This window comes from Mytilus edulis, chromosome 6 (genome assembly GCF_963676685.1).
Source record: "Mytilus edulis chromosome 6, xbMytEdul2.2, whole genome shotgun sequence".
Taxonomy (NCBI): Eukaryota; Metazoa; Mollusca; class Bivalvia; order Mytilida; family Mytilidae; genus Mytilus; species Mytilus edulis.
In genome coordinates this window covers 63017616-63078360 of record NC_092349.1, presented here as the reverse complement: position 1 = coordinate 63078360, position 60745 = coordinate 63017616, and the positions used below count along the sequence as shown (strand labels likewise).

The 60745-nt window shown below is 30.9% G+C and overlaps 2 protein-coding genes across 2 annotated transcripts; both read right to left on the bottom strand.

Annotated features, from left to right (window-relative positions):
• Positions 1-14716: 14716 nt before the first annotated feature.
• On the bottom strand, positions 14717-33047 carry LOC139528082 (acid-sensing ion channel 1A-like). Its single transcript, XM_071323894.1, has 12 exons — positions 32812-33047; positions 29954-30158; positions 25298-25331; positions 23823-23958; positions 23098-23189; positions 21973-22136; positions 21353-21430; positions 19214-19319; positions 17925-17988; positions 16930-17040; positions 15549-15624; positions 14717-15149 (listed from the first exon to the last, which is right to left on the bottom strand). Exons 1-12 carry the CDS (start codon positions 33003-33005, stop codon positions 14736-14738), a joined length of 1674 nt encoding a protein of 557 aa, XP_071179995.1. The 5' UTR covers positions 33006-33047; the 3' UTR covers positions 14717-14735.
• Positions 33048-38766: 5719 nt separating this feature from the next.
• LOC139528081 (epithelial sodium channel subunit beta-like) lies at positions 38767-52593 on the bottom strand. Its single transcript, XM_071323893.1, has 9 exons — positions 52471-52593; positions 50920-51011; positions 49906-50069; positions 48220-48297; positions 47216-47321; positions 46443-46506; positions 45133-45243; positions 43728-43803; positions 38767-40238 (listed from the first exon to the last, which is right to left on the bottom strand). Exons 1-9 carry the CDS (start codon positions 52578-52580, stop codon positions 39837-39839), a joined length of 1203 nt encoding a protein of 400 aa, XP_071179994.1. The 5' UTR covers positions 52581-52593; the 3' UTR covers positions 38767-39836.
• Between the last annotated feature and the right edge of the window lie 8152 nt (positions 52594-60745).

Sequence of the window (60745 nt, the reverse complement as noted above, 5' to 3'; positions counted from 1 at the left end):
GAGTACTTGCAGTTATCTGACAGCTAGTTCAAAGCCACTAACAACAAATAAAAAAATCATGCAACTAAGATTTAACTATCAATCCGTACACATCCAACATCCAATGGATTTAGTGTAAAGATAAAGTTCATTTTTAAAATATATAGGGAAATCATATATTAGAAAAAAAAATTTATACCCGCGAGCCCCCTTAACGTGGTATGTTAGCTTTAGGCTTGAAGATAAGTCATCATATAGAAGATCAACTAAAAGTTATCTTTTGTAAAACAAAAGTAACCAATTTTTCAGAGTATCTTTTATTTTTTATCAATTTATGAAATAATATGAATTTATCGTTCGATAAGTTTAAGAATGCATTATGGTAAATGAACATTAATTGGATAATCTTCAATATCATGTATTTTGAAGAATCAGTTTTGGTTTACCAATTATATATGGAACCTAGTAAGTATGAAAGCTTGTATTTATTTGTACTTTGACCATTCCTTTGGAATGCTATACATCAACAATTTTACTCTCCTTGTTAATCGTAAATATCTGATTGAAGAATAACATTTTATTTTCATTGGGAGTTCTTTAAAGTCATCTATTCAAGAGGGATTATTTGATAAAAAGAACCGCTCCTGGACAGGTTCTGTCATATCTTTGTGGAAATTAGATAAATAATATAGGGGGTTGTCAGAGTTCTGGGAGTTAAAAAAAAATGTAAAGAGATACATGTATTAAAAACAACATAAAATAAATATTGGTTGACAAAATTTATTACAAAACTTGGCCTTTTAAACTAAGATCAGAATTAGTTAGCTAATTTAAATTTGTTGAAAAAGAAAAGAAAAAGAGTGGAAACTATGAATTAAATGCTTAAGATTTTAAGAAACTCTGTATGTACAATTTATACATTGGTACTTCATCCTAAATAATGCATGGGAATAAAATGGTGATAAACATGTTATTATAATTAAGGAAAAAAATAAACTCTTTATATATTTGTCTCACAATATTTTCTACTATTTAATGTTTTTCGTGACGTTAATTCGTTTACTGAATTATATAAATTGCGCATCATTACAATGGTGATAAGGAGAAAAAACAGCACATCCAGTGGTAGTTTTTATCATTAACGATGCTTTGAAAGAAACAAGATAATGCTGTTTGATATCTTTACTCGTGTGTAATTTTGGGGCACTTCATAGCGTGCTGTTTGATTTAAGCCTAGGCTCCGTTGAAGACCCTCCCTTAAAATGTAATGGTTTACTTTTATAATTGTGACTTCGATGGAGACTTGTCTCATTGGCACTCATACCACATCTGCCTATGTATCTTTTTCTTCATTATGTGACCATACAACTCAAAACTTTGGGAACATATTCTTCAAATAATTATAAAAAAATTAATTGTTTGATTGGTGATTCGGTATTTTTTTACCTCTAGTTTCCCCATTTGAATATAAAGATAATGTTCATTTAAGCCCACATATTGACAACATTAGATCGGATTTAAAACTTCTTATTCTTTGAGGGACATGGATAATGTTGATGATTGGAGTTCACATTTGATTATCATTAAACTTGTGACCAAAATACCATAAGAATATCAGGATTAGTTGCGATATTTAAATATCAGGAGAAAATCATGATTTTCTTTTTAAACATGATCGATGAAGATTCCATGGTTGTTTCAACAATGACAATATTATTGTTGTCTGTATATACCATTAGCTATGCAATCTTCAATAGTATTTAAATGACAACATCTAGCACTTATATATGTTATACTCTAAGGACTGATACAAATAAAAAATCTGACCATTGAACACTTTTTGTTTCGTCCTAGAGGCAAATCAATAATTGTATCATCAGTTATCGATCTTCTTTTCGATTATGATATAAAGGAATGATTATTTCCTTGAGCAAACTTGTTAAAATTATAACTTTTGTCGGATCCAAACTTTTAGAAATCTCAATGAAGTCCTAAAATATTCGATTTCAAAAGGACACGTTTCAGCGACTTATTCTAATGATTAATTATTGTTTATGCATAACGGTGGTACAAGCTGAGGTTTTTACTTACAAAAATACACATTGTTTCGGTTAAAAAAATAATCAAAGGAATACTCGAATGCGATCTGTTTAAACACATTTCATTTGTATTTTTCGATATGTCTGCAATATACTGAATTTGATAAAAAGCCCAAAGTTTAAAATTAAACCTTTCTTAACTTGTCCGTTTATAAATTTGAAATGATCAGTAAACTAATGTTGCCATTTTCAATTCCAAAGTAATAAGCAAAGTTGACCAATAACGAATTTGGATATCTTTGTTTGTCCTTTTAGTCATAAAACTCTACAACTTTTTAAATTCATCTACAGCCTTGGCGTTCAAATATTTGACTTTGAGCGTTTCTTATGATGGTAAAAGCGCTTCGGACGCATTCAAATTATAACGTGTTGATTTCATTGTTGTATGGTGTCATATAACAGAGTTAGAGTTGACGTTTAAGTACATGGGTACTGGAGTTTAAATTTTTGGGGAAATTAATGATTAAGAAACAGCATTCACAGTCAACCAAAATCAATCAAAATCAATGAATATTTTTGTTTGACTAATAACATCAAATTTTTGTTCGTAGTTTATGCTATCATTTCTAAATAAAATATGATAGGAATTGCTATAAAAAAATAAACAAAAGACAAATGATCGACAACTGACACAAAAGAAATAAGCGTTAAAAGGCTTGTTAGACACATAAGCCTCAACATAACTTATCTTGTCTCTCTTTTGGTTTTACTGAGAATAATTTTTGTTATTCACATAAGTGAAAAAAGACTTGTTATAAACAATTTTTGTCAATTTATCAAAACACAACTTTTTTGTCTGTTAATATAAATTAAAAAAAAGTTACATACCTTGAAAATTGAATGCTGAGTATATAAATTTGTCTGATGCACATACAAAAACTAGACATAACAATACACAACCATACAAGTCTTCCTATCATAAGTTTACTAGATATAATCCGGTTTACACCATGAAAAGTAGTATACTCTGCAAATCTTCTAAAAAGAGTTCTTACATCCGAAGCCGACATCATTCTCTCATATATTGATTACATTACACTATTAATAATTTTCGCCCTATAATAGAAATTATCACTTTTAACATCAGTAATTTAACGTTTACCTTCATGAACTGTTCTCAAACTCTTACTGTATATAGTAATATATTACACAAAAGACAAAGAAATTAATATGTTGAATGGTGCCATCAGATTTGATATAGAATGTCTAAGTAACTGCTGGCTTAACTGTTCAATGCGTTTGGGAATCTCAATGTATGTTATCGCGTAGAAAGAAAAATCCTATAATGAGTTTTGAATAACAATGATTCCGATACTGACTCATAAGATAACCTTTCAGTGATATATGACCTCACAAGAAAAGAAAAGGTAAAGCTCAAAATGTCCCATATAAAAATTTGGAGATTTAAAAAAATTAATTAAACCGTTGTTTCGGTCTATTCACGTTATACTATCTAATACTTCAATCAGTCATTCCATATAAAGGAATTTACTGAGACTATCATACAAGTGACCTATTTAGCTAGCTATAACATGTGTAAAACTAGGTTTAATCTACCATTTTTTACATAAGAAAGTACCTGTACCTGCTAAAAAATATTACAGTTGTTATCCATTTGTTTGTTGTGTCTGAGCTTTTGGTTACCCGAGGGTATCACCAGCCCAGTAGTCAACACTTTGGTGTTGACATGAATATCAATAATGTGGTCATTTTTACTTTACTGTTTACCAAACTTTGAATTTTTCGAAAAACTAAGGATTTTCTTATCCCAGGCATAGGTACAGCCGTATTTGGCACAATTTTTTGGAATTTTGGATTCTCAATGCTCTTCAACTTTTTACTTGTTTGGCTCAAGAAATATTTTGATATGAGCTCTAGCTAGCGTCACTGGTGAGTCTTATGTCTTATATATTGTGTGGCGTACTAAATTATAATCCTGGTACCTTTGATAACTACTTTTTCTTTTGCCAATTGATAACATACTTTCCGTCCTCGGAGTTCGGTACTTTTGTTATTTTGCTTTTTATTTTTCAAACGAGATAGCGGCTCTATTCGATTTAACAAAAAATGGGTGTTCGTTGATCCTTCGGGTCAAACAATATGGTTCAGTTGTCTAAATATAGAACAACGGTGACGAGTTTTTTATGTTTGGTAATTTTTGCGTATTATTTTGCTTATTTCATTAGATATCGAAAACTTTAAATTGCAAAAATTATCAATAAGGAAGATCATATTTTTATTTTTTCTTAAAGTTTTTACACAATGATGATATTTTACGCCTTTTTTTGCGTTTTTGTTTTGATTTATTTTTAAACAGTTATAATAAGTTACCAGAACAAAAATATCAGCACAAATATAGGGTTATTGCATGAATATTGGGAAATATTGTCCCGAGTAGAATTTTATATTGCACGAGCTTGCGAGTGCAATATATGTTCTACGAAGGACAATATTCCCCAATATTCATGTAATAAACCTTTTATTGTATAGCAATATAATATTTGAAAGTAAAAATTGGTTTAAACTAAGTTTATGTCGTTGATGACGTCATGAATTTTGAAGATGTATTGCACTAGTGCAATATTGGAATTTATTGCATGCTTACTTTTGGTTACTTTCTGTTGGAAATATTATATTGCTATGCAATAATATGTAACATGACATGTCAGGTAGACTGCTTATTTGTGTTATTGCCCTTTATTGTAGATATTTGCCATTTGTTTTCTATTTTATCTACTTTTGGTGAAAATTTTACAGTACTGTAGACTCTTAATTTGATTCTTTTTTACGCTTTTGGAAGCATCTGTGACTGATAAACAGAAACTACAAATAAAACATGTTTAGGAAGACAAGATCTACAAATTTGTCGACAAAGTCGAAACTGCCAAGACACTCTTTTATAGAGTTATAGCCCTTAAATGACAATTTTACAAAATGATTGTGTTCTAAGAACATGCTATAATTGAACTCATCATAAATAACACAATTGAAATTTGTATTTGCAAAAGACTCATCAGTGACACCCCAAAACAAAAGTTTAAAAGGCTTAATAAAGTACGAAGCTGGAGAGCATTTAGGACAAACAATGACTAAACATTTTGAAGAAAGAAACTGAATTCTGAAGAGAAAAAAATATATCAGCAATGAAGGCAACAGTGGTATACCGGTGTTCAAAAGTCATTATTCGTTTTAGAGAAAACAAATCTGGGTCACGAAAGTAACCGAGGGAAACACATCAATTATAAGAGGAAAACAAAATTACAACAGGAACACTGACGTGCAACAATTTAATGATTATTTTGACTACAATCGATAAGACAGCAGATTATCAAACAGAAACCATAAAAAAAAAAATCAAACATAATATCCATTTTTAGATGGTGACGTTCCCTTGTTACCATCTTACGGTGTTTATATATATCAACTTGTACGATTCGCTCGTGTATGTAACAATGTTTTAGATTTTAACGAGAGAAATTTATGTATTACTGAAAAATTATTACACCAGGGTTTTCGATATCACAAACTAGTCAAAACATTTACGAAATTTTATCATCGGTATGAGGGCATCATTCGTAAATATAGCTCAACATGCAGACTTCTTATACGTTCAGGTATTTCACATCCAATTTTTTTATGGAAATATTCTTTATAAAGCACAAAGGTGTCAGTATTCACCTCGAAAATTAACAAAACCTTTGAATAGACTTATTTAGAAGGGATATAGTTACGATACTGTTGTCAGGTCATTAAAGATTGCATATTTTGGCGTTAATATTGATTCACTTATAGGGTCTTTGCATCGGAACTAAACAAATTTATTCAAAAACCAGTTGTTAGCATGGCACGGGTTATGTTCTTATCATATATGTTATGATGGTATGATACTAAACCCCTAACGGGAAGGATTGTGCCTGATGTTCATATGATAAAATCATAATCTTTCAGTCAGTTTAATTGAAGTCTGGAGCTGGCATGTCAGTTAACTGCTAGTAGTGTTTTGTTATTTATGTATTATTGTCATTTTGTTTATTTTCTTTGGTTACATCTTCTGACATCAGACTCGGACTTCTCTTGAACTGAATTTTAATGTGCGTATTGTTATGCGTTTACTTTTCTACATTGGCTAGAGGTATAGGGGGAGGGTTGAGATCTCACAAACATGTTTAACCTCGCCGTATTTTTGCGCCTGTCCCAAGTCAGGAGCCTCTGGCCTTTGTTAGTCTTGTATTATTTTAATTTTAGTTTCTTGTGTACAATTTGGAAATTAGTATGGCGTTCATTATCGAATTTTTCGCTACATTGAAGACCTGTTGGTGACCTTCTGCTGTTGTTTTTGTCTATGGTCGGGTTGTTGTCTCTTTGGCACATTCCCCATTTCCATTCTCAATTTTAAATTGTGAACGTACAAAATACCGAGACAAGTCGTAAATAATTGAAATTCACATACAAACTTCATAAACAGGAGTGTGCACCTTACGCAGAAACTGCTCCATTAGAGTTATGAAGAGCAAAGATAAAAAAAAGATACTACGTAAATTATATTTACACCACCACGAGTTGGTTGATCTGTTCGATGTGTCTGTGTCTGAAATAGGTAACGACATTTTTACTATGTCTTTGATTGTGGCTTTTTTCTACGCTATCTGGGGTACTAAGTACCGATATTGACATATTCCCGAACATGACTGTTTTGTATGTTTTGTATAGTGTTATGTCGCATTGCTACTAGACGAATCTCGTTATTTTTACATCCAACATTCAAGTATTTGTTATTATGTTTTTTGTGAGTCTGGTTGGTTACTGGGTTATGTCTCATTCACTTGAAATGCATATAAGTGATGTTTCTAAATATTTCCAATTTTTAATTTGAAATATTGGAGCAAATACAGTTATTAATTGTTCAGGACTAATGGGTATTTCAACCAGATATTGCGTATGGTCTTTAACGAGACCTCAGGTAAACGAACTACATGTTGCTTTCCTTAATTGAAATCAAAACTATTAATTCAGTCTTGTAAATGAGTATAGAAATAATCGTAACCATTGAATTTGATGTTTAAAATGAACCTGACTAAGTAAACAAAGCATATAAAGGCTTAAACCCAAGTGATCTTCTATTAGAAAGATGACTAATGAATAATTGATCTTTCAATCATTCATTAAGAATTATGGGTTACGGCACTTATAACACAATGTATACTATCAAATACCTTCGATTCACAACCCACCTTAGGAAATATCGCATTATTAGAATTGAATGGTTGCTTACTTCGTGATTAGATAAAATCATGGCTAAAATTTTAAACGTCCTTAATAAATTTGAGAAAACTGAAGTCAGGATCGTAATTGTAATTCCATGATTTCAAGTTTGTATGTTTATCTATGTTGGCATAACACGATCATTTTACAGTTTCTTTTATTTAGTGTTCCCCTTGTAATAGTGTTCTTTCAAGTCGTTGTCAGTGGGGTTTTTTCCTCTAAAAAGTTGAGTGTCCCTTATGTATCGTTCGCCTCTATTTTCAGTTGTATGTCACATTCAACCTTTTCCTGGTCCTTTAATGTTTGTTTTGTCTATTGGATTTTCAAATAGTTTGGCGTAAAGTATAGGTCACTTTATTGAGATTGTAATTGTCGAAATGCGGAATGCGCATGTACTGCTGTAAAATTTGTACTGTTTATTGTATTAAATGGATTACATTTTATCGTTAGGAATAGATTATCTTCCCTTTACCTTTAGAAATCTAAGATATTTTAACAAATGACTCAGATAGAAAACATAACAATTGCATTTTATGTACCTAAGTCAAGAAGATTCAGTACACTTTTTCGTATGTCTATCATATTAGCATTCATCCAAGATCAAAACAGTGCCTATTCCAAAAGAATATAAAAATTCACAGTGTCTTGGTACATGTATATATATTATATAATGTCATGAAAAAACTAATAATTTTCGATTAATTTGATAACACATGGTTTGATGCACATACAAATTACGACTATATATAAAGCTAACCTTGGTGGTAAGTATACTGAATTGTTCATGACTACCGATCAGTCATAGTCGTAAGTTTTTTGAGGAAACGACTCAAGAAAATTGCATTGTCTAAAATATGTTCGTTTTATATTACTTGCTACTCTGTGCTAAATAGCCTTCAATCAACAAATTTATACATCGAAGCAAGAAATACCAAACCATGATAAAAAAATATTAATGGTGATGTTTAATATATTCTGAAAAATTGCAACCAAAAATCTTGTTAAAGTTTAGATTATTTTTTTTTAGATATTTTCCTGTTGTGAATTTATTTTTGTCAAAATAAACCAAGTACCAGTTAACGTCAGATATTTTCATTTGTTCCTTGAATTATTTTCAGAAGGAACTCCTTGCAGTCTTAAACTTTAATTCTCGGATGAAAAATTATATAACTAATATCCCATTTTTTAGGGGATTATTTCAGAGGTACGATTACCAAATATAGTCATTTATGAGTTGCTTTATCTAACGATAACTTGCATTTAATCAGGACATTGATGGTGTACTCTGTTGTAGGGTTGCAAGAAAATAGAAAGGTACCAGTAAGCAAATTGAACTCAACATTTCATCTGTCAGGCCATTGATTTGGCAAACGTAAACAGTCGCTTTTTTGTTCATAATGTGAACTGTATGTCTCTTCATTTTGGCCTTTTCAACATTTTTTATTCGAGCGTCACTGATGAGTCGTGCGTCTGGCAAAAATAAAAAATAAAAATCTTGTGTTTATGACGAGTTTATTAACAACCACTGGGTTGATACCACTGCTGGTGGAGTTTTAATTCTCCGAAGGTATCACAAGCACACCAGTCACCACTTCTGTGTTGACATGAATTATTATTAATACGGCCAGAATTATAAATCAACTGTTTACAAAAGAGGGACTAAAAAGATACCAAACTCATAAATCGAAAATTAACTGACAACGCCATGGCTAAGAATGAAAAAGACAAAGAGACAAACAAAAGTACACAAGACACAACATAGAAAACTAAAGAATAAAAAACAAAAACCCCACCCAAAACTATGGGTGATCTCAGCTGTTCCGGAAGGGTAAACAGATCATGCTCCACATTTGGCACCCGTCGTGTACAAACTTCGCGTATTTCCAATACTAAGGCTTTTGTATTACTTAAGAATGGATTACCTTAGCTGTATTTGGCAAAACTGTTTGGAACATTTGGTCCTCAATGCTCTTCAACTACGTACTTTATTTGGCCTTTTCGACATTATTTATTTGAGCGCGCCTGATGAGTCTTTTGTAGACGAAACGCGCATCTGGCGCAAATATGAAATTTCAATCCTGGTATTTCTGATGAGTTACTTACAATGTATTGAAGAGTTAATAGACTTCGGTTTTGAAATCTACCAATCGTTCAATATTCTTTTGTAAGAAATTGTATATTCCGAAGTAATGTTTGTATTGTTACGTATCGGGTTGTCTTTAAAAAAGTATACTTGCCTAAATTGGGGATGTCATAATGCAAATCAGTTAACGACGTGTTGAATTTACACAAAAAGTTTGGAATTTTTCTATATAAGTAGGATCAACAAAAACGAAGCTTTCAAAATTGAAACGGTCGAAGTTTGTAATGACATTTGAAAAGAGATAATTTTATTCATTACAACTGCTTACATTAAAACAGTTGCAGTTTTTATTGCATCGGAATGTTAAATATTACACTTAATTATGATAAATATATAAATATATACTAGTCAAATGATCTGTTGTACTGTGTTGGCTAGTATTCCATTCTGAAACACTAAATATAACCTTTTATAACCAATGATCGTTTTGAATGAAATCAATAAAGATGAAATTTATTTCAAATAAAATTAACTTCAGAATAAGTTTCAGATGATGACGTTTAGTTTAACAAAAAATATTTCTAAGTTAAAACTTGTTGAAGCCTATTTTTGAAAAACATTATAAAATAATTTATATCATTGATAGTGTGATTTCGTCAATCTTGCCATTGTTTTTATTTCTGTAAAAATTGTGAGTTGCTGTATCAAGACAAAATCTTTCTCCAATCGGATTTTTTGTGACCTAACCATCTGACTTTTCATACCAAGACACCATAGTAGTTGCATTGAGCTTTCGAGGCTGTGCATTTGTGTCCAATTGTCCGTCTACCTGTGCATGGCTTCCCCAGCTACATATTTGATTTATCATAATTCAGGTTGTGGTCAATAAACTAAAAACGTAGCACAATTTTTTATATTAGTGCGAACTTCTAAGAATACATGCGAAACTATGGTTGAGTTTGTATTTGTATAATTAATAGACATACATGTTTGCGTAGAGTACCTTAGGTATAGAACCACTAATTCAAGCCCGGTCGGAAAGAACATACAAGAAAGTAGTAAATATTTGAAACAAAAGAGTTCCTGCGCATAGCTATATCTTTGTCAATAGCGGGAATATTTTGGTAGTTTTTGTATCAAATGAAAGCTTGGGGACTTGGTATCACTGTTGAATCCTTGTTGAAAGTTTTACTTGAAACTCCGGGAACCAGTACGCTCTAAAATGCAACTAAAGGTATGTTGATTCTTTCAGCACAAGTCAGGATAAGGTACAGTTTTGACACGAAATAACTGGCACTTTATTTGAACTTAAACCATAAATGCTTGAAATTGCAGAATTAAACATAGAAAACAATGGGGTATGAATGAGTGGTTTTATACCTTAAACATAACTGAGAAATCTCCTGATCTTAAAATTTAATGACAGGTTTAAAATGGTGTGAAAATGAAAAAAGTGAAACAATAAATTTACCAAACAAAAAAAGGATGGTCCCTTGTCAAATATGAAAATCAGAAACTCAAAAACACCAAACAACTGTCATTTTCCTGACTGTGTACAGCTGGTTAAATGAGCTTTTTTGAACTTTTTAGGGTCTTGGTTCAGATTTCAAAGACGCTTATACATTCTTTTCAATGTGAATGTACTGTGCTAGCAGGCATCAGGGTTTTTCTTTAATCTGTGAGAAACATATGGTATAGATAGTTCCAATATATAATTCGACTAAATAAAGGTACATAAATAGGATTTACAATAGAATTAGTACTTAAAATACATAAGTTTGAATTTAAGCTGCAAATTTTGAATATGTATGTACATACCTTACGAATATGTCTCCTCTTACATGCTTAACAGAGTTTTTCACTATGCTTTGCACTAGAAAAAGTGCATGTGTATTACCAGACATTCTGTTATTTGCTAATCAATGACTTCAAATACTCATGACAACTCGTAGATTGTCAAGACATTTAATATAATTCTAATTAACGACGACTGTGAATGCTAATGACAAAGTCTCATTGTTTAGGTCAACTGTTAATGACAACATGTACTCCGCTATAAATGGAATCAATTTCCATCAATTCAACCGTTTATGATATATTTTATGCTTTTTCCTCAAAATAGATATTGAACATTCAACTTTGTATGAACTTTGATGCTATATGTTTTCCATTTTTTATTTTGTTTCCTGTCTTAAATGTATTAAGGTATTGCACACAAAGACATCATAATTGACGAATCATCTGGGTACATTCCTTTTTGGAAATAATGCAATGGTATGCGCTATTATCGATTATCAATTGTATATTCTTATTTATTTGAATCATTTGATATTTTTCTTTTTATATAACTGTTGTTTCAGTTGTGTATTATCACAAAATGCAGTCCTGCATGTTTTATCTTTCTTATTAAAATTTCCATTCACTAAAAACTATAAAAGAGGGACGAAAGATACCAAAAGGACAGTCAAACTCATAAATCTAAAACAAACTGACAACGCCATGGCTAAAAATGAAAAAGACAAACAGAAAAACAATAGTACACATGACACAACATAGAAAAATAAAGAATAAACAACACGAACCCCACCAAAAACTAGGGGTGATCTCAGGTGCTCCGGAAGGGTAAGCAGATCCTGCTCCACATGTGGCACCCGTCGTGTTGCTTATGTGATTACAAATCCGGTAAATAGTCTAATTCGGTAGGTCACATTCATGGAAGGGAAGGGGATTGTAGTTACGACGTAAGGAACATATCCGATATCATTTGTGAAACGGTTATTCCATAACGCAAACTCCCCGGCAGTTCCAGTTCCGATCCGCATACGGGCCGGAATACTACTCTACACTAATCACTGCCTTCGGCTTTTTTCGTTTTTTTTGGAACGAATTTAGAAAGCCGGTGGCAGTGATTGATGGAGTAAAGGAAAAAGGTTCCGGAACGGAAACGATCACTGTACGGAGTTTGTCCATAACGGTCAACCAACTCGTGATGGCGTCCGTAAAATTTACGAAGGGATGATTTCAACTTCACCATTTGGAACTCTTGGTTTAATAGCTTCCTTGTGAGCAGTAACCCTCTATCAAAAAAATCATGATAGGAAATGCAAGCACGGGAATATCGTATCAATTGGGAGATATATACCCCGTATGCAGGTGCTGCTGAAATGTTGCTACTTAGAAATGGAAAGTTCACAATTGGAAAGCTGAAATCATCTCTTTTTTCGTAAAGTTTTGTTTTCAACCGATCCTCATTGTCAATTTCTAGATGTAAGTCAAGATATGAAGCCGACTTAACTGTATCTGTAGTATCCTTTATCTCCAATTCGATGGGATAGTTGCGTTCCACATAGTCACCAAATTTTGAATTGTTTAGTGAAAGAACGTCATCTATATAGTGGAAAGTAGAGTTAAAGGATATTGCTAACTTCTTATCTTTCTTCCTAAGAAGTTCCTGCATGAAGTCAGCCTCATAATAATAAAGAAACAAGTCGGCAAATAGAGGGGCACGTTTTGTTCCCATTTGGATGCCGACAGTCTGTTGAAAAACACGTCCTCCGAACGTTACAAATATGTTGTCAATCAAGAAATCAAGCATCTTGATAATATCGGTTTCAGAGAATTTTTTGTTTGAATCAGAGTGATTCTTTACAAAGTATGATTTATCCCTCCCTAAGACAAGATACTTGTATCCATGTTGGCCATTCTTTTTTATGAAGCAAAGTAATACCAACTCTTTCAATTTGTCTTTTAGTTTGGAATGTGGGATACTTGTGTAAAGAGTAGAAAAGTTAAATGTTTTAATACTGTTACAAGATGAAAGAGGGTTAGATTGTATGTACTCTAAAAGATCTTTGGAATTTTTAAGTATCCACATCTGATTCACGCCACCTCTAGAATAGGCAGTTTCACAATAACTTTGAAGCCCGTCTTTGATTGCTGATAAAATAGATGTTAATAATTTAGCAAGAGGGTTCGTGGAGCACTTGGAAGACCCAGCAATATATCGTTGTTTATAAGGACACTAATGTAGTTTAGGTATCCAATACAGTGATGGAAGATCCAGTTCTTCATCTTTGGTTGAAATACCAAAGGAACAAAGAACAGACCTATGATTATCCAGGATTTCCTCTTTGGTAAGTGTCGTGAGGGTATATGTTGAGTTTCCAAGTGAATTATCTATACCTAATTCGTTTATCAAGCAATTAATGTAGGGACTTTTACAGACAAACACGATGTTATTTGGGGCTTTGTCTGCGGGGACAACAACATATTTATCATGGAGGTCGGATAAGTGTTTAGCAACATTTGGGTCTTTAAAGATTGACGTAGCATGGGCATTGATGGACCCATTCAGTTTCTTCATTCTGATTTGTTTTAACGACCTCACTGCCTTAATCCATTCGGATAGAGTGTCTACGTCTTCCTTTTCACGTTTAGCACATTGCCTGGCATAATCCTCGACTGAGTCCATCAAAATTTTAAAGTTGTATTTTCAATTGATGGATTTATGCTCACGATATTTCGGACCTTTCGATAACACATTTCGTAGAGAAGTGTTATTAACAATGTTAAGGTCCCCGGTAATAACGTGGCCAGCAGGATTATATGTGAATTGGGAACTAGCACAAGTGCAATCAGGAGGTTTAGACTTGAAGTCGTCAATATCGAGATTCTGCAAAACGCGTTAGTAATTGAAAATTTTAGTTGCAATAGGTTTGGTATAGGTATAAGAAATAATTGGTACAGACTGGTCTTTGAAATAAGGAGGTATTTTCGATTGAACTAATTTATGATGAATGATATTGCCTAGATTGATGCCATCGAGACCTTTGTTGTCAAAGGAAAGATTTAGAAAAGATCTTTTCTGTTTTTCATCTTTTCCAATGCGAACTGGCTTGAAAAGTCTGTGACTTGCAATATCCGAAATTATAGCTTGAAGTTTGTATTGGTTTGAATGAGGGTTTGTAACAGTGGATTCCAAACATAAATTGAACAGAGTTATGAAGTTATAAGTGCAGTGTATAAAGTTTAAAAAGTCGTTTTGATTTTGTGTTAAATCTCCACAAATAACACCCAGCTAAAAATGGTCTTAATAATCCGACACCGCACATAGTTTTTAATAAATTGAAAATTATTAGTTTCTTCTTCATAGTTGTAGTTAAAACTATCTCCCAAAAAGTTAAAACAAATTCAAATAACGTTTAAGCATATACTACTTTATAAAACAGTTATACAGTTTTGATATCTTTATTTAAACATTTCTTTTTCTTAACATTAAAAACATATTGGTTTCTGCTATTGATATACTTTCATTATTCCACTATAAATTCTTGACGTGCATATACATTGTTCTGTTCTATTTGCATTCTGTCATTTTCAATGATCGAGATTTCAATAGCATTTTGATCATTTTCGCTCTTTTGTTTCTCTGCAGCAAGAATATTTATACTGTTAATAATTTTAGTCAAACCATCATGGACTTCAATTCTTCCTCCTTGCTCATCTTCATTTATGTCATTAAAGCCTTTGATGATCTGATTCAAACCGTCATTTAGTTTTGCTTCAGCGTTTGCTCGTTTTTGTTCTTTTGTATGCAATCGAAACGTTCGCTTTCTGAATAATCGTAAAATCAGAATTCCAAGCTCGAGAATTTCTGCAAGGCTTATTACTGACATGCCAACCCATAGTCCAAGTGATCCTCCAATATCTGACCAAAAGTTCTCAACCTGCAAACCAACATTACAATGAATAAATGAGTTACTATGACATGTCTACGTATAAATCTTGTATATGTTACATATAAATATTAACGGCAACCAAACGTGTAAATACAATTAACTCGTGTGGATATCCTTCATGTCTTGGCTGACATCTATGAAAGTACAGTAAACATTGCTTTCAAACTATATGTCAGTCATCAATAAAAAAAAAACTCTACATAATGTGAATGTTGGAAATGAACTCCTCATATAAGATTTGATATACCAGACGCCAGTTTCGTCTACAATTGAATCATCAACATATCTATATTCGTTTACATTCATTTGGTATTTAAGTTTCCGTTATATCATTTGTTTTATAACTTACTACAGAAGCTTGTTTCTTATTAATCAAATAAGTTATACCGTGTAAGCAAGTTCCTCTTCTGTTATCTCTTCTTGCAGGGAGGTAAAGTATATGTTGATGAATAATAAGCTTTCCCTGTATAAAAGAAATATAGTTCTGTATTTCATATAGAGGGTTATTTAAACTTGTACCAGCATTGATTGGTATTTAACGTAAGTAATGCTATGCATGAACTATTGATAACTTTAGTTCAGAAAGACTTGCTTTTTTCCAGAATAAGTTGTCAATAAATGTAATGTTATAATGAATAAATAGGAGAACATTCAAACTATTCCGTTATGTTCCCAAAGTACACCTGAAGATGTGTGTTTTACTTAATGTTAGATTCTCTTGCATTTTTGTCGGTTTCGTAACTATTTCCATTATTCGACCAAGGTTTCGATAGCTAAGAAATTGATATCTACTTTTCAAAGTTGTCTCCCTTAATTCAAATCCATTTCATATAAGATGATTTAGGTTATCTGTTGTTCAGTCTATGACAAAAAAAAATCTTTTTGTTTTTGCCATGGCGTTGTCAGATGATTGTCGATCTATGACTTTGTATATCCCTTTTGTTTTTGCCATGGCGTTGTCAGATGATTGTCGATCTATGACTTTGTATATCCTATTGGTATGTTTCACCTTTGGTGTTATAAGCTGGGTAATAGTATAACTAAAATCGAAAAGTTACCTCTTACATATCATATCTGACCTTTCATTTTTCAAAATAATTTTCAACTATCTAATAATTTTTAGCTCTTGTTTCATAGACAGATATCATGTAATGTCTTGGTAGTGCAAATGGACGATAAAACCAATAAATATATGTAATTTTATCTTTGTTGTAATAATAAGACATTAAACTATTAGCACTTATTTCGTTACATGATTTGCTTCAATTATACCACGTTGTTTGTATTTATTACAGTTTAATGACACATGTGTCAGTACCGGCTGGTAATTTTCATCGTTGTAAAAAATACTTTCGCCCTTTTGCCACAATTATACATATGTGTAAGTAATAGTTTGCAGAAAACGGTGTTTAACAATGTGTTTATATTTCGAACCCTATATCATCACGAAAATATAAAGCATGTGTAATCTAGGCTAAACATCATATCATTCCCTTAACTGTAGGTCTTTACATCAAAGAATCATGTTCTCAATATTTTCACAACTTATCTTAATATAAACAATACCAGTTCCACTGAACCAGATACATAAGATACGTATTGCAACACAATTTTATATTTTTTCATTGATGTGCGATGCCACAATATTTGTAATCCAAAACTTATTAAAATATTCAAAGCTTATAAACCAAAAAGAAAAAACACACTGTTGATAGTATTTATTTTCATCCTATTTGTTTTCCTAAAATCTTTAGTAAATAAAGATTACCTTAGATCTTGATATGCAATACCTCTCTCTTTAAGGAGGGCCTCTAGTACTCCCACATAACTTTTTCCTGGCCATTTTGTGAATGAACGGAACGTCTTATATTGTATTTCGCTTTTAGAAAAAGAACAATGGTGTTAAAGAAATGAATGTGTTTATCTCTGTTTGAATAGCATATTCATTGTGTAAAAATAATTAAATATTCCGAAACGTGAAAGCACTAACTAAAGTATCGACAATTATTGGATCAATGACATCCATTCGAAATATATGCGAAACATTATAGTTATCCTATTGAAATATCTCCGACCGTTTCAGTATCATCAAAAATCAAATTAATTTACGCATGGAACAAATATGCTTACCCTAAAAAATAACGCTTAAGAATAAAGTGTTTAACTGTAAGAAAAGAAAGATAATTGAATGTTAATGCTTTATGCGCATCCCAAATATTGAAAAAAGTATCAGACGGTCCCTTCATTTTCCTACAATACTGATGAGAAACGTCATAAAATAGTAGCCTACAATTTTACTGCAAGAATACCCATATTGGAAACAACAATTATCTTTTAAGCAGTAACACCAGTTTATTTGGTGCGTATTAATGTCTTTAATATGTGTTACGTATGCAAGTGAACATATGACATTCAATATAGGGACTATTAAACTTTTAAAGAAATTGCGATTCACGAGGGTAGCCACACGAGGAGCAGTCTTTGCTACACTTAAGATTACTCCGTTTTTTTTTTTGTTGGGTTCGCATTTCTTAGTTTAAATTTTTCATGTTGTGGTTTGTGATTGTTATTTATTTGTAATTTTCTGTTTTTGAATTGGCGTTGTCAGTTTATTTCAACTAATAAAGTTGCTTTCGTCTCTTGTTTTTTTTAAAAGAATTTGAGAGCCATCAATTAAAAAATAGAACAGAAAAATAAAAATGGCATATACTCAGCAGCTAGAACAATAGTCCAATGAAATCTACTTAGAAATAAGTATCATACCTGCAAGGTTCTTTGCAACCACAGCTGTCGATTCTTTTTACAGCTTCTGTCATACACTGTAGTTCTAAGAATATAATAAAAAAAAATCATGTTTTACTCTCTATTGTATATCCAAATTAATAGCTGTTCAATATTGAATGAGGTATTTTGTCTTTAATCAATTTCTTATAATAACTTATCAGGGGAGATTTGTTTTTCAAAGTAGGATATAAATTACCGCACTACAAAAGCAATAACATTATCTGGAAATAACAGTTCAAGACCAAAAGCTAGTTAATAAAAATAACCATTTAAACATTTCGTGCATTCAACATGTCCAAAGCGCTTTGGTATGCTCAAAATTTGATATTTGAAAGCAATAGTGTTGATATAAGAAGCCATGGATGGAGGTATTTGACCAAATAGACACTTAACACAAAATATAGCAAACTCATAAAAATCATATTGCAAAAGAATGTTTTTTGATTTTTTATGTAGCAAATAAGCCTAAATTGGTCAAAACAATGAATTTTAGAAAGGTACTTCCTTTTTGGTATAAAGTTTCGACTTATCAGTTTTGCACCAATAGAAAGAAACGTTTTACTGCCTTATAAGGAATTTCAGTATGTTAGACGTTTACTGTATGGTACTCATAGGTTTTATCTTTAGCCACGGTGTAAATATACCATATCCGTACAATGTGGGAAAATACACTAAAAAAAGTTTTAGAAAAAAAGAGAAAAGCAAGATTCGTTGAGTTTTTTGCCTTATTTCGTAGAAAGTACACATTTGAGATTTCTTTACTGTGCAAATACTGTCTTTATCCTTCAATTTAACACAGAGTTCAAATATTCGTAATGCCTTACGGTGAATTTGTTTTGAATGAAATCGATATGACTTAAAACGCGGATCAATATGAGGACCTAACATTCAATTGATCTTAACGACATTTTCAAAATTACTGTATGCTCGCAACAGAAGCAGGATGACAGGAGACTTTAAATGTATTTGATGAATTTATCGCTTCGTGTTATCTAAACACATGTGGTTGTATAGTAGAAAGGTCGATTACAGAATAAATGTTGATTGTTAAAAAGAAATAGTAACAAAGCTAAATTCATAAGGAGTAGCAAATATCATTATCATATGAAGGTTTATTTATATTGGTTGAGTTATTTTGGGGAAAACCTTTGACATCTTCAAGGACGACTGATGCAAATGTGATCAAAAGTAATTCTGGTCTTTATTCAAATTGCGTAAAACAAAATTATCATAACATTAAGCATATCAAACACTTAAAAGAAATATACCTGTGATGTTCTCACAAAGCCCGAGTCCTAGATGAATATCTGACAAAGTAGGCGAACAATTACAATTCTTTTCAACAACCGTTTCCTTGCATACTTCAAAACATGCCTATAATACAATTGTAATCAAATATTAATTTATCAAATTGAAATCTAAGAAAATAAATAGTATTGACTGCAATTAAATATGACAAAGGAAATATAGATGTGAGTGACAAAAAGGAGATATTTACAGATGCAAAGTGGAGATAACTGGCTGTTTGTAAATCAATCAATAAAAATCACCAGAGGTTATTATGAAATATAATTGCGTGCTTCACTTAGGGATTAAAATTTTTTTAAATTGATAATAACAAATTTCATACATGAGGTGAAATTAATAACGTTGGAAAATAGAGGGTCATGTGTTTATGACAAATATATTCTCTCCATGGGAACCATAAACATGTATAAACAAACTCAATATAGATATCAAGATAAAAAGTGTGTACGACAGACGCATGTTTCGTCTACGAAAGACCCTTCATTGATCTTGAATTAAAAAAAATGAAAAGCCATATAAAGTAAGAATTTGAAGAGCACTGAGGACTTCGAAACTTAAAAAAAACACAAGACAGACAACAGAACAATAGCACAAAATAAAAATAAAGTCTGCCAACGATAAATGAAAATAAAAATGTACAGACAATAATTTTTCTGTCAAAATTTAAATGGGATACGTCGCATGGGCACCATTACAAGTAGGATAAAGTTTGGGAAATGCGATATCTGAACATTCTTTTTCTGAAATTTTTGATTAATTTTGTTATGTTAGAAATATTATTGTTTTCTTTACTTTAATTATATTTTCTCTTGAGTTCTTATTATTCCAAACCGATATAAGCGTTACTCGACTCATTCTCTATACAATTTATACATTTTGTGGACCACATAATTCTTCTTTTAGTAAGTTCTAGAATTATTTATCGTTTTGTCTTACTGCTATCAATACAGTATCTGATTGCTATATCTATATAATCACTGCACTATATTTTTCAAAAGTATGGCCTATACCTACCGATAATTGTTTAACATACCTCATTCATAAACAAGATTTCACTTATAGTAGTTATACATGAATACATATTATCAGATTATTACATGGCATTTATCACATCAGATGTATTATCAGCTCGAGGTTCAATATCCGTCCAAGAGCCAATGACGGACTCGAATGCTGATATTGACCGATGCCTGATTTACATCTGATATTTTATGATCTTTTTATCATCTGATTCAACAATGGAGAATAATTTAATGTATCGATCCTATTAAGTGGTTCTCAAGTAGAAGTTCAAAAAATGAAAAATCTACGAACGTTGGACACCAAATGTAATACATCCCATATGAAATATTTTAAACATATGTATAATACATTCTTATATTGAAGATAAACAAAAACTCATCAACACGTAATAAACACTGATTTGAAAGGTCAACATTTGTACAGTTACTTATTAAAATAAGCAGTTTACAAAACTAAATATTTTTAGAAATACTAAGGCTTTTCATCATCCGTAATGAATTACAATTGTTGTATTTGGCAAAACTGTTAGGAATTATTGGTTTTCAATGCTCTTCAACTTTGAAATTTGTCAGGCCTTATATTTTTTTTATTCAAGCGTCACTGATGAGTCTTTTGAAGACGAAACGCGGGTCTGGTGCAAATGCAAAATGCCAATCCTGGTATCTATGATGAGTTTATTTCTAAATAATCATGAAAACTTGCAATTCATTTATCATATTATGTCTTTGTTTGTGCGTTTGTGCGTTTGACATAACATATTTTCCCGTTTCCTAGTAATAGTTGTGTACCCTACTTTGCTATGTTTTTTACTAAAGACATACCACCATGACCATTGAGTGATCTATTCCAGAAATTGCCGAATAACGAATACCATGCGATATCAACACGGAAAGACATTTGATAATAGTCAGAAACATGTGAAAAGTGTTTCAAATCAGCCCCAAAACTCTTTTTCGAAAAAAAAATGAATTCACGTAAATGTAATGCTATGATTATATTATAAAAAGTATAAGTTATATACTATAAGTATATGATAAATCATAATATTGCACATAAAGCTGATAAATGTTTCATACCTGGAGGTTTCTAAATTTTCCACTGTCATCACATAAATCGTTACTGCCAAACACAGCCCTGTTCCTCTCTTTTCTTCTCTATTATTCAATGAAATAAATGAGAAATAATTGGTGGCTACTGAGGGATTTTATTAGAACAAATATGTTATTTGAATATAGGTAGGCTATCATTATATAACTTTAAAAAATAAGGACTTCGAGCATGCTTTCATTTATTTGGTACGTAATTATGCTTTATTTGAGAGTAGGTGGTTCATATATCTGTATCTCAGTACATTATATAAATCACTAATTTTTTAATTTGTTGGTTCAAAGTCATATGTCGTCCGTTAGTGGTTGCCTCTTTTGTTCTTTTGGTGATTTTTAGTATTTTGTTTTTATGTTCAAATTCGGCCATACATAACCTTCAGTTTTGAAAATGTTAATAAATTACGTTATTCAAATATCAATGAAAACATTTTACAAGACCCATTTTTTAAAACACGGTTTTCATTTGAATTTATTTACAATTCGTTTAGAGATTTAGTTTAGCCCACTTTATCGCTCAAACATATAGTTATATATTGCATTTTAAGCTATTCTTGTAATGCTTTTTGCTAAAAATAAATAATTTATTATACCTGTACTAATGATATATCTGTTTTAAAGCCAGGTGATACTGAGAATCCATTGCTTTGTAAGAATGGTCTGTATCCATTTTCATGTATCGAAAGAACTACACCTGGATCATCAGAAACGTATGGTATGTAATCACTCTGATTCACATTCAGAAATAGCTGAAATGCTTATTGAGAAAGTATTTATTAAACATATGGTAAATCAATTAAAAGTTATTTTATTTAATTTAAATTTAAAAAACAAAAACAGTAATAATACTAGTATTACTAGTTTAAGCTGTGTTTTGTATTCTTTTGTAAGTCTTTTGGACTTGTTTGTGTATTTTTTAATGACGTTATTAATCTATTAGTGTGAATGTTCTTTTTGGTATTGTTTTTTTTTAACTTGTTTCAAGCTATGTAGTATCATGTCTTCTTTTTTAACCCGAATAGGGTAATCTATTTATTTTTTTGGTAATTTATGTTTTATTCTATATTAATCTATATTAAATAATTTATGAGTTGATTGTTAAATTTTGATGGTTTATCATATGTGAGTTTAAAGGGTCAAACACAATATTTAGTAAGCGAAAATACTACTACGTCCTATTCTATAGTTTAATAAATGTTTGAGTACTATCTATAAAGATGGAATTAGCTGTGTGCGTATAATTTACATAAACAACAGTTAACAACAGTATGCATATAACTTTAATGTTTCTACTACGGGAACGTATGTATCGTCTGTCAACGGATCCGTGCTCACTAATTTACCTCTGTCTTTATCTGTTACCTTGATTTCTCTTCAATGAAATTTGAACATTGGTAATCTACAGTTAAAATTGAGGATAGAAATGAGGAACGTGTCAAAGAGTAAACAACCCGACCATAGAGAAAATTACAGCCAAAGGTCACCAATGGGCCTTCAACACAGTTGCCTATTTTTCATTTACTTTGTCTTGATTTTGTCTTTTTTCCCCATGTTCTTGATTTATTTTCTTTCAAATATGTTTTCAAAGAAACAGTATTGTGTAGTGCTTTGTTACGTAACAAACATTACAACTAAACCCCTGTCATTTCCGTTTTTATTCAATTTGTTTAACTAGTTTTATGATAATTCATCTATTTTAATATGATTTCAATACCTACCAAATAAGTGTCCAACATGCTTAGCGACTAACGGTCTTTTCGAAAACCTATAGCATTGCCCATAATATGGATCATAGAATGGCACGAAGGAGCTTCAACAGAATAAAAATCTATATATAGTTTTATGTCGGTAAATATATTATGAATGTAAGGATATGGGTCTTTATTCAGAATTTTGTAACCATTTATTCCTTAATTTTAATTCACAGCATTGGTCTCTATTGATATATAATGACGCATTTCTTCATGATCAAATTCAACAAAATCAAAGCTTAAAATCTTCGAGGCATAATTTGAGTATTTTAGAGCATATTAAAACGACCTTGTCAATGCTGTACCTGACATTTCGTTTTTTCCCCTTTACAATAAAATGTGAGAAGCAGTTACCATATCAAATGAATAATTCATCTATTATGCGAAAGGTCATCAAACAATAAGTTGTTGTCATCATGATATACACGTATATCAAGTATGTAGAATTAACTCATATATACCAGGATTGAATTTTGTTTTAACGCCAGACGCGCGTTTCGTCTACAAAAGACTCATCAGTGACGCTTGCTAATGTAATCTATTCCTGAGGTAGAAAAGCCTTAGTATTTCATAGCTAAGAAATTTGAACATTGGTAATCTACAATTGAGAACTGACATAACGAACGTGTCAAAGGAGTAACAATTCGAGCATAGATTAATGAAAATGTACGTAAAAAGATCATATTATTTACCTTTCATTGCATGTATCACCATCATATTTACAACTTAGAACGAATTCTTTAAAACTCGGCGATAACTGCCGCACTTCTTTTCTGGTAATATTAGTATGGAAATGATTCATTTTTCTTCGAAACTCCTGTTCGAGGGCTAAAAACATAAGTTCAATCAGCAATTAAGAAGACACCGAATTATTTATCGTTTTACGCAAGTTAAAAGACACATTTATGATTCGTCACAACAAAAATAATAACTATCATTAGATGTTGTGGACATTGCCATGTGTACTTTTCTGAGTTTTTTTTATATTTGTATACAAAAGAAAACATGACATACACTGATCTGCATGTGGTCCTTTTGTTAATCATTGATGATATTTTGGAACATTTAAATAGTTGATTCAACTGAAATCTTTAATCAAATGATTGGATTTATTCTAACCTTTTATCATCCTGTGTTTACTCTTATTTAGCTTTAATATACTTATGCGATTCATGACGATGATGCAGTTGTTATTCATGCATTAAATTCTAATCAATATAATAATTATCTTAAACTGGTCTATTATAGGCGTGTTAGTAAAATCAAAAATAAAAAGCACGAGACTTGAAGAAACAAATCTAATTCAAACATAACATAAACGGTTCCCTAACACAAACAGTACTTATATTTCATTCAACAAGATGCACTTCATGAATTTCATATATTTGAAAATTAAAAAAAATAATGCATGAAGATTTGGCAAACAAAAATTGATAAACGAATAGCTAGAGAGGGACAAGGAATCTAATATTTCCAAGAAGTAGATGTACCAAGTCAGGGAAATGGCCATTGTTATATTAAAGTTCGTTTTTGTGTGTGTTGCGTTTTTTGGTGTTGTGTTTCTGCTGTGTCGTGGTTCTCTTATATTTGATGCGTTTCCCTCAGTTTTAGTTTGTGACCCGGATTTGTTTTTACCCTATCAATTTATGAATTTCGAACAGCGGTATACTACTGTTGCCTTTATATATACTACTACAAGTCATATAAAACGAGTTTCCTGAAATTTTAGTCGTATACTAGTATTCTTATTTTTATATATATTTAAGTAAGTCCTCTTTGTATGTTTCTAATATTTATCACACACTTATAACTTATCATCAACTATCGACAAATAATATTGCATTTCGTGATCGTTGATCTCAAACTAATTTACTTTCGAGTTTGATGCCCATGTTTCAAAATCTTGATAATGGTGAACAACCAACATACAGCACGTGTGCTTTGGCCGAAATTCTAACTAGAGTCTCTGAGTTAAAGTCAATGACTACGGAAAATATCGGTGAATACAAGTATGTGCAACATTTTTTTTAATAAAATAATTGTATGTTAAAATTAGATAACTGCATAACTATGATTTAAAAATATTTTTCAAAATGGTTGAAGAAGTGTTAAACTTGTTAGTTGTTTTTATTTGCACTTAAATAAAACGGATTTTTTTTATACTTACCTTCACTTTGCAGATCGTCAGTATTAAATGATGTCTGATAAAGATGCATGCAAGTAAATATACAACAAACATTTATTTATAAACGACAAAAATAGGCAAACAAATAGGATTATACAGAATTGAGATATATTTTCGGTTAATAGTTGGAATGTTTCAGTTTTTACTTTTCTCACGCAGTAATATGAATCGAATGACTATATGGTAATTTTTCTACGCACCAGCCATCACACATTCACAGCAGTAAGTTATGTTATTTACTGTAAATTCTCTCTGATGCTCTTTTTATTAAAAAACTATAAACTCTAAAGGAAGGAAATATATTAATTGAACACTTCCCTACATAGAAACAAATCAATCCTAAATGCAAATTGTAAATGGAATTTTCAGAAAACTGTGATTACTGATCCGAAATCACATGAGCCTTGACGTACAAATTTTATTCTGATTACTACTTTCGTTTCGTTTAAGATAGCTTTACGGATCAAAATGTCTCACACCATGCTAAACAACTATATTTGGGAAAGAACAATATTTTACTCCCGTCCTACTCTGTCAAACAAATAAAACAAAAAACTACTTAACTTTATTTTAAACCCGCTTTGTTCGGTTATATTATTTGTTATGCTTAGAAATTGTCCATTGAGGCGAATCAACGGTATGCATTTCCTTAGATAGAGTTTTCTCAGACTTTGCTTTAAAGTAGATTTCCCATGCCTTTTTTTTATAAATGTTATAAAAAGTATGACCAACGTACTATTTTCTAGCTAAATGAAATCTGTGAGATATAATTTTGAAATAAAATAAGTGAAGATATATTTTATAATATGCTTTATGAACTAAAAGGATAAAAATGTGTCCTCGATATGTTTTCTTGGTACAAGATAAACACACACATTTCTTTAACTTTCCTTTATAAAAGTTTAATTGTTAAAGTCTCGTCCCCATATATACATGAATAATTTGATCATAGACAATTAATCGCCATTTGCTAAAGCATTAAGCATAACAAAATAAATCACTTATTTATTCTTTATTAAGATATATATTTTTACACACTAATTTCAAATATGTCTCACAATTTTAAGATTTAAACATTCAACGATAAATCTTCTTTTTAAAATATTGGACATATTGGTCAAATAGATACCATAATCTTCATCGAACCGCTTTACAAAACTACTCAAGGCATTGCACAAGGTAGTTCTTATCTATAACATGTTCGCCTTTTCCCCTTTGTTCGCTTTTTTTTCCTATACATCGTTTAAACAATTCCCTCTGTATAACTCTTCTTTTACATCATACATTAAACGTACAGAGAAATAAAAAGATCATATGTTAAATGGATACAAGCAACGCTTTGTAGTAAGCGTCAATTACCCAAAAAAAACAACAAAGAAACAAACATAAGGTATTTATTTTCTATTTGATATGATTGCAATTTTGTAAGCACTTTGATGGTCAAACAAAAGATTAAGTCGTATACAACTTGAGTGTAGTATTTCACAATGCCACACTTAAATGATGTGATCTACGCATATTCAAAAAATAAAAAGATTAAACAGCTTTCCAAAACTTTTTCTTTTTTTTTTAATTTTTTTTTTTGAAATTATAATGTTTTATTTGAATTTTAACGGTGAAGATAAAATTGGGTTTTATGTTATATTTGTTATTCTCGTGGGATTTTGTCTTATGCTTGGTCCGTTTCTGTGTGTGTTACATTTTAGTGTTGTGTCGTTGTTCTCCTCTTCTATTTAATGCGTTTTCCCCGGTTTTAGTTTGTTACCCCGATTTTGTTTTTTGTCCATGGATTTATGAGTTTTGAACAGCGGTATACTACTGTTGCCTTTATTTACATTTGTTAGAGATACATGAAGTACCGGTACCTTATCGCGGCAAAGTTAACGTTAGTATATAGCATTTCATTGATAAGTTATTACTTGTTAGTGCACAATATATATATATAGTAATAATGACATGTATGTAACGGAATAGAAATATGATAACATGATGTATTATAAATTCTAATTTATGAAATTAATTTAATTTTTGCTGCAACCAGATTATGGAATTTTTCATATTTGCCTTCTTTATTTATCAATATTTCGTGATATTGAAGAAATTCTTTTTTGAAAATTTCAAACATATTAATTTGTTTTGTTTTTTGTTCGGATATATAGTATCCTTTGTATACAGTAAAAAGAATAACTGTTATTAAATCATTAATACTGTAATAACTTGTATCGTTTATTTTGTATCCGTACAAAAGTGATTTAATTGATATGATATGATGTCCTATTTTAAGTTTATCAAGTAATGGTTCTATTTGATCCCAAAATGATTTCAGAAATTAGCATGTTAAAAAGTAGTGCTCATAATCTTCGATGACATCACAAATATTACATAGCGGAGTTTTGGTTATTTTCCAAGAGAAAAGTAATTGTTTGGTTGGTAAAATGTAGTGCAGAAATTCCCATCTTAACATTTTGAATTTATTATCTTGTATATAATAAAAGATATAATTTAGCATTTGTTGTCTTTTGTTTGTGTTGTTTTCCAAGATAAATATGTTGTCCCATTTTTGAAATCCTATTGGTTTTTCATAATATCTATTTAAGAGGGAGATGTAAATGTCTTTGGAGGAAATGTTTTTCAGTGATACCATTTTTCCTTTTTTATCTTTAAATTTATATTCGGAGTCAATGGCAACTTTCGTTTTTATTGATTCTTCTTTAGTTAGCTCTTGTAACCACTGTTTTGGTATTGCTTTCATTAATTTAGAATATTCTGAAAACCAGTTAGCATGACAGGAAAGTTTATCTAAGATCATGTTTTGATTAAATTTTCCTTTATTATCAATAATGTCTTTTAAAAAAAGAATTTTACTGTTTATCCAGTTTTTGAAAATGAGACATTTACCGTTTAATTTGATCTTTTTATTGTCCCATATAAGCTGCTGTCTAATTTGTTTATATGATAGATGATCTGATTCTTTTTCAGATTTTGAATTTATCCATAATATGATTATTCTTAAGTAAAATTGTGGAATTAGTTCTTTCAGTTTATAGACCAAATTAATATTGTTGAAATTCATTTTAAATATAAGGAATTCTTGTCCAAATTTATCAAAATAAAGTTTTGGTAAGACTTTCCAATTGGGTGATAGATCTTCGTTATCGATGAGTTTTTTACCCAACTAATATTAATCGCTTCTAGATATTTATCTATGTTTATCATTTTAACCCCGCCATCATGGTAATTTTTACTTATTATATCCCTTTTAACTTTTTCTGATTTATTATTCCATATAAAACTGTATATCAATTTTTTAAATTTTGCTAGGTATTCGTTATCAATTTCGGTTACATATGCAACGTAAGTAATATTCGGTAAGATTAATGATTTAACAAGAGTTATCTTACCTAACATAGTTAAATTTCTTTTATTCCAATCTTTAATTATTTTTTCAGATTTTTCGTATTGTCGTTGCAAGTTTAATTTTTTACACTCATTTTTATTAAGTCCAAAGTATATTCCCAAAACTTTTATAGGTTTTTGTGTAAAATTAATGTTTTTAACTTTATCTTTGCAGGACTTTAAATTGTCGAGCCATATTCCTTCTGTTTTATTTCGGTTAAGCTTTAGGCCTGAAAGTGATCCAAAAATTTCTATAATATTCAGAGTTAATGACACTTCTTTTGAATTTAAAAATAAAGTGGTGTCGTGTGCAAGCTGGCTTAATTTTAAGGTATGGGTTTTATTATCTAGTTTAATTTGAAAACCTTTAAAACTTTTATTTTGTCTTAATCTACTAGCTAAAATGTCAACAGCAATTACGAAAATTATAGAACTCGCGGGACACCCTTGACGGATTCCGCGCTCAATGTTGAAGGGTCTTGAAATCCAGCCATTATTTAATATGCAACCCTTTATATCTGTGTATAAAGTGTTTATCCACCTCTAAAGAGATTCCTGGAAACCAAATTTCTTTAAAGAACAATACATAAATTCCCATTCTAGCGAGTCAAATGCCTTTGTGAAGTCTAAAAATAGGATTGCTCTATCTACATTGAATTTTTCCGAATAATCTATAATATCTTGGATTTGTCTAATATTAAATCCAATATATCTGTTTTTTACATAACCGTTTTGATCACTATGAATGATTTTATGCAATATTGGTTTCAGTCTTTGTGCAAGAGAGTATGATTGCAATTTTGTAAGCACTTTGATGGTCAAACGAAAGATTTAGTCGTATTCAACTTGAGTGTAGTATTTCACAATGCCACACTTAAATGACGTGATCTACGCATATTCAAAAAATAAAAAGATTAAACAGCTTTCCAAAACATTCATATTTTACTGACCAAAATATAAACCAAAAACATACAACAGTCATCTAATTATTTGAAAAAAGTCTTATTTTTACTGTACTATTTTGAATATATCTTATTAGTTGGAATCGACACACAGTTTTTAAATAATAGTGTTAAGTATAAATACCATGCTTACACCTTTAATGCAAATACATATAAAACAAACAAAAACAAGGTGAGGTTTTTTTTAAAAGACAAATAAATTCGTATTCTATTTTTTGTTGTTTTTTTGGGGTGTGAAGAGAGAGGTGTATACTTATGCGTAGTCATTGAGGACACATACATTACGTATATCAATCGTTCCATTCTTTAATCCCTCAATTGCGTCGTGGTTTCTTTTTATTACTGCCATTAAATGTTTTGCTAAATTAACTTTGTCCTTGTTTTCTTTAATCTTTCCATGGCTGAGTGGATTTAAATCGCAGAATGATATGGATGGAAAATAAAGATCCGTATTGAGAATAGACACCTTTGTTGTTATCTTGTAGCTGAAACGATAGTTGCAATTTATATTGTTGACGTCTACACTTTTATAGCAACCAATGGCTATATTCTATACATGATTGTTAAATATGTTTCACAATTTATCGTCGCCAAGAGTGCAATGATATGATATATCAAGATCGCTGTTAAAAACATTTAGATTGCAATTTGTATTTAAATTGTTTCTGGAACATTTTAATTGTTTATGAATGTTTATTTTCAGTCCAACGGATAATTTTTATAGACTTTAATTACTCATACGCCACTACGTAAAAATGCTTTCGGCAAATGAAAATGAATAGACTATACTTTAATAGCTGTATGGCAATACGGTTCTTTATTTATGTCATCTTATATTTTTTTTCGGCAATTTTTCTCTTCTTTTTTTTTTTGCCAATCATTTTCTATACTTCAAATTTCAGCCCCCACATATTGTTGTTGTTTTTTTTTTTCCCTTTTTATATGCTTTGTATGTTTCGCCCTTATTCCTCTGCTAGATTTGTACCCAAATCAGACCCATTCGTGCATCCGTGTACGCGTCGGAAACACAAGAACTAGAACTAAATGTCTTATGATGCACGGTACCTTAATACACAACGGTAAACACAAACTTGAAAAAAAGAATCATAAATGTACTTAGCGATACTAACAAAAGCTAAAGACCTGTTTGATATGGCTTCAGTAGGGCTAGTAATTCAAAAGTTAATTTAAGGGAAACAAATATTTACGCAATGAAAATATACAAGCAATTGTCATTGACATGGAAATCCGGTAATTGTCCAAATTTCGTAAAGATTTTCGTTCAATCCCTATTATTAAATAAAATACCAAAAATACAGACGATGTAGGAAAATTCAAAACGTGAAATCCCCAATCACAACATTACCGAAGGCCATTCAACAATGATACAAACACATACATGATAGTCGGCTATAAAATGCTCCGACAATTAATATTAAACAATTATAGGAAAAAATAAGCAGCTAAATTTAGAATACTAACAAAAAAATGATTCACCAATATGTCAGACATCAACAATTGACAACCACTTATTTACCAGCTTCTGACTTAGAACAGATACAGCAGAATGTTGTAGGACTAACCACCTTTGTTAGCCTTCAGAATAAAAAGACTATACAAATCAGTTCGAAAGGTTATGACTGATTGAATCGGCACGAAAGACTATTCTTTGTTTTAAAAAGAACAAAAATACCAAACACACCACAACACATAAATATAACTCTTAGTTACTGCATGTACTGAATGTATTGTTTTGAATGTATGGCCATGTTGATTGAAGGTAATCTCAATTGTAGAAATAACTTTCCGAAAAATTTCGTTTATATTCGACTCAAAAATGCATCGAAATATATGTAAATGATAATGATTTATTAATTTTATACAAATAATTCTAAGCGTGTAAAGTATAGTTTTCTTGGTAGACATCTTTACTGAAACCATACCATGTGATATTTTAAAAGTCAATTTATAGCTTTCCATTGGATATAGAACATTTAGATTATTCAAGATTTTAATTGATCGGTATACTTTGGAAATTAGTCGTAAATTGGAGTTAAAAAAATGAATAAAATTCTCTTTTGACCACATTTCGTTGTTTAGTGTGGTATTCGGTTACTAAAACCTGAAGTTTCTTTATAGTTGATATGTTTTTCTGGGTTTTAGTTTGTTACGCGGATTTCTTTTCTATGAATCGATTTATTACTTTTGAACACTACTATCATGATAATGTTGCCTTTATTCGTTTCATCTATCATAAAAGTATTCCAAATTATATTCAATTGTATTTAGTTTTTAATATTTATAAACTAGTTGCCAATAGATTTTAAGCAACCAAATACCTGTTCCTTCTGGATTTAGGGTATAGGATGGGGGCAAATAAACTCATTATAGATACTAGACGCAAAAAATGTATACGCCAAACACACGTTAATCAGACAAATTTAACTTTAATCACTGAAATCAAACCATGTAAATGGAAGTCTTACTTAATAGATTGCAGGTTAATTTCTATCAACAAAAGGGACAACTGTAAGTCACCCAGAATCTACATGACTTTGAAATAGACTTAACAGAAATTATTAAATTATCCCGTTAATCTAAATTTACCAAACAATCAAAACAATTATTTGGGTGTGACATTAGTAAACCACTGCCAGGCCTATTTATAGTGAAAATCTATAACTAAGTTGAACTTGATCAATTCGCGAGGTCAGCATATTTGTCATTTATATTTTAAATAACGTAGTGGTGAACTAAATTGGCCAAGATGACGCCAAATGTTTGCAAGAGCTTAAATTGACCGTTAAACCTTGATTATCGAAAGCCAGAAATAGAATAAAGGGTTTAATAATAGATAATAGTTATCAAAGGTACCAGGATTATAATTTAGTACGCCAGACGCGCGTTTCGTCTACATAAGACTCATCAGTGACGCTCATATCAAAATATTTATTAAGCCAAACAAGTAAAATGTTGAAGAGCATTGAGTTCTGAGCAATGATATCCTCCCTTTTATATGAAAAAACAATACAATAAAAATTATTGACATAACATTACATATTGAAAAAAGTTTTTAACCTTACTAATTCATGGAGATGCATAACCTGAACTAATTGTGACATATCTAAAATTACATACCTGGAAAATTGGACGCTGAGTATATAAATTTGTCTGATGCACATACAAAAACTAGTCAGTACTATGCATAACCATATAACCCTTCCTGTCAAAAGTTTACTAGAAATTATCCTGTTGACACCATGGAAAGTTGTGTACTCAGCAAATTTTCTAAAAAGAGTTCTCACATCCAAAACCATGTTAGACGACATCATTGAATCATAACTTGCTTAATGACCGGATTCCTGAGCACTGCTTCCACGCTATAAAAAAGATCAATTTTGTCATCTGTTATATAACAACGTTGATATGCTGATCTCTTGTGCAAATACTGTTATACATTACAAAAAGGTACATATAGCTATAAGTAGATTTAAGATACTATCATATAAAATAAAGATGTGGAATGATTGCCAATAAGACAACTCTCCACAAGAGACCTATTGACGTAGGATTTTAATGATTGCCTTGAGACTTAGTTATTGTGTACCGTTCGGAGACTTCAAAAAGAATGATTACCAATGAGACAACCATCAATCGGAGACAAAATGACGTAGTTGTTTGATTATTGCCTAGAGGTCCCAAATTCTCTGCCGTTACGACAGTAGTTTTAAGTTATCGCTATTCTCGAAAGTCTTATCAGTTATTTTAAAAAGATATGTATAATTGTGAGACAACCATCCACCAGAGACCAAATGACGTAGATGCTTGATTATTGCCTGGAGGATTAGCTATTTTTCACCTTTTGGATAGTAAGTTTACGATATCGCTTTACTGAAAATCGTATCTTATACATTTACTCTGGAGATGACCTCTCCATCGGAACTATATGACGTAGAAGTTTAATGACTTCAGAGAGACGTATGCTATGATCTACGTTTTGTATAGTATGTTTACTTTATCCATTTACTTAAAATCTTTTCGGAATTATTAAAAAGATATATCAACTTCTAAGATGACCTCACCGCCGGAGACTAAATGACGTAGAAATTGAATTACAGCCATGTTGATTAGCTATTCTTTACCTTTTAGACAGTAGGTTTACCTTGTCACTTTTCTCAAAAGTCTTATCAGAGATTTGTAAAACATATATTTACTCATATAATGACCTGACAGCAGTTAGCAGCTTCAGAACAATAAAAGTATCTACATTAACGCATATACCAAAACAAAAATAATATTTTTGTTTTTTGTTAATTTAACAACTTCTTCTTGTGATTCTACGGTGACAATCAACAACTGAATGTAAAAGAGTTCAATTTCAGACATCATTTTGACCTTTAAACAATTTTTCGTCGTTTTTATAAAAAATAGTATAACAATCAATAGATAACTTTAGCTGACTGATTTTACGTTGATTCTTAGGAGTATGTAATATTGAAATCAATAACTATATTGCCTGATTCAGCAGCCTTAGGGAATACACATTAAAATAATCATTTCAATTTTAATATACATAGTATCATTAGATTATTTAACTGTACTTACATGATTCATAATATATAGTTCCTTAGTGCTACATTAATAAGTTGGAAAAAAATAAAACTCCTTTACGCAAAGTTGTCATTTGGAAGAATTCAATTATTGTTTTCGTGTCTCTTTTGATTATTCAGCTGCTTAGGTATGCATTCATCACTAAGATGAGCACACTATTTAATTTAAAAAAAAAAAACTCCGTTAGTGTGGGTGTACAATAAATATTTTATTACTGTGTTGTATACCTCTGTTAGTCTGAATGTACTGTACGAGTAATATTAAATTACAGATTTTTATACCTTTGCTAGTGCATCGAAAACAAGTACTAGAAGAATTTAAGTTTTGATGCGTTTATAAGCAAACATGTGCTAGTAATATTTGGTTAAATGTGTTATTATACCTCTGTTTATACTAACAACTTTTTGGATCAACAGACCATACATATGTTATAAGATATCGACTCCAGTCGTCTGTGGTTGGAAACTAAATAGTATTTATCAAGAAAAGTGTTAATTAAAGGTAACAGTAGTATACCGCTGTTCAAAACTCATAAATCCATGGACAAATAACAAAATCGGGGTAACAAACTAAAACCGAGGGAAAAGCATTAAATATAAGAGGAGAACAACGACATAACACTAAAGTGTAACACACATAGACGAAGAATAACAAATATAACATATATATATAACATCAAAACCAAATACATGAATTTGGGATAGACAAGTACCGTGACACGTCTTATCGCAATGTGAATTTACACTAAAAAATAAGAGAAAACAAACGACACAACGTTATAAAATAATACACACAGAAACGAACTATAATATAACATTGGCCATATTCCTGACTTGGTACAGGGCATTTTTAAAGGAAAAAATGGTGGGTTGAACCTGGTTTTGTGGCATGCCAAACTTCGCACTTTAATGGCAATGTTAAATATAACATTGAAATGACAACATAATATTACAGGACTACAATACAAATAAATAGGAGAACGTATTAGACAAAGAAACACATGATTAATGAATAACAAAAAGCATCAGGTTTAAAATTTAATACGCCAAAAACGCGCCTCGTCAACACAAGACTCAACAGTGACGCCCAGATATAAAAGATAGAAAGCGAAAAAAAGTACAAAGTTGTACAGCACTGAAGATCAAAAGTTGAAAAAGGTTGTGTCAAATACGGCTTAGTTTTTATGCTTGGGATAAGAACATCCTTATTATTTCGAACAATTAATGCTATTGCAAACAGTAAATTTTATCAAATGAATATAACAGATATACATAATAGAACTAAAGTATTAACTCATTACATAAAACAAATACGAATACATAATGAAAGACCAACACAGAATAGACACACCCGACTCAGTCCAGGCCCAACGCAGTAAATCATGAAAATGACGTCACATACGATGGTGAAAAGGCATTAAAAATTACGTCACATACGATGGTGAAAAGGCATTAAAAATTACGTCACATACGATGGTGAAAAGGCATTAAAAATTACGTCACATTTGAATATATGAAATTTCAGAAAAAGCAGAAAAATGACGTCACATATGAAAAACTATATCTCAAAAGTAAGATAGAATTAGGATTGATTAAAGATTAAAATAGAACTAAATACTGATACTGCATTTAAACACAATGCCTATTGCAATACTTATTAATAGCAATTAACTATAATAAAATTAAAATAAAAATATATATGTGCAGTTTGTTATGAATCCAAATTCAAACGTAAATTATCGTACAGATTACGTTGACCAAAATTAAATCTAATAAATGACGGCGGTGATTAATTTTTGTTTCCATAAAACATAAATCTAATAGAAAAGACGTCAACACATTTGACAAAATCCGTGAAAATTACAAATATAACATTAAACATTTAAACTAAATACATGAATTTGGGATAGACAAGTACCGTAACACGTCTTATAGTAATGCGAATTCACACTCAGCAAAACAGTACCTCTTGTCTTAAGATGTCTAGTTTTGAAGAAGACATAAATGTTAGACTGTATATGTGTGACTACGATGCAAATCTGTTATAAAGTTAATCTATGATGACCTTGGATTATCTTTAGAAATGTAAACAAGGTACCGTGTTCTTACAACAACTCGTCGTCGGAGTTATAGTTTTGCATTATTTTCTCATTTTATATTCTCTTTTGATTAAAGCATATACAGTTTTCATTATTAAGAAAAAAAATAATCATAATATAAATATCTTTACCTTCAAGGTAAACGATCTCGGGAGTTTTTATAGATAACATGTTTCAGTAACTAAAAGGGATTACCAAAGCTCTCAAATATCAACCTAGTGTTTGGTAATACATCGCAATTTTACTGCAAGCCAAACAGATTGAAATGAAATATTTTCTCAAGGATTTGTCAGTTGCTAATTATATAACAAAAGAATAATTTACTATAATGTCTGAAGCTTTCTGATTTTAATTTGTAGTATGCAGCAGTTTTTTAGTCTGTCGTAAATCTAATGAAAATATGAAGGGAATATGGAGTAAATCTACATGAGACAATAGTAAAATAAATACATGGTAAAACCCAAATATTGACTGTTTTTATTGTTGTCCTTCATCTTTAAGTCACCATGAGGCATACAACAATGATCAATATTTCTTATACCTGCTAATAACAAAGTTCAAGTTGACCATTCGCATTGGTTTGAGCAGAATTTATCGCGATATATCATACAAACCTACATTCCTATTTGTATGACTGTTCATTGATACTTTTAAATTTCTCCAAAAGCGAATAGAAACAAAAACATTATGTTTAGAATTTCACAAACTTAACTAAGAGGAATAATTTGATGTTTGTTTGCTTTAAGATCTTTAAATCTTTTGTCAAAAGAAGTTTGGGAAGGGATATAGTGTTTCGTCTGTTCAATTTGAAGTTAACATCCATCTATCTAGTTTTAACATATTTATTAATAGGGGATTGGGAAACAAGTTATTACAACTTATATAAATCCTTTTTTACTTTGCAGGTGGAGCGAGTGCTGCCTTTTAGCGGAATTAGCCTTCTCGTTTTCGAAAGCTAAAATGCTTCTTTTACGTGCAAGAGAGAGATGGCTTTTTCTTCAAACAGATCAGTCATTTATCGTCTCCTTCTATCGGACTATCATCGTTATTTCTCAAGACCACACTCGCACATGGTGTCAAGATAGAACCTGAGCGGGGATCGAACCAGGAACCTTTGTGTTAGTAGTAGTCCAATGCACTAACCACTGCTCCCCATCTATCTGTGTTATAGTTAATTTTTGTTCGTGACATGTTGTTCATATATGAGTTTTGAATAATTCAGGTGTTTTGATAAAAATAAGGTTATCTTGACCTAATTTTCACATATGAGTAACTGATTCTGTACTGAAATAATATACCAAAATATCACCAACGTCCCATAAATTGCATTATATTTCTATAGCCATAAGAGTTCATTTTTTCTTAGGAATTTGCAGTCTTTTTATAATAAACTTCAGAAAATATATGCACCATGTTTTGGTCAACTCGACGCTAGATATTTCAGTGGGCTTTCGTTTAACAAAAATAATGTTTATTTATCTGATAACAAATAGAAGACAATGGTTTGAAACAGGTTTTGTGAAGTGAAAAAGAATTAACAGTGAAGAAATGTCAATGTTAATATCTAAAACGTTGGAAAGTTTATTACTGTTAACAAATATCAAATGGCAGAAAAAAAAGTTATATTTCGTTATGGGATATATGCAATTTTTTTGTTTGTTGTCAAAATGTATTTTTGTCACTTGCAAATCTTAAAAAATATTTGTAAAAATATGAGATCCATGATTGATAAATTTTACTTAATACATCACATTTAAGTTATGACACCGTAATATGTGAGTTTTTAGACGAGGATGAAACGAAATTGTTAATCTGTTTTTTAATCAATTTTAGAAACAAATGACTCCGGCAATCTTTTCGGATATTTCATTTCAAATTCTTGATCTGATCAGATATCATGAAACTGGAAAAAACGACATATTTACTGCTGTCTATTACATTTTGTTCTACAATATATAACATATTAAATCTCCCTCCCCAACTTTTAATCAGTTCTATATAATTATTTATTTGTTGGGAATTAACAGAAAAGAGTCAGAGGTGATATTCTTTTATTAGTTTTTATATTTGAATTTGTTAATTTCATATAAAAAAAACTGTAACTTTAAACAATGCCATACTTTGAAAAACATTAAAGTTGATTATATTTCACTAAGTAGCCCGTAATATAAACAATAGAATTATTGGTTAAACCGATTTCAACGTTAAAAGTTACACAATGGCGTCCTAAAATGGAACGTTTACATGCGCACTGAACAATATTTTTATAAAGCGTCATATCAATATTGGACTGCTTTGACTATATAGATTAAAGGCACAAGAAAGAAGAAAACATTTTCCAAACATAACAAATTTATTGTTTATCAACAAATCAATCATCAGTTTTATGTACAAAAAAAATATAATCATAGTTGTACTTGTTCCTGAAACAAGATGATATTAAAGTTGATCAAAAGACGAATTCTTTATATCTGTCTTCAAGTTAAGGTGACCAATATCATTGCAATTAAACGATTCTTACAATGGTACGAGTAAACATATCTAGATTGTATGTACTCAAACAAATTGTTTGGATGTTCTTATTATTCACATGTAATCCACATGCTTAAAATATATGGATTTCATCGTGACAACAGCTTTATATTTATTACCTTTTTTATAATTATTGATTTATCCACTTTTGAAACGTTAACAATTTACCAATGTATAACTATATCTTTTTAACGGTTTTTTAAATAGTGTTAAGGATTTATGGTTACCGGTTTTTGTCGTCCGGATTTGGAAATTAAATTGAATTTAGTTTTAAATAGCACTTAATATTTTTGTAATTTTTTTAACATTGTTTTGTTTGTTTTGTGATGCAATTCAGTTCATGCTCTATTGTTAAATTTTCAGTATTTGATCATTTTCGATCAGATGATGATTGTTTTTTGGTTTGTGAGTACTAAATGTGTTTATTTGTTTTGCACCGAAATGGTTGGTGTTGGTCTTGAAAACACTCTCCTGGACTTAAAGTTTGATGTGCCCCTTCGTTTCTATGGTATATTTTCTAGTTTGTAAATTACTGCAAATTGTATATTTCTATTATTGATTATGGGGTCTTACATTTATTTGTTTTAGAAACAAAATTATATTTCTTTGTTATACATTGTAACTGTTATAATCTTGATTTCGTATTGTCTAATTGACTTCTTTTCTTTATTCAAAAATCAGTTCTTTTGCTGAATGGTCTACTTTCATGAAAAGTCATATTGAAGATTGTTTATATGCTGTTGCTTTCTACAGACTCAAGCATTCTCAGTTATACAAAACCAAATCATAAAAAAGAAAAAACCATTCATGTCATTTCTATCTGCAATATCTGACATATTTAACATTGTTTTTGAGATCTCAACAGTTTGTTTGTTATATATATATATACATATATAATTAATATAACTACATATATGATATATCATATCATATGATCTGCAAATACATTGTACTGTCCGGGTTGAACATTTCTACCCATAGAATCACTATAGTTACCATTCTGATCATTGTCACGTGATTGTTGCTCTGCTGTTAGAATATTGACGCTTTTGATAATTTTATTCAAACCATCATTAAATTCAGTTCTCCCTTCTTGTTTTTCGTCATTTATATCATTAAAACCTTTGATTATCTGATTCAGACCATCATTCAGTTTGTCTTCAGCTGCAGCTCTTTTCACTTCTGTTGTAAGCAACCGTATACTCCGCTTCTTAATGAATCGTAGAATAAGAATACCAAGCTCTAGAATTTCACCCAGGCTTATTACAGACATGCCGACCCATAGTCCAAGGGATCCTCCAATATCTGACCAAAAGTTTTCAACCTGTCAAAAATCATCACTATTTATATTAAACAAACGTTCTTTGATTTTTATAAAAACAGTTCTCGGTATATTTATTTCAAATGTAACTGATATATGTATATAATCGCTATATTTATGAGGGGGGGCAAGGGGTTTAACTGTTATGCTGTTATGGGGCAATTTAATTCTTTGTTATCTGTTATTCTGAAAATATATTTGCTGTTAGCTGTTATTGTCCTATTCTTTGTTAGCTGTTATTGGGCTTTTAGTTTTTTTGTTATCTGTTATTGTGATAATGTATTTGCTGTTAACTGTTATTGAAAATTGGAATGTTAGCATTTTTTTACAGCAAATTTTCGGTAGAAATTGAAGATCATTGGACATTGGGGTTTAACACTACTAATAAGTTGCTCCCGTATTAGGAGAAGGATTTCATTAACATATACCCATCACAGAAGTGAGGTCCAGGACAATTCAAGTATATCTTATGATTATCCTTTGTAATAAATTCCATTTTTTTTTTATGAATGTGTATTTAGAATTATCTTATTTTTTTTTGTATGAGGATAATGTTACTTGTTTCCCGTACCAACATATTAAATTAGAATAATTCTTAATATGACAAAAAGGAAAACATATGGCCAGGAATATCTGAGAAGAATCTCAATTAAGGACTAGGTCCTTACAAACAGTTAACCTTTTATTTAATATGGTACATGCACTCAGCTCTGTGATTCTTTTCAAGCAGAACCAAACACATTGTACAATCAAAGTTCCAACCATGTACTGGGTTCCATAGCTGCACATAGCTCATTACAAACAAAGATTTATTTTGTCTTCAATCCATTGTTCCCCTACTAAACTATGTATTCCACTTACTAGTACACTTGGTGCAATCAAAAGCCTGATAAAAAATTGTTCAAATTGAGCCTATGAAAATAGTGTCAAAAATTGGTTCGAGGTACTTGATAAATTGCATGCTTGTAATTGGTGCTTTTGATTTTTCTACCCTATATACCACGTTGCCTCATAGTCTTATTAAGAAAAATTCACACACCTCATTAAATGGGCATTTAAAAAAGTCAGAATGCGAATATATATTTTCAAACTCTTTTAGGTCATTTTTTAGTAGCAACAAACACACAAACTATATGTCAATTTGATACCATAACTGCCCTTGAATTTTTTCTAGATATCATGTTTTTCTCTTTGACATATTCCTCATTTCCATTCTCAATTTTATTACACACAATTTAAATTATAAGCATGTGTGAGTTTCTATAACTGTTTAAAAATAAATACTGAAAAAAGTATTCTATAACAAAAAAAACAGCTATGCCATGAGCGCATGATACGCCCGTCGCCCTTTTTGAAATATTCAATTACTTCCTTATGTCATATCAGATATTTATAAAAATTTAAAGAGAGCTTCAGTCAATATATATAAACAATACACCAAAGTTTCATGAGAACTGCTGAAAACATTTTTGAGTTATTGTCCGAAAACTGGAAAATACCTAAAAAAAAAACCCACCTTTTTTAATGAATAGAACCCCTCAACTCAATAACATAAAATCTAAAATTAATGAAAATAGAAAGGGCGCTTACAACAATAGCTATAACATAAAATCTAAAATTTATAAAAATTGAAAGGGAGCTTATGTCAATAGATATAAACAATTCACCAAAATTCCGTGCAAATTTGTGAAAGGATTTTTAAGATATTATCAGAAAACTGAAGAAGAAAAAAACAATAACATTTTTATTAAATAAAACCCCATTACTCAAAAACTTTAAATCTGAAATTGATCCAAAAAAAAGGGAAGGGGAGCTCACGCCAATAGATATAAGCATTTTTCCAAAGTTTTATGCAAATTGGGTAAAGAGTGTTGGAGTTAATGTTTGACATGTTGACAACACACGGGCAACAGTATTCCACAATACGTCCCGTAAACGAGCGTATAAAAATATACTGAGTAGTAAACACATTCTAGATACATAATTTTAAGAACATGTTCATAGAAAATGGAATTCATTACAAAGGATTATACCTGTAATAAGAAATACTGGATCTGTCAATGACCCGACTTATTTTAATATTTCATTTACTGTTATCTGTTTTTGTCCATTTTAATTCCTTGTTATCTGTTATAAGCCAAATCAATTTGCTGTTTTGCTGTTATTGGGACCCCCTTGCCCCCCCCCCCCCCCCCCCCCCCCATTTATCATTCAGCTGAACTAAGGGTGGTAAATGAATAAGTACGTAATCTCTCCGTCGGTGATACAAATGCCGTCATCATATGGTTGATTACCTACCTGGCATCATTAGGTTCATACCTTGTGGTTTTGTTTTTTTAATTTTTGGTCGGGGTCATGATAGACTCTATTTATGGTGCTTTTTTCAATTATATTTTTACAATCGTTGTTTTTGTAACCATGTGGTTGTCGGTTCTTTGAGAACTTATTCGGTTTTTGGGGTTTTTTTTTTCTTAACAACATTAAATATCATGGTATTACGAGAGTGTGTTCTTATGCATGTTATACGTACTGTTTATAAGCCAATTGATGAAAATTTAAAGGGCGTGGATTGATGTCTCAAAAGATGGTTTCACTCCGTCTCGTCTTCAAGTGTTTGTCTCGTCCAAAGCCAAGAACATGTTCATTTGTTTCCCGATGACATATCTTAATCGTTTTGTGTTTTGATGATTTGACTAATTATAATTAAGCGGTTTGTTTTTGTTCCATACGTGAAGCAGGATACTGCTTACCCTGGTTAGTGAATTTAAGTTTTTATCATGTTTATTTTGCATTTGGTGTTAAACAATTTTTTCGTTGAATTCCTGTGTTTTGTATGCTTTAGTCTGTCTATCTTTATCTTGTAAATTTTGATTCTATGCTTTTGTATGTCACTCTTTAACATGTATATTTTTATTCTATCATTTTGTTGGTCTTTCATCAACATGTAAATTTTGGTTGCATGCTTTTGTCTGTCTTTCTTCAACATGTCACTTTTGATTCTATCCCTTTGTCGATCCCATTTCAACATGTCAAATTTTATTCTATGCTTGTGTCTGTTTCTCTTCAACATGTCAATTTGGTTGTATGCTGTTGCCTGTCTCTGTTCAAATTGTTAATTTTGATTCTATCCTTTTCTCGATCCCTCTTCAACATGTCAATTTTGGTTAATGCCTTTGTCTGTCTCTCTTCAAATTTTTAATTTTGATTCTATCCTTTCGTCGGTCTTTCATCAGCATATAAATTTTGATTCTATGCTTTTGTGTATCTCTCTTCAACTTGTACATTTTGATTCTATCCTTTGTCGATCCCTCTTCAACATGTTAATTTTGTTTGCCATGCTTTTGTCAGGAGTTTTGTTTAGTTGATTTTGTTTTGCTATGATTGGTCTGTCTCTCTTCAACGTGTACAATTGGACATTCCTTTTGGTATTTCTTTTGTATTTTTTAATTTATTTCACTACATAATAATGTAACTCTTAAAGATAATAATTACCGTGTAGGCAAGTTCCTCTTCAGTTATCTCCTCTTGGAGGGAAGAAAAATATATGTTGATAAACAGCAAGCTTTCCCTGTTAAAACAAATGACATTTATCAGTAAATTGAAAGTGCAGGTGTTCAACCATGATACTAAAAACTTGCTAGTATAAAACTTATAAAGTCATATCAGTACAAATTAATGCTACTGTATATACTGACAAAGCATATAATCTTCATATTAAGATATTTATGTATGTAGGCAGAAAAGGTATTAATAAAAAGGAAGACATTTGGAACTGCTCTATATTGCATTGATAATATTCTTCTACAATGTATTTTATTTACTTGGTGTTGCAAATTCATGTCTAAATTTATATAAGATTGTATTTTTACGATACAATGTTGTAATTTCTCCACATGAAATCATATAATGATGGATTAATCGAAAGAAAGATGAACTTTGTTGTTGTTGTTTTTTACTCAGTTAATCAAATGTTAAGGTCTACAACATAAAATAGAGAAGTTCCTAAAACAAATTTAATGGAAATTATTTTTATTGAGTAACTTCCCCTCCCCTTTAATGGGTAAGCTTTAAAAGATATTATTAAAATATAATTCTGTATTAATGAGAACAAACTATAATCTAACACTTTATTGAGATGCAAAATCTTACAATTGAATGTCAAAGTAATGAGTCTCTGAGATTGTTGTAATTCCAATTTGTAAATTTTCCATGTGACTATTTAACATATTTTACATGAACACGTTATTGATTTTTTTTAGCACATGTACCAACTTTCTGAGAGCCTACACGTGTTCATGTATCATATCGATGAAATTTGGCATCACACATTTCCCGAAATTATAATGATCCCAAAAAATACACGTTACCGAATAATCTATATATTCTCTAATTCGATAACAACGTATGGGAGGTTCCTTACAACAAACACTTTTCGGTTTTTTGTATCTGTCTTGATGTGCATGTCTTTCACCGAGAAATAGTTTTGATAGTCTCCTTTGTTCCAAAAAGTTAGTTTCAACCATTTGTTTTGCAGATTAGGACACAAATATAAAGAAACGCTTGCGACGACAAATAGAGAGAAGGGTAATTATTATATATTTTTTTGAAATGTAAAAGCAACGCATTTCCACATATTTACTAAAATATCCCTTTGGTATAGCCCGTCCTTTTTCAGAAATGTTCCTGATTCTATTAATATTCATGATGTTGACCCAAATATTCATTTAAGAGACCTTCTAATTTTTAATAGATGACCAACCGGATGTATCTTCACCAGGCCCTAATTGCGATATACATTCTAGTGGATATGATTGTCTAACTAATGATGGGTCCGAAGCTAGAAAGAGTTATTCATCTTGGTTTAAAAAAAAACCCTATCAGTGTAAATTGTATTTACCTCATATCCTGGTATGCCACACCTCTCTGCTTAAGAATTGCATCCAGTACTCCTACGTAACTTTTCCCCGGCCACGTTGTCATTGAACGAAACGTTGCATATTGTATCTCGCTGTAATGCACACAAAAAATAACAATAGAAAAACATGAATTGTTCGCCTATGAATTAAAAAATCTAAAGCGCTTAATGTAAATTGTATACCTACTGTTTGTCTTTTTGCAACTTCATATATGTCAAAACTCATGATTGTACAAAGCAGCTATAGAGAAATGTATCAATGGTTTGTCGATGGAATTGTTTTTTGCATCTTCTCAAGAATATACTAGCCAGTATATTCTATATACAAAGCAATAATTAATATGATAAAACTGATAAAAACTTTTTTGAATCAACCGATCATCCATTTTGACAACACGTTGATAATATTAGATTAAGAAATATACAATATTTAAGTTCAATGTCAATCAAATATAAGCGGTTTTTTATGAGGCTGGGAAACTGGGGAAGAGCAAGATTATACCGAGCATTACCCAAGCTAGTGCCGAATACAAAACAGTTTATATTTTTTTGACACTGGCCTAATAATGTTTTACACTGCAATCTATAACTTTATTCATTGATAGCTATTTAAATTGTACATCTAATTTCAAACTTATTTACATCCCTTAATGAATCTCTGATTGTTGACAAAATGATTAAACTGAAATTGCACAAAATATACCTGTGCCTCTATATGTTGGCAATAAACACAAATAGTTGCAGTACAGAGATAATTTTATCACATTTGATGTAACAAGAAATTATCATATGCAAGCAATGTAACATGAGTGTTCATATCAATATTCTCTCTTATAGTAAAAATATACTAGTAATCACTTATTATTTCCAATAGAAGCGGCACGTGTTCAATATCACTCAATCTTTAACAGATTTTTTAATTAAAATTTTATTATTGACAAATCAAACTTGAGGAGCACAAGGAATAATGACCCATCCGACGCAGCATAGATATAATGAAATTCCTGCTACATCAAAATCATTTAGAGAGGTGAAGGTGTCAACTGAGCCCTTATGAGCGCCACCAAATATGTATATCTCCTATATAAACATATATTCATAAAACTGTGCAATCGATAAAAAATCTTTAAAACATTTGAAGGATAATACAATTGAAATAAAAAAACGCAGCTCATTATCATTCTCTGCAATGTGTGCATGGTGAATGCTACTTCTGATATGGAAAAAATAATACAACATGGATGTCTGGTAAAGTTTGAAACAAACGTGTAAAGCGATGGACATAATTATACCTGCATGGGTTCTTACAGCTGCAGTTTTCAGTTCCCTTTTCAGCGTTCGCCATACACTGAAGCTCTTGAAATATATAAAAATGTTTACACTCTCATGTACAGTTGTACAAATTTGTGTCATCAGTCTATAGAATGACAATTTTTAATATAAAAAAAGATGTGGTATGATTGCCAATGAGACAACTCTCCACAAGAGACCCAAATGACACAGAAATTAACATCTATAGGTAACTGTACGGCTTTCAACAATTAGCGAAGTCCATACCACATAGTCAGCTATAAAAGGCCCCGAAATGTAAAACATTTCAAACGAAAAAAATAACGGCCTTATTTATTAAGTTCACTTTTAACTATTAGATCACACAAGTACCTGTATATTTCAATCAGTGTAGCTATGATGAGTTCATTATGAATATGAATTAGATTCTCAAAATAACAGACATTAATAAGTGTTATAATTTTTTTTTGAAAGACAAAACTTTATAAAAAATGGAAATATATACAGCCGGAAAAAAGTATTGCAACACTTACATTGAAAACAATGTAAGATGACATAATTGTAGAATGTGTAAAACTTGGGTTTTACCAAATACTTTTAATCCGTTTGTTGTTTAAATATTATATTCGTGTCTTTAACTTACATTTCTGTTGCTAACGCAAAAAACACAGATACTTTACTTTCCGTGACCACTTGAATAATGTACAAGAACTTTTTCACATTTTTGTTTGAAATATTAAATCTAGTTTTATCAAACACATTATATAAAATGTACCTTCAACACCATCGCAAATCCAGAGTCCTAGATTAACATTTGACATTGTTGGCGAACAATTACAGCTCTTTTCCACAATCTTTTCTACACATAGTTCAAAGCAGGTCTACAAACAATTACATTCAAGTATTACTTTTAAATCTGTTAAAATCTATTTTCTTGTCTACAGTATACATTGTATATATAGTATAGATATAATAGGAGATTTATACATTTGACACACACTGACCAGATATTTCAGCATATATATAGTCTAGATATTTGAAAACTACTTTAGTAATTGATAAATTGTAATGGAGAGGCATCACAGCAACATGGAATGTATTTCGGGATTGAAGATATATATTTACATTTTAATTATAAGATCCCAACAATTCGTTTTTGATACGGTCTTAACATCTATCATTCCGTTCAGCTTCGGATATTTACAAAACTTGGGAAGAACCTAAGTGCTTTAAGAACAAGTGTACATGCTACATGAACAGTAGAAGTAAAACATAGAAATTTGAATACTGAGGAACGTAAACCAATCAAAAACCGAAAGATTGATCTCGTGTGCTATGTAATGGTCAGGAGATCCTAACTAGCATATATTGCCTTATATCTTATATCTGTGTACTAATTCCATTCTTTGTTATAATACTGTGATGTGTACTTTCTATATCTATTCAAACAACTATTCAAGGTCGTATATTTTTTCATTGAGATTAAAAGTGATTATAATATGTAGTGCACTTTTATTGGTCATTTTTATTTGTTATCTAGAACTGGAGAGACAATACCAATCTGTCATTTGTACAAACGTTGTTTTTTTAAAGTTGATAGAAAGTTCTACCGTACGACTGATCACGTGGTACCCTTTTATGTGTCCTTGTAGGATAAAACAAATATCACTGTGTCACTATCACATACATGTTTCTCAAAAATCAAAATCAATGGAACAAGCTTTAGTACGTGTGAAAATCCAAGGAAGTTATTTTTAACAATTGAAGCAAGAATCTTACCTGGATATTTGTATATTGGCCACTGTCATCACACAAATCTTTACTACCAAACACCTCTTTTTTTCTCTCTATTCGCTTCTGTTATACACACAAATTAAATATAATTCTGAGTTGCTTTTAAGTGACAGTGTAGGCAGATACGATATAAGTTATGAGTATAGTAGACTACATACATTAATATAATAAACGATCTAAAACTTGTGAACACTTTAATTTATAGTAAAAGATTGTCATCAAATCATGTCAACACAGAAATAAATATCGCTATACGGCCCTTCTACGAATTTGATATGGTGTCTGTATGTAAGCGACAAATATATAAATATACATAAAAAAAAATTATGACATTTTATCAATTGTCCTTTTATATAAGGAAATGCATGCATTAAGTTAGGAATATGACAGTTAATTGTTATCTATTCGTTTGATGTGTTTGAGGTTTTGATTTTGTCATTCGATTAGGGACTTTCCGCTTTTAATTTTCCTCGCAGTTCGGTTTTTTGTGATTTTTTTCTTTTCAACGTGAACCTTATTGATGGTCTCGTTTTCGACCACGAATGCGGGCTGTGGTTGGTTCAAATCTCGACCGGGTCAAATCATGGGATTAAAATTGGCATATATTGCTTTGATCCCATGCTTGCGGCATTAATGAGTGATATAAAATACTTGTCGGTTGCAGTCAGACTAAGGTGTATGAATATGATGTTCTGTATTCCTGAGGACTGCTGATTTTATAAGGAAGCATGTTAAACATCAGCCTTAGCATATTGGTCTCATACAAAGCATAATATTCATATTACAATAACATGAATGACATGTTCTCATTCTGAATGTGCAATTTATTTGCCGCCTATCGTTTAACAGCTATCCTTCATTATCATCCCTTTATAGAGAATGTAAGCTTAGATTTTTTATATACAATGTTCGGTATATGACAGCCTATCGGAATATATATTTTAAAAATATCTCATTGGATGTTTTCGCTAGAATATTTTGTTCACTGAAACAAAAGAGCTATTTTGAAAGTTGAAGTACAGATTGTGTCAACATTACGCATAAATGTTAAGAGCTACATACTCTTATTAAATGACGGTTTGAAATCTGATATTTCAGGACCTCGTCGAAACCCCTAACGTTTTGAATCCGATAAACTTTATTATCGAAAGTACTTGACTGAAGAAATCAACATCTTATACCGGTATATTATAATCGAAAAGAAAATTGAAAAGAATAATATCATTATTGATTTGACTCTAGGACAAAATAACGTTCAAATGAATGATCAGATCTGTGATTCTTATTGTATAAGTCCTTAGAGTATAAGATAAAGACTGAATGGTGTCATTTATATAACACTCAAGAAACGGTTTCTAGTAGTACATGTGTAGCCACAAGTATATAAAGTCAGTAATTAAGTGGTCAACGTTTTCATAATCATGCAATCTTCATCGAGAATATTAAATATAAAACGACAATCTTGATATACCTATGTTTTTTTTTTATTTGGAAATAGTATTATAGTAGTGTTTACATGGAAATAAGCAATTGTAGATCACAGTACGGAAAAAAACTCCCTGTAAAGCTAAAACATTAGAAAGCCAAATTTCATCAAATAGACTGATTAAAATATCAGTTATTACACTTAGACAGAGCTGATGATGTATATAATGTTATAAAACAACTAACCTGAAACAATGATATATCTGTTTTGAAGCCAGGTGATACTGCGAAGCCATTACTCTGTAAGTATGGTCTGTATCCATTTTCATGTATTGACAGTATAATACCCGGATCGTCAGCCACGTATGGTATGTAATCACTTTGATTCACGTTCAGAAATAGCTGAAATGCTGAATTGATCAATCAATAATTTAGTAAATTCTAAAAACCTAATAATTAATATCTGAACAAAACAATCAATTGTATACAGGTAGCCAACAAGATGGCATTTTGTAAGGCAAAGTTAAAGGAGACTGAGCTCTTTAATGGAGCTTATTGTTGAAAGTTATTTTACTTACTAGATATGGTGACCACGCTCGGAAATATTTAAAATCATTTAGATACCTGTTCATTCTAATTGGACAAATCAGTGGTGTTGGATTATGATCCGGATAATGTATCAACAACTTATGTCCATTCATTTTATTTTACAGTTTGATTGCAAGTTCATGCTAATAAAGAAATTTTGTGTATTTACTATTTTCTGATTGGTTAAAAGAATTAGCTTTATTTTCAATGTTATCAATTTTTATGAAGACACGCCCACTCTAACGTTGTGTATCCATACGCAAATATCTGTGTACGTTGTTATTCGTATTAATATATATCTTTGAGCCTAATTTGTGATAGAAATTTATTTATAATGAATGGCAATAATTTATTTTGAATTTATTGAACCATAAAATCAATTTTTGATTCTTCACATTTAACCGGATTATTCAATGTGAAGAGTCAAAAATTATTCGCGGATTATTCAATGTTAAAGTCAAAAATTAATTTTATGGTTCAATAAATTCAAAATAAATAACAGCCATTCATTAAATAAAGCGTTAAGGTTTTACCTTTAGCAGTTATCTAAATTTTCTGAAAAAGAATAGAAATAAAGAGATACGATACATGAAACGATGAGACGAATATCCGTCGTAGGATTGATTGATTGGTTGCTGATATAATATTGCAATGGGAGTTTTCAATACGTACCAAATAAATGTCCAACGTGCTTGGCAACTAATGGTTGGCTCGGAAACCTATAACACTGTCCATAATAAGGATCATAGAATGGGACAAAGAAACTGAAACAAAATATTAGCAAATACATAAGTGGTTCAAATGTGACGGATATAGGGAGAACATGATTATTGTTTCAAATAACTGTTAGAAAAAAATTAAAATCAAATTCCGATCTTTATTCAAAGCACACAGCAATACACATAAATTACACAGTAGTTGACCATGACTATTAAAGTAGCAGGTGTATAATACTTCATCTTGGTAATTAAAAAAAAGACATATAGGAGGAATATGTGCCATTTGCCAATATTCGAGTAATTACTTTATAAGGTTCTTCTTTTTGCTTTCAAGTATTGTCAAGGTTAATTTCAGATGTCTTATTTGTGTCTTTGACCTTTGTTTCCATCATTAACTTCACTCAACATCTCTTTAATTTATATGTAAAATCTACTAATTTAATGTTCTGGAACAAGTCATAAGTGAAGGATATTGTTCTTGATTGTGGAAGGTAAATTACAGATGAATGACATCCGTGGTGATAATTGCCAGTTGGATTATAAATATAAATGAACGTCATGTATTAACATGTAAACTTGTGCAAATTATAAAACGAATGGTATATTTACGTTCCCTCAAGAAATATTTAAATTGACAATGGGTGACCTATCTCGAACTAATTTTGTAGGTACATCTAAGTTAATTTAATCCTTTACTGATATGTAGAAAATGTTGTATTTCAACGCTAAATAATCAAATTTGTGATTCACATGTCACGAAATGTGGGATTATGCTTTTTGTACTACAATCAAAGGATAAGTTTTAACTGATCAGCAGTCGACATTCTGTCTCACTTTCAACGTGTCTAAGAAAGAAACAAATGCCTTTTCAAGTGGTCATACTGTTTCCAATTTGCTTCAGTTGATTATATTATGACATCTGTATTATGTGGTTATGAATTTGAACTAAAATCGCATGGCAAATAATTAGAAAACAGTGGGCTTTCTATATATTGTTAAATCATCTGAGATCTTTTTGACATTCATTTTATTCAATTTATTTCTGTATTTACCATGTTTACTTTACTATTATTATATTTGCAGACATCATCTGTGTTTGGAAAGAATTAAGTGACGCTGAAAACCAACTAGCATACCAACATTGGTCAAAAAATAAAATAGTACAAAATAGAACTTAACGAAACACGAAAACAAAATCAAATACCAGAGAGTATATCACACTAAACAAGGCATGAAAAAATGAACAATATAAAAACTATATATAGCCAAAGCAATTATAACTCGTCTTAGTGGGACTGTCATATAGGGATTTAGAAAGGTTTGCATACAATTACTGATCAATAATTGAATTTACATTTACCTAGTACAAATTGCATAGACGGCATTGCAATTGACATGTCAGCAGAGCTACATTTGACTTTAAATAAATAGTGGATATAGTTTAGCTTGCCAATAAAAGTATATGTGTAATAATGTAGAAATGCGTGTTTTTAAATAGATTTACCTTGCATTACATAATTCACCTTCATATCTGCAACTTAAAATGAACTCCTTGAAATCCGAAGATAACTTTGGTATTTCTTCTTTTGTTATGTTGATATCAAAGTAATTCATTTCTCTTCGAAATTCTTGTTCGATAGCTAAAAGTACAATTAGTAAAATTAGTAATTGAGAAGACAATAAGAATCAACTTGGTCTTGATTTAAAATAACATTTGATTGTTTGTATCTACAATTTCATCTTATTCGAAACACCAACTAACGGTTTCTAAAGCTTCTAGGAAAAGCATACATTTATCATACGTATTTGACAAAACAATGGTCTTCAACTTCGTATTTGAGTGGTCCTCCAACTATTTTTATTCCAGTGCCACTGATGAGTTTTCTGTATACAAAATGTGCGTCCGGCGTACCACACTATATGCCTGGTATATGTTATAATTTTTTATACACGCATATAAAACAAATAAAATGTATCATATGAAAATAACTTCGGAAGTTTAACTATTCGTAATTATTATTTTCTGTTTTTAGTTCTGTTTAAAGCAAATATATTAAATTTTTTGTCCTGTTTTGGTCCATCTGTTGTTTGATGTTTGGTAATTGTCCTGTGACAAATTGTCAGGTTTAGGAGAGCATAAATGAGATTGATAACTTCTTTGAATGTGTAAACAGATTTGCACTCTTTTATCAAATGATTAACATGTCTTATTTGGAGACCTCTGTAATTCGTAACGTTCTTGAATTACAAAACTATTAGCTTTTCAAAATTAATTTAGGAAATTCGAATGACATAAATTAAAGATGAAGCTATTATTCAGGCATAAACAACATATTTAATTCCAAAAACAACATATAATGAGAATATTTATCAACATTGTCTCATATAGGTTATCGAAAACGAATCTATAATGTGTTTTTAATTAATCATATAATATACTATTTTCTATCATACCTTCGCTCTGGAGATCGTCCTTATGAAATGATGTCTGGATGAGAAACATGCAAGTAAAATGCAGAAAACAATTGTATCTTTATGAATATGAAATTTAAAAACAAATTATAAAAAATGTATCGATTAATATGTAGTTTCGTGCACTTGTGTACATTCTTAAAAGCAAGTTTAATACGTTGATTCTTAAATAGCAAATTAACGCGGTTTGCTTAAACTTGCTTAAATAAACAAACACAAAAAATATACGATGTAAACAATGCTTTAATTTGGTACAAATTAATAAATCTCAAACAAGGAAGTCATTAGAATTGATAATTTGACAGTCTTGGGTGTGGACAACAGCTGATGAATGATTATCTTTTATTTAAAGAAGCTTTATTCTTTGATGGTGACAATTTAAATCTTTCCAAAGTATTATAAGCAAACACAGTATACAATATATATTTAAAGGTTTATTCAAAACATTCGTCTCTTTGCTTTAGTTCAATTTTAATGAGCAGGGAATGTTATATATAAAAGATAGAATCAAACCATATGCAATAAAATACCTACGTTTGGTATGCATAAAATGCATATATATGTAGTTCTCAATTACGTTGATACAATGTAGTGGCAATGTTTCTGTATCTTTTTTGTGTGTGTTCTTTAATGTCTAGAATATCTACGAACTATTAAGTTCATTTTTAAATGAAAAAATAAAGTCTGAATAAGTTATATTATTGTTATGTTTTTTTAAATTTATTTCTTTGTGCTATATATGCATACACATACTATTTTTTAATAAACATACATTACGTATATCAACCGTTCCATTTTTCAAACCTCGAACTGCGTTGTGGTTTCTTTCTATTATCTTCATTAAATGATTTGCTAATTGGACATCATCTTTGTATGCTTCTATCTTTCTATAACTCAGTGGATTCAAGTCGCAGAATGATATAGACGGAAAATAAGGATCTGTATTGGAAATTGACACCCTTCTGTTTATCTTGTAACTGAAACAATGTAGCAATTTATAGTGTCTGCTATCTTACATATTTATCACAACTTTTAAAAATATTCTATAGCTAATAGTTTTAGCTGTTTCATCTTAATCATATTCTCTCTCCGTGTACAATTTAGTTCATTTGTCAAATACATTCAAAAATAAAACTGAAGATATATTGTCAGGAATATTTCTATGATTAATTGGTATTTATATCTCACCTTGACATTTAGATTGCTTTTAATTACTTCTGCGTTCTCCAATTATTTTTAATATCGAATTACAAGCAGAGATACACAATTAATACGCATCAGTGTTCCATGTTTGATCAAACAAAAGTAAACCAGGAAACAAAGTAACAAACAATTTAGATACGAGAGTAAGAATACAATATTATTTTATGTTTATCATGCATTTCCCGAACGGCCATGTTAAAGATTTTTTTAAAGAACTCAATGATTATACCTTTTACGAGCGTAAACATACTTAAGTAAATTGTATCCAACATCATTAGTGTTAACAGATGTGTCCGTGTGTGCATGTGACTTTATAAGATAATAATGTCCAAATACAAATACAGTCAGTCGATGAAACACAGAATGCAATGTACAATACCATGTCTCAAAAGAGAGGCGAAAGATACCGGAGGGAAAGTCAAACTCATAAATCGAAAATAAAAAGAAAAAGCCATGGCTAAAAATGAACAAGACATAAAGACAAATAAAATTATACAAGAACAGCATAGATAACTAAAGACTGAGCAACACGAATTTCATATAAAACATAAGGTGATCTCAGGTACTCCGGAAGGGTAAGCAGATCCTGCTCCACATGTGGCACCTGTCGTGTTGCTCATGTTATTACAAATCCGCTAAATAGTCTAATTCGGTAGGTCACATTCATGAAAAGGGCAGGGGATTGTAGTTTCGACGTAAGAATCATATCCGATATCATCTGTGAAACCATTTTGGGATGGCGTCCGTAAAATATTCGAAGGGATGATTTCAATTTGACCATTTGGAACTCTTGGTTTGATAGCTTTCTTGTAAGCAGCAACCCTCTATCAAGGAAATCATGATAGGAAATAAAAGCGCGGGAATATCGTATCAATTGGGAGATATATACTCAAAGGTTTATTAATAAAGCAACAGCTGATTACAAATGTTCACGTTTCAATAATCGATAGAGTAGACAAATCAGGATAATAAACAAAACAAAATAATAAGATTACTGTAAACCAACTTATTTTCGCGGATACTTTATTTCGCGTATTGCCATTTAAAGTCCACTTCGCGGCTACTTAATTTCGCGAATTTCTAATTTATATGATGTAGTTCAGTAAGGAAAGATCCAAGTGTTATATATTCGCGACGATTTATATTCGCGTTATTTTTCTACTCGCGAAAGTCGCGAAAATAAATCGCTCGCGAAAATAAGTTGGTTTACAGTATCACATGAACTCCAAAAGGTGCGAGACTGAGTACGATGAAAAGGTGATTCTCTACTAATATGCCTATATCATCTACCATGTGAAGAATCGGTTAATTTATCACATATATACACAACCAAAAACTCAGTGGGGAATGATGACACTCAAAATAAGATGTGTGCTCTAAACCGTAAATTGATCGGCAAAAAGAAGTCTGAATTAAATTTGAAAGCAGATGCTCCAGTAAAGTAAGTAGTTGCTACTCAAACGTTGTTGTGGCATGAAAGTCGGTTTTTTGTTTCGTTGTCGTTTATCCATGCACACACATACTGTAATATATAAGTTGATCATTGAAGAACTCAATGATTATACTATTGATTTCCAAGTTTCTGTGTTTGTATGTGAATGTGATTAACTGTATTTTCGATGTTATTGAATGGAGTAATGTGTTTAGATAAATTGTATGTGCTTGTCCGAGTTTAAAAAAAGTGTGTGATTGTTAAAGCTATTTTCTGTCGGTCAGAAAAGAAAATGTTAACGTCAGTTGGTATTGGTCATTGATAGAAAACGAGTTTTCAGAGTTAGGTTAAATTTGTCGTATGAGTGTAAAACAAAAGTACAATTTTAGTTATGTATTATACTGATTTAGGTTTTACGTTTGCTTAAGTGTTGAAAATTGGTATAACATTTTAGAAATAGTATATAGAAATTAGTATGGCGTTCATCATCACTGAACTAGTATATATTTGTTTCGGGGCCAGCCGAGGGACGCCTCCGGGTGCGGGAGTTTCTCGCTACGTTGAAGACTTGTTGGTGACCTTCTGCTATTGTTTTTTTCTATGGACGAGTTGTTGTCTCTTTGGCACATTCCCCATTTCAATTCTCAATTTTATATCCGATGCGCTATTCGTGATTTATCGTCATCACGAATGTTAAAAGTCAAAAAGGTGAAGGCCGCTCAGTGTCTGAAATGGACATGACTGACATGAATGATTTTTAAAAAATACAAGAATTTTTTAAAGTATTAGTTTAGACATGTTCACAATAAGCCGATACCGAGACCGAAACCGAAACCGAAACCAAACATAGTAGTGAGGTAAATGGAAAATGTTTATAATGTTAAATAACATCAACTTCATAATATTGTTTAAAATTTGAGTACACTTGATGGAGTTTTCTTCAATGAAATTCTTTATATGAATCTAACAAAAAAGCAAAGTTAGATTAAACAAGTATTAAATACACTAATGCAAGTGATATACAATTGAGATGTGGATACACATTTCTTGATGATGTACATTAGTAATGGAGCAATGGTCGTCGAAGGAAAATAACTGTACATAGTTCTACATTATGAGGAATATCGTTCCGATTATGTGCTTATGTATATAAAGAGTACCTTTTATTTACAAATAAAAGAAAAAAAATCTTTTAAAGGAAAAACATTTTAATTTTAGTACTATTTTTTACTATTGTTATCCTGTATCAGAAGAGGAGGATCCAACATGCTTGTGTGGATTCGGCAAAACTACATTCAACATTCAAGAGTTTGTTATACATATCTATGTTTTCTCTCTCCATTCTGGAAGCACTACTGGTTGTCTCTCTTGAGGTGCTATGCTTGGGAATAGATGACCTCTTTAATTCAGCTGCATCCTAAATTATTAAGCAAAGTATTTTCTTTGGCCTATTTTTGGTCACCTTTTCAGATCAACGACAACATGCCCTTCAGCTGAAGTATAGGAATATATGAAGGGTAACTGGCCAGAATTGGAAGAAGCAGTTAGATTATTGATAGCAATTTCTATATAATAAATCGCCCGCTAGAAAATCAGGCATTGTATTATAGTGGACATCGTCATAAACTCGATTGATACGCAAGTCATAATAGACTTCGGTAAAAAAAAGTAAGAAACAACAATTATGGTATCCTGGGTTATCACCATGACGCGATGACCTACAGATTGAAGTATGCGATCGGTCCATATGAGATATATCCGTTTTCTCGCGGTTTTTACTTACTTGGCGATACAATATATCCATCTGCACATCGTATTCCAACACCATATACTGAAAGGCAGCTACGCAATCGAAATGCAATAAACCGCGATCAACGCAATTTAAAAAAAAAGATTCCTGCAAAAAGAGTTTATGTAGAACTTTCTATAATGCAAATTTATAAAATCTGTGGTTCTCTTTTAGACATAGTCGGAACGATTTAGCACATATTGTAGAACTATGTGCATCTCTTTCTCTACGACGAAACCTGCTTCATGATTACTGTACATCATAAACATTGATAAATAATTGTATTAATATCTTATATTGTATATTAATTGCATAGGTGTATTTAATAATGGTTGAAGTAATCATTGCTTTTTAATTGATTCACGTAAAATGATGAATTGAAGTTATACTCCGTCTTGTGTATTCAAATTTAAAACAATGTAATGAAGTAAAAAGATTAGGTTAATTAATATTGTGAACATTTACCATTTACCTCACCACAATTTTTGGTTTCGGTATCGGTTTCGGATTCGGATTCGGTATCGGCTTATGGTGAACATGTCTAATGGTGGACTTAATGTTCGTATTGCAAACTTTGAGGCAAATAATAAAAAGACCGGATGAGTTAGATATAGTGATGATGCCCTGTCTCTCAATTACTCACATTTGAAGATGAAGATGAAAAAAACTACTGAAACTACAATGTCTGCTGAATATTTTGATCTTTTCCTCGATATTGATAAAAATTTACCACTTTAAACTTTAGAAATGACAAACGTGATGAGTTTAACTTTCCAATTGTCAACTTCCCATTTCTCAGCAGTAGTATATCCTCTGTATTATCGCATTACGTTTCATATTTCGATTGATATGGTACACTCGTGTATGCTCACACTATACAGCCTGTGATTTTTGCGCGAAAACTGCTCCAACATTATCACGAGGAAGCACAACTGAAATTGACGCTACCATGCAGAACTGTTTGTCTGATCTGTAATTTTACTGATTGTGTTCTATTACGGATTGTATCATTTTAACTGATTGTGGGTTGGCATGTTCTAGGTGCAGGCATAGTAGCAAGTGCTTTTACAAATAACGCATTCGGTCTCGCTACTTTTAGATTGCATGCTATCCTTTCAGTTTGTATGTGTCATCTGGATTCATCTTCTTGATCGAATAATGAGATTTGACAATCTGTAAACAGCTATTTCCACCTGCATTCAAGATTGTAAGCAAATTATCATAAACACTTTATACAGTGTGCACGCCATACGCACGTTTCGTTAACAAAAGACTTGAATAAAAAATATAAAAAGACCAAACAAATTGCAAAGTCGGAGAGCATTAATAGCTTTAATTCCGGGACGTTTTACTATATACAGCTAAGGCAATCTATTCGTTAGGGTATCAAATCCTTAGTTTGCGATAAATTCAAAGATTATGAACTGATAATTTATATTTATGACCATTTCAATGATAATTCACTACTAGGCTGTGTTGATACCTTCGAGAGGAAACCTCCAGCCGCTTGTTCGGTCATTGACGACAGCGATGGTATCTACGTACTCCATGTTACTTTACCAATTTTTTTAAATTGAACTTTTTACAGTGTGACTGACCGATGCCATTCGGCATTCCTCGGTAGAATCCACTACTCTCCTTCTATCCGTTAGATGAGGGTACGGAATCGGCCGAGTTGAGACGAATGTGACCGATGCGTTTGGTATTGATTAAAAGAGGCGGAAGATACAAAAGGAATATTCAAACTTATAAGTCGATAACAAACTGACAACACCAGGGGGAAGAAATGAAAGACGACCAGAAAAAAATAGCAGTATACAAAACACCGGATAAAAACTAAACACACCACACCCAAACATAATTAAGGGTTATCTGAGGTGCTCGATATGTAGTCTTTGTATTATTCGAAAATAAATTGATTAAATTAATTATACATGTAGGAAATCTTATATATAGCTAACGTTATTGTATTGTGATCATTTTCTTCAATATAGATTTTTCTTCAACATCAATCTAGATTAAAAGTTTGTTTTCAGATTTGTGTACCTTTGATAATAATTTGCTATCAAAATCCTTCAAAATACCATGACTCTCGTTCAAACTCTTTCACAAGTCCTTATTTCGATTAAAATCGATCGGAAGTTTATTTGTGTTGATACAATGCCCATTTGAATACAGTATTAATTGACATTTTTTATTTGAATACTTGCCATTTATCATTAAATATTATCTATATAGAATCATCTAGGGCGTATTCTCTAAGGACTAAAATAATGGGAATCGTAGAACTCATGATTGAACCTATACTATGCTGGTCTAAGACTCAGACCAAACAATTTAAAATTGATGATAGTAAATACTAGTATGTGTCTCTTTATAACATGTTTGTACGAATATAAAAACCTTCAATAGACTCTAAAATATAATTTTAATTGCAATTGTATCTATTTTGATTATTTTAAAATGTGTTCCTACAAATGTTTGCTTTAAATTAACGAATCTATATCTCCAGTCCGACGTTCATACATAAAGATGATTTAACTTGAGCACATGAGTTAAAACGCCTTTTTTCAGATTATAAGATCTTTAAGTAAACCATCATTTACGATATAAGCATGATTAGAAAAAACCCGCCACTAATGAGTCGCATGTCGTCGAAATTTACATCTGTCAGAACAAATAATAAGCATGGTATCTTTGAGGAGTTTTATTACATGTGAAATATTTTTTACACGTATTCATGTTTCTTAAATTCCGAAATCATGGTACTTTGATTTTAAGAATAATATTGTATTTGTAATTTAAAGTTGACCTTTTTTTAAATACTCCTTTACCACAATGAATATTCATGAACTATTCACCAATGACTGTGAAGCACACAAC

Excerpts from the sequence above, each read along its gene's own strand:
- LOC139528081 (XM_071323893.1), bottom strand. The coding sequence starts at position 52,580 with ATGAATTACTTTGATATCAACATAACAAAAGAAGAAATACCAAAGTTA. Across the intron at positions 51,012-52,470 it reads GGTGAATTATGTAATGCAAG|TTTCTTTGTCCCATTCTATG; the intron begins GTAAATCTATTT and ends ATTTTGTTTCAG. Across the intron at positions 47,322-48,219 it reads GCCAATATACAAATATCCAG|ACCTGCTTTGAACTATGTGT; the intron begins GTAAGATTCTTG and ends AATTGTTTGTAG.
- LOC139528082 (XM_071323894.1), bottom strand. The coding sequence starts at position 33,005 with ATGATGTCGTCTAACATGGTTTTGGATGTGAGAACTCTTTTTAGAAAA. Across the intron at positions 23,190-23,822 it reads GGTGATACATGCAATGAAAG|CTCCTTCGTGCCATTCTATG; the intron begins GTAAATAATATG and ends ATTCTGTTGAAG. Across the intron at positions 21,431-21,972 it reads CAGATATATCATTAGTACAG|AGAAGAAAAGAGAGGAACAG; the intron begins GTATAATAAATT and ends ATTGAATAATAG.